The following is a 72089-nucleotide window of genomic DNA, read 5'->3' on the forward strand; positions in this document are numbered from 1 at the left end:
AACTCCTGAGATAAACATGCACACACTGGTTTCAAGAAGGTAAATTTAAACTTTTCATGGGCTGAATTGGCTATGCAAGTTTATTCTGTCCTGTGTTCTAGAAAATTAAAAGAAGAAAGTCTGGGCTGAGAAAGTGTAAATGGAATTAGTATTTCTACCAAAAGAAAAACAAGATGAGCACCAGCTTTTGAGACTTTCAGTTAACTGATTACAAATATCCTCCTGTCCGGGCCTGAGGCTTTGTTCCTGGGCCAAGCAGGTCTGTCAGACTTCATCTTCCTTGAGGTTATGTTCTCCCCAGAGAGTCCTGGGCCCTTTACACTAACATGTGTCCTCTGGTTGCTCTTTGGAAATTCTTCAACACGTCGGCATCCTAGATGGGGACGCAATTTAGACTCATGCTGGAACCTCTTCAGAACTTGCAAACCCACAGTGGTGGTGTATTGTAGACTATGCTTTAAAGTGGAAGAAAAGTTGCTAAAGGGAACATATAGGGAGGAACACCTAACGTGATATGAGATGCAGTTTGACAGGTGAATAGGAGTTCTTCAGGAGTACAAAGAGAACACATCATCAGAGGCAGAGGGAACAGGAGGGAATTCAGTGTGTGATAGGAAGAGACCATTATCAACACAGAGGTCTTGCCTCTAAGCAAAGGTGTTGCCAGGACTAGATAATGAAGGGGCTTGTAATCCATACTCAGGAGTTTGGCATTTTATCCTGAAGCTCATAAATTGCCATTGAAAGATTTTAAGCGAGGGAATAACATTTAGTAGTATGCACACTCTATCTTTCCTATTAATTTGTGAGTTTCCTGAAGGCAAATGTTTGATTTTGAGACATCTCAGTGGTTGCTCCTCCATTGCCCAGAATAGTCTGTTATTTATAATAAGAGCTAAACTTTCATCACATGTTTACTATGAGTCTGACATTGTGCTAACTGCTTTACATAGTGTATTATTCAGGGTTCTCCAGAGAAACAGAATCAATCATACTAATATATATGCATATGTATATATAATAATAAATAAACTTATTGTAAGGAATTGGATCATGCAATCATGGAGGCTGAGAAGTCCCAAGATCTGCAGATGGCAAGCTGGAGACCCAAGAAAGCCAATGTTTCAGCCCAAATCTGAATGCCAAAAAAGACCAATGTCCCAGCATAAGTAGGTTTTTTTTCAGGCAGGAAGAGTTTCCTCTTATTTGAGGGAGGGTGAGCCTTTTTGTTCCATTCAAGACTTCAACTGATTAGATGAGGGCAACACACATTAGGGAGGTCAATCTGCTTTACTCAGTCCACTGATTCAATTGTTAATCTCATCCAAAAACACTCTCACAGACATGCCCAGAATAATATTTGATAAGCTATCTTGACACCTCTCATCCCAACCACCACCATGGCCCAGTCATGTTGATGTATAAGATTAACCATCACGTGTGAGTTATATCATTTCACTTATACAATGATCTTGCAAGGTTATTTCTATTTTTATTCCCGTTTTAAAGGCAAGGAAACTAAACCTTGGAAGGTTTATGTCATGTCTCTGAATAACAACAGCTGGTAAGGGATCAAACCCAGGCACCTGACTCATGGGGCCACATCCTTAACCACTATGCTATAATAAATGTTTTTAAATTAATTTTTTCTAGAACTCTCATATAGAAATTTAACAAAAATATAATCACTAATAATATGTTCATTACATTGGACATCCATAAATTCCTATAGATGAGTAACTAAGTGTACTGTTAACACCAGTCTTCCAACAAATCCATGTTTAATTTTTTTTTTCTGATTCTGGAGAAGAAAGACAAGATACAGGGAGGAGAGTTTTGCTTAGCAAACACTGGAGAATGTGGTAGGGAATTCAGTCTTCTGTTCACAATGAGTGTCCTAGGTTATACTAGTTTCATTTCAGTAAGAAGAAGTAATCAGTACATTGAGATGATTTCACTTACATGTAAAATCTAAAAAGCACAACAAATAAGCAAACATAACTAAACAGGAACAGGGTGATACATACAGAGAACAAACAGGTGGTTGCTAGAGGGGAGGCGAGTGGGGGAAGGAGAGAAATAGGTGAGGGAGAGTAAGACAGACAAACTTCCAGTTACAAAATAAATGAATCACAGGTGTCAAATGTAGAGTATGGGGAATATAATCAATAATTATGTAATATCTTTGTATGCTGACAGATGACAACTACATCTATTATGGTGATCATTTTGAAATGTATAGAAATGTCAAATCACTATGTTATATACCAGGAGCTAAAAGTGTTGTAGGTCAATTATACATCAAAAACAAACTCATAAAAAAAAGAGATCAGATTTGTGGTTACCAGAGGTGGTGAGGTGGGTGGAGGGAGGGGAATTGGATGAATGTAGCCAAAAGGTACAAACTTCCAGTCATAAGATAAATAAAGACTAGGGATGTAATGTGCAGCATGATAAATATAACTAACGCTGCTGTACATTATATATGAAAATTTTCAAGAGAGTAAATCCTAAGAGCTCTCATCACAAGGAAAAATATTTTTTTCCTATTTCTTTAATTTTGTATCTATAAGAGAGGATGGTGTTCACTAAACTTATTGTAATAGTCATTTCATGATGTATTAAGTCAAATCATTGTGCTGTACCCCTTCAATTTAAACAGGGCTTTATGTCAATTATATCCCAACAAAACTGGAAGGAAGGGACTTGCCTGGTGGTGCAGTGGTTAAGAATCCGCTCGCCAACGCAGGGGACATGGGTTTGAGCCCTGGTCTGGGAAGATCCCACATGCTGCAGAGCAGCTAAGCCCGTGCGCCATAACTACTGAGCCCGCATTCCACAACTACTGAAGCCATGTGCCGCCTAGAGCCCGTGCTCCGCAACAAGAGAAGCCACCGTGATGAGAAGCACACACACCGCAACGAAGAGTAACCCCGCTCTCCGCAACTAGAGAAAGCCTGCGTGAAGCAGTGAAGACCCAACGCAGGCATAATTAATTAATTAATTAATTAATTTTTTAAAAACTGGAAGAAAAAAAAAAAGATGTGGAGGCAGCCAGGGCTCTTAACATTAAGATATCTGTGCCCTGCAAAGAGGAGACAAATGGAGCCAGCTCACAGTAAGACTTAATTCCTAGAAAAAATAACGCTGTGACATCATTTTCTGGGGATTGTCTTGAGTGTGTTCGAGTGAGGTTAGAGCCAGCGAAACTCATTCCAGAGTCTCAGGAGTCATAGGCTCTGTGGGTTGCCTGTCACTAATAAGTGGCATGTCCTGGAAATCTATGCAAATCGAATCTTGCTTTCCTATTGATATTCACAGGTCACTAAGATAGTCTTCAGTGAGCCCTGCTGTCTTTTCTCCCTCTCCCACCCAGTTTTTCTGGGTAGTTTTTATATTTGAAATATATGCCTATATGTGGAAGGAGAGTGCTCTGAATTTGAAGAGTTGATTTAGAAAAGCAACTTTACCTCATCATTTATTACAAGTAGCAATATTTATCGTTATAAATTTCCTTAAATCAGGGCACATATGGATTTATAAGAAAACATGGGGCAAATTTCTTAAGATACTAGGATGTATTTTCATATCCTATACCTCACCCAAGTATTTAATACTTTGTTACGCAGATATCAATTGATTGTTTTAATAACTTTCCAAAAGCATCCAGAGAATAATAAAGCTATTTCAATTTAGGAGTAGGGGAAGGTAAAAGTAAACAAATAATCTTGTTGGTAGAGTAGCATAATTAGTATTTGGGAGGACGTCACCAACATTGTGACATAGGAGGTCCTGAATCTCCCTCCCCGTGTAAATGCACTGAATATATAACTGTACATGAGTCAGTTCCAAATCCAGAAACTAATTGAATGACTCCTGCGTGTTGAGCATCTGAGAAAATACCTCACATCAAAATGAGTAGGAAAGGTTGAGACACTGTCTCACTATAAACCCCATCCCTGGCACAGCACCTTACAATTAGGAGGAATCCCCCAACTCCCAGCTTCTCCCTGAGGAGCAAAGGATTTGGACCACACATATAGCGCCCCAAGTTTTAGGGTGGAGAAATAGTCCCTGAAATCCCCTAGTTTTGACAGCCAGTGAGGCATGCATTCATGAGTCCCACAAGACTGTAGAAAACAAAGAAGCAATTGTTAAATAGGTGCACAAGCACACCGCACAGCTCCACTTTCCCCAGGGCAGAGGGAGCTGTGGAAAATGCAGATTCAGTGCAATCTCTATCAAAATTTCAAGGGCATTTTCCAGAAAACAAAACAAAACAAAAACTCCTAAAATTTGTATGGAACCACAAAAGACCCTGAATAGCCAAAGCAATCTTGAGAGAGAACAAAGCTGAAGGCATCACACTTCCTGATAACAAACGGTGAAATAATAGAAAAAATATATGTGTGTGTGTGTGTGTGTGTGTGTGTGTGCCCCTGGTTCCTGGCACAGAGATCCTAAAACCCTTATCCTGGCACTTATCCTAAGTGATAAGAGCACTAGGAGCAGCTTTTAGTCTAATATTTGGTCTTTGACCCTGGTTCCTAATGCAGAACTCCTAAATCCCTTAAATTTTCCTGTTTGATAGGGTATCTTTTGTTCTAATGAGGTGACTCTTGGTGGACTCCTGTATAGCTCAGGATGGGGGCTGACCACCAGAAAGACCAAACCATAATTAGAAGTTTGGAATTTTCATCCTCACTCCCATCCTCCAGGAAGTGTAGAGGAACTAGAGATTGAATTAATGATCAGTCGTGCTTTTTTGAAGTAGCCTCTGTAAAAATCCCCAAAGTACAGGGCTCAGAGAGCTTCCTAGATCAGTGAACACATGCAGGTTGCAGGAGAGTGGCATACTGGGAAAGAGCATGGAGGCTCTGCACGCTTTCCCACATACCTTGCTCTATGCATGTCTGTCATCTTGCTGTTCCTGAGTGATATCCATTTATAAGAAAACAGGAATATAGTTAAGTAAGTGATTTTCCTGAGTTCTGTGAGCCACTCTAGCAAACTAATCTAACCTGAAGAGGGTGTCATGAGAACCTCTGACTTATAGCCATTGATTACAAGCACAAGTAACAACCTGGACTTATGATTGGCATCTGAAGTTGGAGGGCAGTCTTGTGGTTCTGAGCCCTTAACCTGTGGAATCTGATGCTATGTCCAGGAAAATAGTGTCAGCATTGAGTTAAATAGTAGGACACACAGTTGATGTTATGTAGAATTGCTTGATATGTGGAAATCAAATACATTTGATGTCAGAAATGAAGTGAAGTACAGTAGAGTAGTGTGAGAGTAAAGGAGAAACACAGGAGAAGTTTGTCTTTCCTACACAGAAGCTATATTACAAAGCTATAGTAATCAAAACAGTATGGTATTGGCATAAAAACAGACACATAGATCAAGGGAACACAGTTGAGACCCCAGAAATACCCTGCATGTATGGTCAATTAATTTTTTATAAATGTGCCAAAAAATATACAATGGGGAAAGGGCAGTCTCTTCAATAAATGGTGCTGAAAAAACTGGATACCCACATGCAAAAGAATAAAACTGGATCCTTATACCATGCACAAAATTTAACTCAAAATGGATTAGATTCGAATGTAAGACCTGAAACCATAAAATTCCTAGAAGTAAACATAATAGGTATGCTCCTTGACTTTGGTCTTGGCAATGATTTTTTTGGATTTGACACCAAAGGCAAAGGCGACAAAAACAGAAGTTAATAACTGGGACTACATCAAACTAAACAGCTTCTTCCAGCAAAGGAAACAAAATGAAAATGCAATCTATGGAATCAGAGAAAATATTCGCAAACCACTTATCTGATAATGGGTTCATATCCAAAATATACAAAGACTTCAAACAATTCAAGAGCAAAAAACTCAAATAACCCAGTTAAAAAATTGACAAAGGGTCTGAATAGACATTTTTTTCAAAGAATACATAAAAATGGCCAACATCACTAATCATCAGGGAAATGCAAGTCAGAGCAACAATGAGATACTACCTCATACCTCATACAGTGGCTTTTGTTAAAAAGACAAGAGATGAAATTTGCTGGCGAGGATATGCAGAAGAGGGAACCCTTGTACACTGTTGGTGGGAATGTAAATAGGTACAGCCAGTATGGAAAACAGTATGCAGGTTCCTCAGGATTAAAAATATAAGTACATACACACAATGGAATATTATTCAGCCTTAAAAAAGAAGAAAATCCTGCCATGTTCAACAACATGGATGAATCTGGAGGACATTATGCTAAATGAAATAACCAGATGGAACGAGACACATACTGCATGGTATCACTTATATGTAGAATCTTTAAAAAAAAAAAAAAGTTTGACTTCATAGAAACAGTAAAATGGTGGTTGCTAGGGGTGGGGGTTGTGGGGAGAGGTTGGTAAAAGGGTACAAACTTTGTTATAAGATAAATAGGATCTGAGGACCTAATATATTACATGGTGACTATAGTTGATAATACTGTATTGTATAACTGAATTTTGCTAACAGAGTAAAATGTGTTCTCATTAAAAAAAATATGTGAGGTACTAGATATGTTAATTAGCTAGGTGGTGTGAATCCTTTCATAATGTTTATATATATCAAATCATCATGTTGTACACTTTAAATATATTACAATTTTATTTGTCAATTATAAATCAAGAAAGCTGGGAAAATGTTTGCATAATTAAGATTGACTCAGCTGAGAGTAATGTTTAGACTTCAGTGGCCAGGCTGGTGGGAAAAGATGGCCTTAGTCTGGGTGATAGTCTAATTTGTCATACCCAAGAATCAGCTCCAGGCTAGAATAAGATCAATGTTCACCACTTAAGGGAATTCAACATAGGCAAATCTTTTTATTTGCAAAGCACTGAACCCATTCAAGCTGGTGCAAGTAAAGGAGAGTTTTAAAAGTTTACAGGGGCATTCACAAAAATGAAATACAGCTGTATACTTTGACCGTTGAACAACACGGGTTTGAACTGCGTGGGTCATCTTACACTGGGTTTTTTTTTCAATAAATGCATTGAAAAGTACTACACTGTCCCGGTAGGTTGAATCTGCAGATACAGAACCACAGAAACAGAAGGCCACTGTAAAGTTATACACGGACTTTCGGCTGTGTGGAAGGTTAGCACCCTTACTCCCCGAGTTGTTCAGGAGTCAACTGTGCTTTGCTTCAGAAAGGCACATGTTTTGCTGAGAAGGTCCTAAGGATTAAGTTTCCTCCTCTGTCCATTTTTCTTTCTCTGGTTGTATTAAAAATTGTTGATTGGTTTCTGTAATACAACTTTCTAAGACAACTTCTCAGTAAGATTGTAGCTGAAAATGACCATCCCGTCTGTGACTCCACGACTCCACGACTCCACATGCCTTTTCAATCTAAACATACACCCAGCTCGGATTATAGAGTTTTTTTTCTTTTCTTTGTTCAAGTTCTCCAGGAAGAGCACTAATTATTTGCTAGCCAATCAGTAGCTTGGCTTTCCTTGTGTTGCCTTTTTTGAGTGTTAGGTTGTACAATTGGCTATGACTTGTAGTGGAGCACATGCTAAAACACACCTGCCTTTATTCACCCCTCAACAGGGGCTGGGAGGGAATTTCTCTGAGAAGAGAATGTGGGCTTACTTCTATCCGGACATTACATCCCACAGTGAGTCTCAGCAGGGCTTCTTCTTTAAGTAGTGGTATTACCCTGAATCACAGAGGTGTCATGTGTCTGTCCCCTGTCATCTCTGTTAAGCAGGGCTCAAACCAGTGGCTGGGAGTTTGGGTGAAAGGACTCAGTTACCAGAACAAAGATATTGAGATGTGTGTGGTCAAGGCTCCAGCCTAGTAAGCTTAGGTTCAGAATGGGATCCCAGTCTCAGAATGGTAGTGGGTATGCAAATCAGGAACCAACACAGAGGTTGTATCACATGGATGGGCCAGCGTGACATGTGTTATTAGAAGGCTTATGACTTACAGCAATGACAGCAAAAGCTACATGGTGACAGCAAAAGCTACATGGTGCATCAGAATCACCTGGGGAGCTTAATTTCAGGGCACCTGCCCAGACCTAGTGATCTGCTTAGGGAATGCTTTTGGCCAAAATCAGGTGGTGAATCTAATGGTGGATCAGATTTAGAAAGCTCTGACTTACTAGGCACCCAGCTGCCTGCATACACTAGATTCTGAGCCAGGCTACAGCAGCAAGAGCCTAGGTTTGCTCACTAGTCTAGGACTCCTTTCTTTATATCTTTCTGCTGCCTTTAGAGTTGAAGGAGGACATCCCAACATTCTTTTATATCAGAGAAACAGGGTTTGTCTTGGGCTACTATTAGATTTTATGCCATATGATCAGGCTAGTAGAACTCAGGTTCAGCTTTATGAGATTGAATTTTGAGTATATCTGTCCATAGCAAATGGGCTCTATCAATGAAAAAAGGTTATATTTTAATAAAATGTTTTTCAGTGACATACATTGACAAAGACTTTATTGCTGCTGTTATATATCTATGCTGCGTCTCCTGGGAGTTTTCCTATGAACTTTCCTAATTCCAGGACCGAGGTTAGTTGCTGAGGCAAGGGGAAAGTAGAGCATGGCAAAAATACCTTGGGTTTTAAAGCTTCTACACCCAAGTGACACACATCAGTATAGTTCATATTTCATTGGCCAAATCAAGCCCTTACTTCACATAGTCAGGGAAATGTAGTCCTACTATGGGCCTGAAAGAAGAGACCCATTCATAAAACCTAGCACAGGGATTTTGGCGTGTTTTCTGCCACATCTCCAGCATTTAGAGTAGTGTCTGGCGCATGGTAGGTGCTTAAAAATATGCATTGAATAAACAGAGGAAGGGATAAATATATGAAAGTAAACTAACAACATGTATCACCCAGGGTTAACCTTGGTTCGTGGACACAGTTCTGAAATTCTCTTTGTTGGAACATTTTAGGAGATAACTCCAGAAAGGACTACATTTGGGAAAAAGGACAAATTTTCCTAAATGTGTGATCAATGTAGATTATTCATGATTGGAAAGCCCTGAGCTTGAGGAGGATATGGGCTGCATGAGTCCCCAGTTGCATTTTGTATTGATATAGGGGTCATTTTTTCATGTTCCTACAGGGGTATTTGGCGGGCCTGTTTGAATAGTTGTCCAATTCTCAAGATATTAAAGTGTGGGAGGTGTAATAGGGGTGGTCATTTAGGGATTTCACAATAGAGCTGAGAGTAAAACCACCATAGTGGCAATTACTGTCATGGGGATCCCTTTTGAACCAAAATGGTGACTCCTTTAGGGTTAACATTAGATTTTACATGAAATGGCCAAAAGATTGCACTTCGACCACCCTGGGAGACGTGGCTCCCAAATCCGTAGGCAAATTAAGATTAACTTCCATTTCCCTGCTTTATCCTCAGGAAGCATGGGTCTTCAGAACTACTTTATGCCAAAAGAAAAATGTTTGCAAGTGCCCCTTCTGTTTCTGGGAAGTCTAAAACCTGCCCATAATTTGGCTAGTTTGTAGTTGATCATGGGAAAGATAATGAGTAAGGGGAATTGAGGGAGCAGGGGACAGAGTTGCTAGGAAACAGATTTCCTTCTCACATCCAGACAAATAAACTAATGGTGTTAATGAGTCCAGTTTCTGACAATGTCAGTTCCAAGGAAGCACAAATACAAAGTCATATTGCCATGAAAAAGCACCGGAGGCAAAGGCTCTGGTGATGAAGGTGGAGCACGGTGTAATAGTACTTCTTAGAGCAGATGTGCTGATTGAAAAGAGGTACTGGATGGAAAGGGCTTAGCATGGTATCTGCATAGAGGAGGTGGGCAATAAATGTTAGTCAAAATAATTATTAGTGTTATAAATATATATGCCATATTTGTAAATAAGTTATTATTAGTCTCATCACCTTCTTATAGGTTCTAGTTCTTCTACTGACTAAAAGCATGTGTTTCATTATGAGTTAAAACTTTTCTGAGTTTTCCTCTCCTCATTTCACCTCCTCTGCATTGATTGTTATAAAGGTTAGTGAGGTGAGGTGTGTGTAAGCAATTTTAAAACTTGGATGATTTTTTAAAAAAATTGTCTGCTTGTTTTTAATTGTGGTAAATGCCACAGAACATAACATTTACTATCTAAACAGTTTTGTTTTTTTTTTTTTTTTTTGCAGTACGCGGGCCTCTCACTGTTGTGGCCTCTCCTGTTGCGGAGCACAGGCTCCGGACGCGCAGGCTCAGCGGCCATGGCTCACGGGCCTAGCCGCTCCGCGGCATGTGGGATCTTCCCAAACCGGGGCACGAACCTGCATCCCCTGCATCGGCAGGCAGACTCTCAACCACTGCGCCACCAGGGAGGCCCCCTAAACAGTTTTTAAGTGTACAGTTCAGTAGTGTTAACTACATTTACTAGATCTCTAGAACATTTTCATTTTGCAAAACTTGAACTCTGTCCCCATGAAACAAAAACTCCCCAACCCCCTCTCCCAGCCCCTGGCAACCACAATCCTACGCTGGGTCTCTATGTATTTGACTACATTAAATATAAGTGGAATCCTACAATATTTATCTTTTTGTACTAGCTTATTTCACTTAGCATGATGTCTTCCGGGTTCATCCATGTAGCAGCATATGTCAGAATTTCCATATTTTTTTAGGCTGAATAACATTTCATGTGTATAGACCACATTTTTCTTCATCCATTAATGGACATTTGCATTGCTTCCACCTCTTGGCTCTTGTGCGTCGTGCTGCAGTGAATATGGTTATACACATATCTCTTCCAGATCCTACTTTCACTTCTTTTGGATAAATGCCCAGAAGTAGATAAAAGTCAGTAAATTTTATGTCTACAAAGGACATAGTCTGTCCTTATCATGATTGCTAACAGCCACTCCAGGACCCAAGAGGGATTTTTACATAGCTCTTTGGGGTTCCTTCTCTGCTGCTCTCTCCTTTCTCTGCACCTCAAATCCCAGTCGTCTTAGCAGCAGTGAACTCTGATCTTTTTCCTCATTGCAGCAAAACTGTTGCTGTCTGCCTGACTCTCTCTGCATCACAGTTTGGAAAATGCCCTCAAGAAAAAAGCTGGTGTGAATGGGGGGGTTCTACCTCATGTGCTTTCCTTCTAATAGCCCTGCTTTAGTAATTGTCCAATATCTGTAAACAATTTTATATATATATATATATATATATATATATAGTTCAGCTTTTATAGGAGAGATTAAATCTGATACAATCTACTCCATCGAGGGCAGAACTAGAATTTCTCCTAGGTGTGTAGACACTTTTACTTTATCCTGTTGGGTGAGGATACAAACAAAAATATCCTGCAAGCAAACAGACAAATTAAGAAAATAATTGCAATTAGGATACATTCTATGAAGTAAAACAAAGGCACCGAAACAGGGGAAAGATGGGGATGGAGTGTAGCATTTTGGGTTATGGTGGTCAAAGGAGGCTGGTTTGAGGAGTTTTAAGTTGAGATTTAAATGATGAATAGGACCTTACTTATGTGAAGCAGAGGTAGGAGGGGAGAACAAAAGAGCATTCTAAATAGAAGTATAGATTCTGGATAAGTGATGCTGGGCAAAATTTATGCTGCACAAACAAGAGCTAGAGTATTACATCTCATCAGATTGCCATGTCTTTAAATAGATAACTCATTATAACTCATACTAAGAGCAAGGGGTCTGGAGACCTTGAAAGGGGAGGGATAAAGAAGCCAACACTCTGAGTGGGGATTGAGTATGGTCAGCATTTGCGGGTATGCTACCTTCAGGTACCCAAAGAGCTATCATGGGGAAGACAGACAACACTCTAGCATATGGATTGGCAAACTACAGCCCAAGGGCAAAATCCAGCCACACAGCCTGCAAACTCTGGATGTATTTTATACATTTTTAACTGATCATATTTTAAGCGGTTATATTAGTACTTGTGTAATAGCCTCAATTTTGTTGCTTGGCCCACAAAACAAACTATTTATGATCAGGCCCTTTAAGAAAAGTTTGCTGACCCCTTGTTTTGTTTGGGGCAAGGGTTGCTCAGAGACTGAGATTGTCTTTGCCAATATTTTATTTAATATAGGTTCACTGTGGGAATTATAATAATTTCACAAGCCAGTAGCATACAGGATAATGTCTCTCAAGCCAATAAAGAAACAACATACTCCAAATGAATGATAGATTAATTACACTACTGTTCCAGGCAAGGGGACATGAAGCCATAAAGTCCAAATTTAGTTGAGACGTGCCTTTCTACCAATTGGTTCTCAGGGGAGGTGGTTTAGTCAACTGAGAGCTGATATCCAGCTGTCAGCACAAAGAGCAAAAGTCACCTGTTGCTACAGCATGTTGCTAGGGAACAGTGGCATCACCGTTGATGGGCTAGATGATCTCTTCCTAGGGGCCATGGCACAGCTTTCATGACTACTAGTAAAAGCATCTCAATTACCAAGGCAGGAGCTAATGCCCCAGGGTCATCAGAGAGCTATTTAGATCAGCAAGGGGTCACCTTACCCAGACTGAACACTATCCTATAGTCCTTACAATCTCTGAGTACCTACTGTCTAAACGTCCCCACCATAGTTGCTTCTTCATATGTTCTCGTTAATAAGCCCCCAGCTGAGCTCCTGAGTGTTTATCGACAACCACAGATGTGGATGATGACATCCTGACACACAGTTTCACCTTTATATCAAAACAATAACTTCATTCTTGGAAACAGCTTCACTCTCAAAAACAACTTAATTTTTGTCATAAACAGGTCGATTTGACATCATACCAAACCACTATACAACACCCTTGCTCTAGATCAATCACAGGAATTTAATTTGCTGTAACAAAAGGAATGAGTTAGCAAATTTGGAATCAAAAATTCTCTAAAGGGGAAAGATTTTCCTAGATGGGGCACTGTAGGGGCCTTCCTCATAGGCCTTCTCCTTACCCCTCATCGCACACTGGGTAGTTTTCCATCTACTCAGCCCGTGCATGAGAGGATGTCATTTGGCTTCTTGAGAAAAATGTGGAGGTGTTGGGCCACCTGGCCAGGAATTTGATTCTGTGAAATTGGACAGTTTTCTTTTTGGCAGAGACAACAATTTGGTTTGAAAACACCTAATTAGTGACTGTAAGTAATACCTTGTTTCACTGAATTAAATTATTTTTCAGCCCTCCAGCTGGCTTTAGGACATAAAGTCCTTGAGTAACACGTTCGTATTTGAAATTAATTTGTTCCAGGTCACCAACAACCAGGGGAAGACTAGCTTATAGTTTATAATAAACTAGGCTAATTTTCCAGAAACTAGGCCATGGGCCCAGGTACTTCAAAAGGAAAATACTAGCTTCAGAGCAGTCTTTCTTAGCACAAACCACCCTGGTGATGGAACTTCCTGGAATATGGTATAGACTTCATTCATTTGTTTCTTTATCTGATAAGGAACTCACAGTCCAATGGGGAGAGAGATAAAAATAATAATAAGTGTATGTATATGTATAACTGATTCACTTTGTTATAAAGCAGAAACTAACACACCATTGTAAAGCAATTATACTCCAATGAAAATGTTAAAAAATAAAATAAAAACTTTGAGTTCAATGCCAAGAAAAAATAATAATGATAATCATAAGTGTATGGGATATTCACTTAGCTTTTGCACTGTAAGGGAGGAAAACGTTTTCCTTGACCCTCCTAAGGTCCCTGACTGTGTCTGAAGATTAAATTGATAAAGACAGATGAACAGGAAAACAACATATCAATACAAATTTTATTGAATTTTTACATGTATATGGGAGTCTTCACAAGAGAGTGAAGATTCTAAAAAATGACCGGAGCAGGAAGGTTTTGTACCTTTTAGACAAAGAAAGAATACATTTGTGAAGAATTGACAAGACAAAGGGATTTGAGCTAGGGATAGTCCAATTAGGACTAGGTAGTGATAAAGGTTCGCTTAACAAGGTTGGTTTGCAGATTCCTCTGGGCTGTTAAGAGTCTGTCTCTAGAAAAAGCAGGATTTATCTTCTGTCTTTAAATAGAAAAGGCATTTTTTTTCTGTGTTTACTGCTTCTTGATTGCCTTCAGCTCAGGACAGTTTTATGTTAAAGAGACACATTTTGGGGTGACATATTCTGTTTCCTTCAGTGTGTATAGCGTTATGTCCAGAGCACTGTAAACCATAGAACAGACATATAGTTTGACTTTGAGGGAGGCCAAAGACATTTTTATGGAGAAGATGTGGCACCTGGATAAAATCTTAAAAAATAGTGAGAGATTATCCACATGAAGAGAGTGGGGTGGTTGTGGCAAATGTTTGGGTGGGAGAATTTAGGCAGTAAAGAGGCTGAGCCATGAGAAAATTTAATGCATTTAGAAAACTTTAGAAAATCCTGTGTGACAAGATGAGAGTGGGAAGAAATGAGCCTACAGTGTCCAAAAATGGCAGAGCCCTGCTATACTAAGGAGTTTGCGTTTCACCCCAAGGGCAGTGGAGAGCTACTGAAAGATATTAACAGTGACAGGATTATATCTGAATTAAAAAATATATATTGTAGGGCTTCCCTGGTGGTGCAGTGCTTGACAGTCCGCCTTCCGATGCAGGGGACACGGGTTTGTGCCCCGTTCTGGGAAGACCCCACATGCCGTGGAGTGGCTAGGCCCGTGAGCCATGGCCACTGAGCCTGCATATCCGGAGCCTGTGCTCCGCAACAGGAGAGGCTACAACAGTGAGAGGCCCGCGTACCGCAAAAAAAAAAAAAAAAAAACCTCATGTACCACAGTGTTGATTGCAGCTCTGTTTACAATAACCAGGACATGGAACAACCTAAGTCTCCATCAACAGATGGATGGATAAAGAAGATGTGGCACATATATACAATGGAATATTACTCAGCCATAAAAAGAAATGAAATTGACTTATTTGTAGTGAGGTGGATGGATCTAGAGTCTATCCTACGGAGTGAAGTAAGTCTGAAAGAGAAAAACAAACACTGTATGCTAACACATATATTGGAATCTAAAAAAAAAAATTGGTCCTGAAGAACCTAGGGGCAGGACAGGAATAAAGATGCAGATGTAGAGAATGGACTTGAGGACACGGGGAGGGGGAAGGTAAGCTGGGATGAAGTGAGAGAGTGGCATGGACATATATACACTACCAAATGTAAAACAGATAGCTAGTGGGAAGCCGCCACATAGCACAGGGAGATCAGCTTGGTGCTTTCTGACCACCTACAGTGGTGGGATATGGAGGGTGGGAGGGAGATGCAAGAGGGAGGAGGTATGGGGATATATGTATATGTATAGCTGTTTCACTTTGTTATAAAGCAGAAACTAACACACCATTGTAAAGCAATTATACTCCAATAAAGATGTTAAAAAAAAAAAGAATACCATTCAGATAAATCTCGAATGAGATGACGACTACAGGACAGAAAATGAAGTACAAGGGAAGGGTTTATTAGCAGTAAAAAAACAGTACTGAGAACTATGGGAGTATTGACTTGGGAACTGAGGAAGGGTTCATGGAAGAAGTAGTATTTGAGGTAAGCCTTGAGAGTTGGGTTAGTTTTTATAAGGAGAGTTGGTTGTGCTCTTTGTGAGGATGATCTTGTTAGCACATCCTTGGAAGAGAGTGATGTGTATATGTATAAGGGAGTCATCCTTTACCTTCATAGGTAGGTAAGGGTTTGCAGTTCATGGTGTTTATTGCCATTCATCTTCTCATTTGACTGTGACAACCTTTTCATGAACATGGTAATTGAATGATCTCCTTTTCAGAGGTGAAGATTCTGACACTTGGGGAAAATGATGCTTCCAAACTCCCCACTTTGTAAGGAGAAGAATCATGGTTTGAACCCACATGGCACCAGATAGAATGCAACATGAAGCTGGATCCAAATGGAAGGTCAGTCAGTTGCTGCTCATCTGTCAGGTAAGGACCTGGACAGAAATCGCTCTCTCCAACAAGAATCTATTTTAACAATAGAATCAAGTCATGCTTGAACTGTAAATCCTAGAGGGAGAAACCTGAAATTGGGATAGCAGAGTGGGAGTTTTAGAGGAATCTTCAAGGACACTGTGAACCAAGCAAAACCACTGAAAGGCAGGAGTGACCATTCTTTTACTCCTAGGAAGTAATAGCTTGCATGTGGTCATTTGGAAAGGTTGTACCAGAAATCCAGGTATTATAATAATAATAATTATTGTTATTATTCAATGTGATTTTATTTTGTTGCTCTAATTATTCCATCTTTGGCCATTGGGAGCTTTTTAAGTTGTTTCCTATATTCTTTTGACATACCTTTATCATTGTGGGTATTGATTTATTTATTAGTAAATTAGTACTTCCTTACTTTCTGGCACTGTAGGATGTTTCAGGCTCATCTTATACGTTTCCTGTCCCAGTCCTAGAATTAGTAGAATCAGCCATTTTTACAAAAGAGGCTTAGTTGGTTCTGTGTGTGTGTGTGTGTGTGTGTGTGTGTGTGTGTATGAATGATATTGGAACCAAGATCTGGGTGCTAGATGTGCTTTTTGCAACTAGGGCGCCATGGTTGCTAGGCGGTCTCAGCTGACAGAGCAAGGAAATATACTAACTTGGTGTATATATACATATCTATAAATAGTTCTATATTTAACTGTCTATATCTATATTAAGCTAAATAAGAGTTCATCTTGGTGTCTCCAACTCTAATCCATTTCCACATAGATCATTTTAGGCTTCTCCCCTTGCTTATGTATAATTTCTGATTTCAACAATGAAGAACCTTCCTCCCACCATCTGTTATTCAATTTCTTAATTATTCCACTCCAGTATACATGCTTAATGGTTTCAGAGTTGACCTGCACCCCCATGGGGAAAAAATTTATCAACTAGAATCCAGTGCTTATGTATAGTTTCTTTTCCCTTTAATCTTACAGGCTCCACTAATTTCCAAAGTTAGGTTTAGTCCATTCCCACAAGTAAGGATGCTTCATACATTTGCAATACAGTTAGATTCCTCTGTCACATTTTGCATTCCATCCTGAGATTCCCTGATTTCCTAAATCATTATTTTTAAAAAGTTTGTGTATGTTAGGTTCATTCTTTGTGCTACAAAGTTTTATAGGTTTTGACAAAGGCATAGTGTCACATATCCACCATTACAGTATCACACAGAACAGTTTCATTGCCCTGAAAAATCCAGTGTGCTTTAATCACCCTCTTCAACTCCTGGAAACCAATGATCAGTTTACTGACTCTGTGATTTTGCCTTTCCAGAATGTAATATGTATTGTGATCTCCAAGACATTCCCAGGTTTGATGATTTACTAGGAGAACTTGCTGGACTCAGAATGTAATACTCACAGCTAAGATTTATTCCAGTGAAAGAATACCAAGTAATACAAGCAAAGGGAAAAGGCACATGGGGCAAAGTCAAGATGAAACCAGGCACAAGCTTCCAAGAGTTCTCCCCCAGTGGAATCACAGGGGATGTGCTTAATTCCCCCAGCAATGAGTTATGGCATCATGTGTGAAGTGTTGTCTACCAGGAAAACTCATTAGAGACTCAGGATTTATCAGAGGCTGGTCACACAGGCACTCTCTGTCTAGCACATACCAAAATTCCACATTCTTAGAAGAAAAGAAGGTGTTCAGCATACACCACATTGTTTTCACAAGCAGTTTCAACATAATGATCCACTCTTATGAATTCTTGGAATGTTGGGAATCCTTCTGAAATCTACTTCTTGAGATACCAGCCAAGGAGCAGCTTGCAAGCAGGTCTTTCGAAGGATACAAGTCTCAGGCCTGCTATGTTAACTCTTTTATGTACATGGTATACATGAAGTCATACCGTCTGTAGATTTGTTAGATTGGCTTCTTCCACTTAGCACAATACAGTTAAAATTCATCCATGTCTTTACAAGGTTTGATAGCTTATTCTTTTCTAATCACAGAATAGTATTCCATTGTTTGAACATACTATAGGTTATTTATCCATTCACCTAGTGACGGATATCCTGATTGTGTCCAGTTTTTGGAGTTAATTAACAAAGATTCTCTAAACATTTCTGAGCAAGTTTTTGTATGGACATGAGTTTTCTAATCAGTTGTGTACCTAGGAGTGTGATTGCTTGATTGTGTGGTAAGACTATGTTTTGTGTTATAAGAAACTATTGATACCATACTGTCTTCTGAAGTAGCTGCACCATTTTGCATCCTCACCAGCAGTGGATGAGAGTGTCTGTTGCTCCACATCTTTGCTAGCAATTGGTGTTATCTGTTTTTTTAATTTTTATGTTAGCCATTCTAATAGGTACATGGTAGTATGTCGTTTTCATTTGCATTTTCATAGTAAGTGTTTCTGTAGTTTCCCCATCTCCCACATCACAAATTCTTCCTTTTATCCAAATCATTCCCATTGCATATAGATGTACTCCAGTTTCTCACAATTTACCTTCTCATGATCTGACTTCTACCACCATCATATTTCTCTATTCTCCTTCACAGTAAATGTTGAAGAATTGGTCTACACTCACTGTACCTTGGTCCTTATCTTCCACTATTTCTTTAATCTACTTCAATCTGGCTTTCACCATCATTACTTCTCTAAACCTTTCCTATCCATGGTCATCATGTTACCAAAACGAATGGACACGCCTTCAAACTTCTTACTCATCATTTACTGTTGACCACACTTTCCTTCTTTAAACTCTTATCTTGGTATCTAGGATACAACCCTCTCATAATATTTTACTTGTCTCTTTATATCCCCCTTTATTCCCCTGATTTTACCGTCTCAATCCTACCTTTGTTTGAGTTCTCCACTAATGGGTCCCAGACCAATTCTCTGGCTGTATATTTTCCTACAGTGATCTCATCTACCTCATGGCTTTAAATACCAAATAGATGAAAATGGCTCCCAAATCTGTATCTGCATCCTGTATTCTTTCCTGTGTTCCAGGTTAATATATCCATCTGATTCTTTACTAATTACAATTGGATATATGATAGGCATGTCAAATTAACATTTTCAAAACAGAATTTAAAACTTTTCCTTCCTCTTCTTCCATGCTTCCCACCCCCACCAAGACGATTTCATATCATTAAATGGAACCTTCGTCTACCTGAGAACCCACTCAGAGACTATTCAGGCTGAAATCCCAGGAGTCAACCTTGATTTGTTCCTTATGTTCATTCCCTACTTATAATCCTTCATCATGATGTTTCATTCTAGTTCTGAAATATATTTTCTTTACTTGATCAGAGAGCAGTAGCACCCAAAACTTAAAAGTTAAAAGTGGCAAGGCAGATTTTATTCAGACTGATGCAGTAAGGGAGAGAGACTCTAGTATAAACTGAGCTCAACTCCAGCTAAGACAAAGGTAACTGAGATTTTTAAAGGGAAAACAGAGAGAGATCACAAAAGGGCTATGGGAAAGTAAAAAAGGGGGAACCAAAAGGAATTGGGGGCTGTAGGAAAGTGGAAAACTACAGAAAGGAATAAGTGGAGAATTACCGAAAATGCTTTGGCAGTGTGAGTTGGACCAATGCACATTTTGTGGTTTGGCAGCGCTTCATTTTCTTGAGCAAAGACTCAGCACAGGGCTGGGGTCACCTTTAGGGACTATTCCTTCTTCCTCTTATTTCAAGCAAAACACTATGCATTCGCTAACATTCAGCTTAATGTCATCTGCTCTGTAAAGTCTTTCCCTAGTAAGAGGTAATGTCTAATCAACCATGCTTTTATAAAATATAACTTATTCTTTTATTTATAGCCATAACTCTGCCTTATAGCTTTCCAGTTGTATGCATGATTCTCCATTGCTTCCTATTCCATATTTTGAATTAGATTTACAGGGCCTTTTTAAGGCCAAGTATTATAAGTATTTTATATCCCAGTGCCCAGCCCATTCAACAAATATTTACTGAACATCTATATTCCAGGCAGTATTCTAGGTGCTGTAAATAGAGTCTTGAACAATATCGAGTCTCTGCCCTCGTGGAGCTCATTTTCTATTGGGGAAGACAGACCAACCAAGAAATAAATATATGACATAATTAAGATGTGATAAGTATTTCAAATAAAATTAAAGTCATATAAGGAAGATAGACAGTGACGACGGAGTATTGGTCAGTGAAAGCTTTTCTGAGATGTGATGTTTGAATAGAGATCTGCATGAAGTAAGATGCAAGCCAGCAAAACATCTGGGAGAAGTGTGTTACTGGGAGCTAGGACAGGAGGCACATAGGCCATGAGATGGGAATGAACTGTAAGGCCATTGTCCTGTGGGTGGAGTGCGTTTGGGAGCAAGTCAGAGAGCTGTTAGGATCATATTAAATGCAGGGCCTTTGTAGGCCATGCAGTAGTTTTGGGTTTTGTTCTAAGTGTGTTGGCATGTCATTAGTAGATTTTGAACAGATTGAGACTTTTTAAAGCATCAAATCAACTATCACTGCGTCTCTTGTGTAGAGAATAGTCTATGGGGGACAAAAGCGGAATCAAGAAAACAAACTACGAAGTTACTTGATAGTTAATGTAAGGGAGGGAGGTTTGGATTAGAGTGGTAGTGAAGAAATGTTTGAGAAGCGGCTGGAGGGTGAGTGTGGTGTCCAGGGAGTCAAGTGAAGAAAGTATTTCAGTAAGGAGGAGGATCAAATCAGTCCTCCTCCCGTGGAGAGGGTGAGCAAAGAGAGGCTTGATAATTGATACCTGGAGTCACTGAAGAGCTTAAGAAATGTGGTTTCCCTGGAGTAGTGGGAACAAAAGCTCAACTGGAGTGATTTCAAGAGAAGGTGCGAGATGAGGAAGAGAATATAGAGGCAGAGAATATAGACTCATGTAATTCTGCTATAAAAGAGAAGCAGATAAATGGAGGGCAAGTGTGTAGTGTCCATTAAAAGATTGTTTAATGAACCAAATTTTCAAAAATAACACTCAAGGGAGGGAATGGATTTATTTATAACTATTGATCACTTACTCTAATCTTAAATGGACCCTTGAGACTGTCTTTGTTCTCTACTCTGTTAACCTCTTTCTATCCACATGGAGGAGAAAGACCTCCCCTATGGATAAGGGATGAAATAGACTCTAAGTACCAGCCAGGCCACCTTGCTAACGGTAAAGGTTCTACAGTAAAGCATAAAGGGAAAAACAGCTATGTACTGGGCAAAGGCTCTCTTTTCCCTTTTAGGATCTCTCCCTCTTGTTCTCATTTTTTCTTGGCCATGATACTCTTTTCTTCTATTTTGGGTTTCTGCCCAGTGCTTTTGTATTTCACTTTCCAGAAAGCCAGCTGTCCTGGCCAGAACTATTTTTTTAAATTAATTTATTTAATTTATTTATTTTTGGCTGCGTTGGGTCTTCATTGTTGCCCGCGGGCTTTCTCTAGTTGCGGTGAGTGAGGGCTACACTTCCTTGTAGTGCACAGCCTTCTCATTGTGGTGGCTTCTCTTATTGCGAAAACGGGCTCTAGTCACGCGGCCTTCAGTACTTGTGGCACACAGGCTCAGTAGTTGTGACTCCCGGGCTCTAGAGAGCAGGCTCCTGTAGTTGTGGCACACAGGCTTAGTTGCTCTGCAACATGTGGGATCTTCCCGGACCAGGGCTCGAACCCGTGTCCCCTGCATTGGCAGGTGGATTGTTAACCACTGCACCACCAGGGAAGCCCATGTTCTGGTCAGAACTAATTACAGATTAAGGGGGTGGGGAGAGAGAGAGAGAGAGAGAGAGAGAGAGAGAGAGAGATCAAAACAATAAAATTCAAAGCAAAAACTAACTCTGATTAGTTTAGGTCAAAATGATGAATCAGTTCTCTCTTTTTCTTCCAGTGTTTTTCCCCATCAAAAAAATAAGACCTTAAAAAACAGGATTAGGTTGTGAACCTAGGAGAAAATGTAAAAAGAAAAAAAAAAAGTCAGTTGACTTATTTTAGTCCAAACCAGGAGTCAGCAAACCATAATCCATACACCCAATCTGGCTTACTACCTGTTTTTTGTAAAGTTTTATTGGATCACAGCCATGCTAATTAATTTACATATTGTCAGTGGTTTCTCTGATGCTACAATGACAGTATTGAGTAGTTGTGAAAGAATGTGTATGGCTGTAAAAACCTAAAATATATAACACATATGGTCTTTTACAGAAAACGTTTGCTGACCCCCTAGTCTATACTATTTCCTAAACTGTGTCCTCAGTGACATTACCACAGTGGGATACAATGAATACACAGGCATGAGAACTCCAAATTAAATGAGGTTAAGCAAATCTCCTCACTGCAGGACTTTGCAGAGCCTTAAAATGCCACTATAAATGTGAGTCTCTGAAAGGGGGATAAAATGTGCTTTACATGTTTAAGAATCAAATCTTAGGGGAATTAGGATGGCATTATGGTTCTGATTCCTAAAAATGCCCAGTTCTGGCCTGAAAGAACTTTCCATAAGTTCCCTTGACAAGTAATATGTATAAGGAAAAATGGAGTGAGAACAAAATGCCACTTTATTAATAGTTGCTCAGGTGTCCAAAACTCCAATGCAGGGCTCTCCAGTAAATGACCACAGTGAAACACACAATTTATAACTTAAGGCACATAAGGCTTTCTATCCTCCCCCCTGATTTAAATCTTGGACTATAACCATCTCATGCCAGACTCATGGGTAAAGGAAGTTGAAGGGAATGAATGGGGAGCAACATGCCAGATATTTTTGCAGCCAAGATAGGTTTATTCGAGTTCAGCAGAGAATAGAAATTTGAGGTCTACAGCCATGGTGAGCCACATGCAAGTCCCCACACAGCAAGGGAAGCAAGGGAAGGAAGAGAGAAAAGCAAGTTGGCAGGGCTATATACTAAACAAAGAGTCCATGTCTTTCCACTGGCCGAGTCCTTGCCAGGAAAGGAGTCTTCTCCCTGTTGGGCTTTGTTATCATTACAGGGCATGAGAGCTCCCTTTCTGGTCTCCCAACTCTATTTAATTGAGGTTTCTGTTTATTAATTCTTATAAATTCCTTCTTTTGATCAAAGTCTTTCTTTAAAAGCATCGCTGATCAAGAGTCGGATTTTTCAGTTTCAGTGTCTTCTTGTCCCTCAATGCTCGGAAGAACCATTCCTGGGTGTAGTGTTGGAGAAAAAGTGCACAGATTGGAAACCTATTGAGGTCACATATGAGTAACAAAGAGAGGTTAGGAGGGAGAACTGTCAGGCACTTTTTTTTTTTTTTTGGCGGTACACGGGCCTCTCACTGTTGTGGCCTCTCCCGTTGCAGAGCACAGGCTCCGATGCACAGGCTCAGCGGCCATGGGTCACGGGCCCAGCCGCTCCGCAGCATGTGGGGTCTTCCCGGTCCGGGGCACGAACCCGTGTCCCCCGCATCGGCAGGCAGACTCTCAACCACTGCACCACCAGGGAAGCCCTGTCAGGCACTTTTTATCTAAAGTCCGTATGTTATCAAGAACATAGACAGTGGAGATCATTGAAGCATTATGTCATCATCAAAAGTTTGACAACAAACTTCCAGCAAGACTGGTCTGGATATCTTGGGAAAACTGTCTCATCAGATGTTGTCTGCTTCAATTCTGGGAAATCTTTATGTTCAGGTCACCAGATAATGTGCAGGTCCATTCAGGGTTTGGTGCTTCCTTTAGGTGTGAATCCAGTAGCCTATTCCCTGGAGTCTGGCTACACAAGGGTTGGTTAGCAAAACCTGATAGGGGCACTTCCAGCCAGGTTGAAAAGAGTTCTTCCAGAGGTATCTTTTCCAATAGATGAAGTCTACCGGTTGCCAAGTGTGATGCTTCAGGTCTCTGTCTTCTGAGAGTGCACTGTGAAAAGATTGCTCTTCCAAAATATGGTTATTTTTAATAGAAGCAATTGGTCTTCTGCATATTGGAGTATCTCTCCTTCTATCAGTTGTGTGTCAAAGGAAACAGGAGAAAAGTACATTGGGTGTCCTGTGACTATCTCAAAGGGTAAGAGGTAATTAATTCCAAAAGGGGTGAATCTGACACTTAGAAGGACCAAGGTCAGTGCGTTTGGCTAAGGTATTCTGAGGGTCTACAAATTTTGCCAATTAAGTCTTAATAATGCCATTAATGCTTTCAGAGGATTGAGGGTGGTAAGTGCAATGAAAGTGTAAAACCAGCCAAACAGCACATGCCTTTCGCAGTACCTGACCAGTAAAATGGGTTCCTTGGTCACTTGGTCACAAACTCCTGAAGTTTGACAGAAGTTCCTCAGGTAGGGACAATCTTTCCCAAAAGGACTTTGGCCACAGAAGAGGAAATAGCCCATCTGTAAGGGAAGGCTTCAGTCCAGTGAGAAATCATACAGTTCATAACTAAAACTTATTTATATCCATTAGATGGAAGAAGTTGTATGAAATCCATTTGCCAGATCGCAAATGGTCCATTAGGCAGTTTTAAATGTCCAATAGTAGTGCAAGTAGGCCACCCTGGGTTGTATTTGGGGTCAGTGGGATAAGTGAGGTAAGTACTTTTTGCAGCCTTGTTCATTTTCCCCACCAGTATTGATTCATGAATGCTGTCATTTTGTTAGTAGACCAATAGTTTAATGCATGTAGAGTGGGGAGGAGTGGAAATTTTAGAGTTTCTAGTAGAACTGGGTTGGATTTTGGTCCAAACCAGAGCTTTCTCTTTTTATCAAACTAACAGTTGTTGAATTTCCAATCTTATTTTTCCTTTTCTGAGGTCAATTGTGTGTTTCTCTTGTCATGTTTTCCAAATTATCATTTGGGGAAATATCCCTTTGGACCATGTTACAGGCTTGAGTGCTCTTGATTCCTTTAAGGACAGAATTTCTTGCAGAAATATCAGCAAAATGATTTCCTTTAGCTTCCAGAGAGTCAAGTTTAGACTGTCCTAGAATCTAATAATAGCTGATGTGGCAGGTAAAAGTATTACATCCAATAATTCCTGAACATAGGGACCATTTTTAATTTTACTTTTGCTGGAAGTAAGGAAGCCATGTTGCTTCCATAACATTCCAAAATTATGAGATACTCTGAAAAATATATCTACTATCAGTTAAATATTGGCAGTTTTGCCCTTGGCTAAAGTACAAATCTGTGTAAGAGTATATAATTCGGCCTGTTGGGCTGAAGTAGCCATAGGTAAAGATGCTGCCTCAGCAACATCAAAATGAGTTGCAACAGCATACCCAGCACAATATTTGCCATTGTCATCTTTTGAATCAGAACCATCATTGAATAATGAGAAGTCAGTATTACCCAGGGGAATTTCCTGTAGATCTTCACGAGGAGTCAGGGGTGGTGTGTTGGTATTAAATAGTCATAAGGGACTTCCTCAGTGATGGAGGGCAGAAGAGGAGCAGGGTTCAGGTTATTACAACATAAAGAGTTATGCAAGGAACAGTTAACAAAAGGACTTCATAGGAGGTGAAGTGGCTGAATGAGAAATGTTGAGTGTGATAAGAATTCAGGAAAGCTTCTACTGCATGAGGTACAAAAACGGTAAAAGGGGATCCCACAGCAAATTTCTTGGTGATCTTAACCAAAAGAGCAGTGGCTGTAATGGCTCTCAGGCAAGGGAGCATCCCCATGCCACAAGATCCAGTTGCTGGTTATAATACTCTGTGAATCTATGGTGGTCCCCATGTTTTTGGGTGAGTACCCCAAGGGCAATCCCTTCCTTTTCATAGAGAAAAAGGAAAAAGAGAATCTGATAATTGGGATGCCCAAGGGCAGGTATGTTCATCAAACTCTCCTTTAAGGCCTTAAAAATTTTGTTCCAATGCACAGGCTTTGGAAAAGCCCTAAGAATTGCTCAGTGAAGTTGTCTAGCCTGATCATATAATAAGTCAGTGGACTGGTTTCCCAGTTGTAATTCTAGGGACCTTTTAGGATTTTCCCAATCAGCAGTTTTCATCCAACGCTGGGCTGGCCTTCACTGACAAGCATATGAACTAGCTGATATAAGTCAGAGAAACCAGGTTGATACGTTTGAATGACTATATTAAATTCCCCAGCCAATCTGTAAGGATCTTTGATTACTTTGGAAAAGCCTTTGACTGTGGCTCACATATCAGCTTTAGTCCAGGGAATATAAGAAATTAAGGGTTTAGCCTCTGGATCCTTAGAAAGCTTAATTTTAAAGGGACAGCTTCTGAGATGTTCAGAGGAAAAGGGAAGTTCAGTATGGGGGAATTGAGGGCATAGAAGAGGCATAGGTGGCGTAGAAGGGAGAGGAAAGGGTTGCACCAGAGGTGGAGTCTGATCATGAGGAATGAAGGGGGAGAAACAAAATGGAGCCAGAGGCAAGCCTGCGACAAAGGAGCCGAGGAAGACTAGACTGAGGCTTTAAGGGCCATTTTTTGGTTTCTTGAATGATTTGTTTATCTCAGTTAATTTAGAATCTTATTTTGCAGAGAGGCAATTTTAGACTCCTGAAAAGGTTGGAAAGCCTCAAAATACCAGTTGAAATAGGCATTCCATTCAATTCTAGACATTTTTGAACTATTGTAATCTGATTTGGTTTTAAGAAATTTAAGTTTGAGGACTTCAAAAGTTCCCCATAATGGTCAATGATATTCTAAATCACCTTTGGTCAGGTTGGTCCATTTAGTTAAAAATGCACATGAGGAAGGAACACAGTTTTTAAACATAAAATCTATCAGAGTCCTTGCAGGGGGACACCTTCAAAATGTTTAGATTACTGGGATACCATTTCTCAGAGGTTTTTATCTACAGTAAAAGAGTAATTTTCACATAGCTCAAACAGCTCAATTCAAACAGCTTGCAACTCATATGCCTGCAGGCCTAACACCAGCCAATTCTAAGGACACAGCTTATTCTCTGACAGCCCCTATTCCAAAGGAGTGGGTCAATGGCTGAACTGGTACAGTTTCAGTGAAGCAGCCCTTGTTCCTGAAGGAATGGGCCAAAGGCATCTCAGCCAGCTTCGACTGAAATAACCTGATCTCCAAATTAGACTGAAGTGCCAAGTGAGTACTTGCATACAGAAGAAGGCTTTAACCAAAAAGATGAAACCTTAAAACAGATCCCTAATAGAGCCTGGAGAACTTCAAATGAAAAGAGGTTGTAAGTTTGGATCCAGGAGAAAGATCCAGGGATCAGCAAGAAAAGCAATGAGCTCAGTGGGCTCAATTTTGGGTACCATACCTATTTTGCTCACCAGCCCTGGGGCCTTTGGGGTGTCTTGTCTTGTCCCTGTATGGGACATCAAAATGTTGACCTAGGGGCTTCCCTGGTGGCGCAGTGGTTGAGAGTCTGCCTGCCGAATCAGGGGACACAGGTTCATGCCCTGGTCTGGGAAGATCCCACATGCCGCAGAGTGGCTGGGCCCGTGAGCCATGGCCGCTGATCCTGCGCGTCCAGAGCCTGTGCTCCGCCACGGGAGAGGCCACAACAGTGAGAGGCCCACGTACCACCAAAAAAAAAAAAAAAGACCAAAAACAAATAGACTGCCAGATATTTCTCCAGCCAAGATGGGTTTATCCGGGATCAGCAGGGAATTGCAATTCAGGGTCTGCAACCATGGCGAGACACAAGTGAGCCCCACACAGCAAAGGAAGGAAAGTGCTTTTATAGAGGTGGAAATAAAGTTGGGATGGCTGTGGTTAACAAAGAGTCCATGGCTTTTCATTGGTTGAGTCCTTGCCAGGGAAGGAGAGGAATCTTTCTTCTTCCTGTAGGGTTCTACTATCACTGGAGGGCATGAGAACTCCCCCTCCTGGCATCCCAAGACTGTTTAATTAAGATTTCTGTTTATTAATTTTTAAAATTTTATTTATTTATTTGTTTATTATTTTTGGCTGCGTTGGGTCTTTGTTGCTGCTTGCAGGCTTTTCTCTAGTTGCGGCGAGTGGGGGCTACTCTTTGTTGTGGTGCGCGGGCTTCTCATTGGGTGGCTTCTCTTGTTGCAGAGCACGGGCTCTAGGTGCATGGGCTTCAGTAGGTGTGGCACTCAGGCTCAGTAGTTGTGGCTCACGTGCTCTAGAGGGCAGGCTCAATAGTTGTGGTGCACGGGCTTAGTTGCTCCGCGACATGTGGGATCTTCCCGGACCAGGGCTCGAACCCGTGTCCCCTGCATTGGCAGGCAGATTCTTAACCACTGCAACAACAGGGAAGCCCCTGTTTATTAATTTTTTACAGGGGTTCTTTGTATATTAGGAACAGTTCAGTCATTTTCACAAAGGAAGCAGTGTTGGAAGGTTTTTAGGGTAAGATCCAAGAAATGTTAAAACCCATTTCTCTGCATTATTTGAATATGTTTTCTAGAGAGTTGTAGCATCTCCTTTTCTGGAAATCACTAAGAACATTAAGAACAGTGTAGGCGACATGAGAGATCTTGCGTGGTTTGCAGTTTGCAGGAGAAATGAAGACTTACTAGAGTAACTAAATGGAGCTGTCTGCAAAGAGAATGAGCTGCCTTGGTAGGTAGCAAACTTATATAACTAAAAAGGTACAAGCATAAGATAAATTGTAGAGGTAATTCAAATATCTCACTCGTTCTAGGATTCTAAACTTTAAAGTTTTAAGTTTTAAAGTCCCAACCAGCTCTGAGATTCTGAGTCTTTTTTATAATCATTGCATACCATTTTGTTGTTGTTGTTTTTCGAAGACAACGTCAATTTTGCACTTTATTTCTGTAAAAATAATATGTCCCCTTTGGGGTAGTAAAGTATCTTTTCAGTATCTCCAGGGAGTTTTCAGCATTTTCTCTGTGAATACATGAGTACACATGTGAGTGAAAATAGTACCAACTAGATGTTGTGTTATTTCTTGTATTTTGTAAGTGACAGTTTCTTCTAGTGCATAAACACAATAGGAATTATGAGCAACCACAGATTTCATTTCCTTTTTTTTCCTGTAATGCCCAAAGATTTAAAAACATACAAATTAAAACTTTTATCAGCAACATATATGCCCAGAAGCTGAATGATATTTGAGTTAATTCTATAATGGTAGTTTCATTACATTCAATTAAATTCAATTCACTGAGATAGTCCTGAGATGGTTTGAAAATTCCTGAGTTGTAAAGATATGCCAACACTTGAATTATTCTCCTCCTTTTAAACTATTTCAGGATTTTTATATTTTTTACCATAATAACAAAAATTACTACAAAACTTGGTGGCTTAAAATAATGAATATTATTTCACAGTTTCTGTGGGTCAGGAATCTTGGTGCAGTTTAGCTGGGCACCCCTGGCTCATGATTTCTCGGGAGACTGCAATCAAGGTGTCCACAGTCCTGCAGTCAGTTCAGGGCTTGCCTAGGAGAGAATCTGCTTCTAAGCTCACTGGCAGCTGGCTCCTCCAGAGAAAGCTAGCTAAGAGAGAGGGAGAGGGAGAACATGCCAGGAGAGAAGCCAGAGTCTTTCTGTAAGCTAATCTTGGAAGTGACACTCTGTCATTTTCTGTCAGGTAGAAGCTAGTCTCACCCACACTCAAGGGGAGGCTATTACATAGGACATGAGTTCCAAGGAATGGGGATCATCACAGGGGGCCATTTTACAGGCTGCTCAACACTAGACAGATTTTACAACTCTATGATTTTAAATCATTGCTCTTTTGAAAAATGACTAAAACAGCATTCAGAATCAGATTTCCTTTTTTTTTAATTTTTATTTTTGCGGTACGCGGGCCTCTCACCGTTGCGGCCTCTCCTGCTGTGGAGCACAGGCTCCCGACGCGCAGGCTCCGGACGCGCAGGCTCAGCGGCCATGGCTCACGGGCCATGGCTCACTGGCCCAGCCGCTCCGCGGCACGCGGGACCCTCCCGAACCGGGGCACGAATCCGCGTCCCCCGCATCGGCAGGCGGACTCCCAACCACTGCGCCACCAGGGAAGCCCCAGATTTCCATTTTTATGGCAGAGTAACCAGAACCTGTCTTGCCCTGGTGTCAGTAAACGGGTTCTGGTCCTTCTTCTGTGCCAATCAGCTGCAGCATCTCAGGCACTTAAGTCATGAACCTTGGTTTCCTTGTCAACAAAGAGAGGCAATTTGATTATGCTCTTTTTAAAAAAATTTAATTTTTATTTTATATTAGATTATAGTTGATTTACAACTTTGTGTTAGTTTCAGGTGTACAGCAAAGTGATTCAGTTATACATATACATATATCTATTGTTTTTCAGATTCTTTTCCCACATCGGTTATTATAGAATATTGAGTAGAGTTCCCTGTGCTACACAGTAGGTCCTTGTTGATTATCTATTTTATATATAGTAGTGTGTATATGTTAATCCCACGTTGGGAATTTGGGATTATAGTCTTTAAGATCCATTCTGGTTTGGGTATTCTTTTGCAACAAACAAAATTCTGTTCTAACGGGGTCCAACTCTCTTTCCTTTAGGCAAGAGTGTCTCAGCCTCAGCACTGTTGACATTTGGGGCTAATAATTCTTTGTTGTTGTTGGAGGGGGAAGCTGTCTTGGACACTGTAGGATAGTGAACAGCATCCCTGGCCTCTATTCACTAGATGTCAGGATCAGCCCCCTCTTTGTGACAATAAAAATGTCTCCAGACTTTGAGGACCACAGATATAGGCAGCGCTATAATTAATCTAGCATACAAAAATAATTTCCTTTTCTGTAATATTTTGATTTTGTTTCCATTAAGAAAAAAGTCTATAAATTAATTAATATACAAGTGTTAATAACTTATAAGTATTTGCAGTTTAAAAGGGAAGGGATCTTTTGAGGCAGAAATTCAAGGCCTAGAGATGAGAAGCTGTTTTTAGTGACACTGTCAGGGAGTGGGGTGGAGGTGGGACACTATTCATATTAACCATAAAAAATCCTTATCCCACTGAAGTAAAGGAAACTACTAGAGAATAATTTCCAGGCTCCACAGAAATGGTTGTGTGAAAGTCCACATTAGTCCTGTGATGGTTAATTTTATGTGTCAGCATGACTGGATTAAGCAGGTGTGTCCAAACATTTGGTCAAACTGTATTCTGGGTGTTTCTATGAGGATGTTTCTGAATGAGATTAACATTAGAATCCATTTGAATTAGCAGACTGAGTAGAGCAAATGGCCCTCTCTAATGTGAGTGGGCCTCATCCAATCAATTGAAGACCTGAATAGAACAAAAAGGCTGAGTAAGAGGGAACGTTGCCTGCTTGACTAATTGAGCTGTCCTTGGGCTAGAAATTATACCATGGACCTGCCTCTCCTGGTTCTCAGGCTTTCAGACCCAGACTCTGTGATTACACAACCAGCTCTCCTGGGTCTCCAGCGTGTTTACTACAGATGCTGGGTCCTCTCAGCCTACATAATCACATGAACTAATACCTTATGATAAATCTCTTTGTGTCTGTCTGTCTGTGTCTCTCTCTCTCTCAAGAAGATGGATAGAAGAATTTCACAGAAGTCACAACTTTTGTGAGCATCACTTCCAGGGCCCAGCACTATGTAACACTTGGGACCTTTCTTCATCTGCCACAGGATCCTCCTGTTGCCATTCTCAACTCCTAGAAGTCATTGACAAGGATGTTCTCCTTGGCCAAACTTTCATCAGGCTCCTTTGAGCCCTCTTTGGCATGAGGCCTCTCTTTGGCCCCCATCTTCGTCTGAGTCTAGTTGTGGCAAAAAATCTTGCTAAGTCCGTTTATAGATCATCCTTCTTACCACTGATATCCAATCAAGTTCTTTCCCTCTCTCCTTTATCTAATCAAGTTGCTCTTCCCCTTCCCTCCCCTTGATACCTAACCATGTTTCTCTTAGCAATTTTTTTTGAGGGGTAGTACGTGGGCCTCTCACAGCTGTGGCCTCTCCCGTTGCGGAGCACAATCTCCAGATGCGCAGGCTCAGCGACCATGGCTCACAGGCCTATAGCCACTCCACGGCATGTGGGATCTTCCCGGACCGGGGCACGAACCCGTGTCCCCTGCATCGGCAGGCGGACTCCCAACCAATGTGCCACCAGGAAAGCCCTCTCTTAGCAATTTTATACCCACTTCCTCATCCTGGTCTTTGTCCATAAATCCTCACGTGGTCCTCTTGTATTTGAGTTCAGTCTTTCCCCTCCATTGCAATAACCTCTATCCCTTATTACAATAGTCTTGAAAGTCTTTCTTGCCATTTTTAACAAGTGTCTGGTGGAATTTTTATTTCATTTTATACCACAATGCAATGACAGCTCCAGTAAATAAAAATTACAGGGGACAGATTTAACCTAGATTCTTAGACATTTCTTCAATTTGAGTCAAAGTGTGATTTAGATTCTTCTTCCTTTTTTTTGTTTTTTTTTTTTAAGTCTTAGCATGAACCATGTAACGGTTACCTAGCCACGTTTTAAAGCTACAAGCTGCTGTCAAGAATTGGTCTGTATGTAGGGAATACAAACTAATTTTATAGCTAATCAAATAGATATAAACATATTGATGAAATCCTCTTTAATGGGGTCCAAAGACCAATATTATAAGTTTAAGAATTATGCTGTTTTTAGATGATGCTTTATTTTCTGAATTATCCAGGCTGTGGGTTCTTTCCATTCATTCAAACGTAGTGAGATATGGGAGGAGTCATGGACTAGAGTGAGGGAAAATCAGTCCTGATATCAACCCTGTCACTCACTGTTTTATCTCAGACAAGCCACCTTTCTTTTTCGTGCTTTAGGCAGGTGGTATAGATTTGTAGCTCAGAGCTGGAGGTCTAGACCTAGAACTGAGTTAAACCTCATCTTCAACAATTATTAGTTGTGTGACCCTGGGCAAGTCACTTAACTTCTCTGTTTCAATGTGTTTTTCGTCTGTCATCTCTTAGGATTGTTGGCAAGGTTAATTCAGATAATAAATATAAAGCTCTTAGTACAATAGCTAGAAAAGTCTCAATAAGTGTTATGGATATATGAAAGAAATGTTGGGTTAGATGATCTTGAAGCCTCCATGTTCTAAGTTTTTATAAATTTCATAAGTTATACAGGAGTTTAAAGCAGGCTACATGTTTCCATTCAGTCAGGGGTGGAGCTGAGAATATATAATGAAAAATGAATATAAATTTCCTTTCAGTCAGTAACTTTGAGTAACCATAGAGTCAATAGGTTGAGGATAAGGACTTACTTGTTATTCATTCCTTGTGTTTTTATATCTAGCTCAGTATCTGCCCCTTGATATGTATTTAGTATTTCCTGGGGTGGGGCACTGAATAAAGTACAGATGTACAGCAGTTAATAAGTTTCCAGGTCAGACTTCCTGCCTTTGACTCCTGGCCCTTCCACTTATTTGTTTGTATGAATGGCAGCTCAGTTATCTTTGTCAAGCCTCAGTTATCTCATGTGTCAAATGGGGATTGTTATAAGATTTACTTGATGCAGATGTCAAGCACATGGCCTAGTATCTGTCTCCTAGTAAGTGTTCAATAAAATAGCCATATATGATGTAAATTCGATATTGAGGATCGGGGATACAGTTAAATATCCTTTTCTACATGTACCAGAAATAGTGTAACAGTTAATACCCAGTGGCTTGTCTCCTTGGTATTCATCTGTGAGCTTGGTGTTTATGCTAGAACTATGACATTAGTTGGAGCCTTAGCCCTGTCTTCTAATTCTGAAAGCCAAAAATCAGACATTTAATTCCCTAGATGAAGACAGGCTGAAGGTCTTCAGAAACAATTACCATGCATGGCCATCCTTAGCAGCCTGGGTACCTTATGGATTTGCTGACTGCCCTATCAGAATATTGATTAATCTTTCATATAATACAGAAACAGTCTTTAATACATATTTGTGCCTTCATTATTAATGAAATCTTAGCAGTTGGTGATGACGTTTTGGACAGTTTGTTTATCTGGTGGAAATGTCTACAAAAAAAGCACCTGACACATTTCTTGGTGTAGAGCTCCTTGAACTCATCTTACATTTGAATGCTGCCAAAGAGAGTAAGCTTCTAAAAAGTGTAAACAAAATGACATGGTTTTAAAAAACATACATCTTCATGAAACAAATGTTCCCATTCCTATGTATCATTTTCCCACCCTCATTACAGCACTTCCTAGGTGCCAGACACTGTCCTAAGAGTGTTACAAATCATATATTGACTTATTTAATCCTTATGTCACCACTCTGATATAGATTCTGTCATTATGTCCATTTTACAGACAGGGAAACTGGGCCACAGAGAGATTAGGTAACCCGCCCGAGGTCACACAACTAACCATCTTACAGCCAGGATTTGAACGCAGGCATCTGGCTCCAGTACTCATGCTCTTGACTTCTGTGTTTGCTCTCCCATCTGTATTAGTGATTTAGTGGGAAGTCAATGAAGAGGTAATATTTGGGGATGACATTAAACTGAGAAGCTTTTTCAGTGATGTTGATGGAATAGAGTCCCATGTGGAATCAGTATAGTGAAATGGGGGAACTCAGACATTGGAGTCAGATAGTCCTGGGTTCATACTCACTGTACTGCTTACTAGATGTGTGTCCTTAGTCCCAACATTTTGTCCCCTCTGGTAGTGTTCTACCTCCCACCCTTGGTGGGGTGAGGATCTCATGGCGATTGGAGTGTACTGCTGGGCCCCCTAACTTTGGGATTGGCCATGTGACTTGCTTGCCATGAGAGGCACGTACTCCAGGTGGCCACTGGGTCCTCATCAGTGCCCCAGCCTCAGCTGGAGTGGAGCCAGCCCAGCCACCCTGCAGATATATGAGTGAGGTGTAAACACTTACTGTTGTATGTCTCACTCAGACTTTGTGCTTGCTTGTCTATTTTCCCAAGCGTAAAGTGAGGCTAAGTCTTATTTTGTCAACCGTAAAGGGGGAATAATAGCAATACCTTCCTCTTAGTGAAGCTGTGAGAACTTACTGAGCTAAGAGTACAAATGAATGTTATGAAGTAAAACATTTCAGTTTCTATTGTTAAAGAATTGGTGATCAAGTTAGGATCGGTATTAAAATTTTCAGTGTTTACGGAGGGAAGCATGAAATTATGATATCCCTTCTGTTGATATATTTAAATAAGCAAGGTTTACCCAAGCCTTATTAAGACATATTTTCAAAATATCTTTTTACTAACAAAACATTCTTATCATGCATTAATGTGGGCTTCTTAACATAAAAGGAATTTCATGTTTTTGAAATTAATGAAGTGCTTTTTTTTTTTTTTTTGCGGTACGCAGGCCTCTCACTGTCGTGGCCTCTCCGTTGCGGAGCACAGGCCCCGGACACGCAGGCTCAGCGGCCGTGGCTCAGGGGCCCAGCCTCTCCGTGGCACGTGGGATCTTCCCGGACCGGGACACGAACCCGTGTCCCCTGCATCGGCAGGCGGACTCTCAACCACTGCGCCACCAGGGAAGCCCATGAAGTGCTTTTCTTTTTGATTTTTTTTTTTTAACCAGCTCACTCTAACCATTCTAGCCTACTAAATTCATTGTATATATATATATTTTTTTCACAGTGTGTATATTTAATGGGCAATAGTATAATTTGAGTATATGCAACAATTTCTAGGCTGTGTTAGGTTAGTTAAAACTTTCAAATGTTCACATTACCTTGAAAATATTTCCAAAGTATAACATATATGTATATCTAATGTAGAGTTTAAATGTGATGTAATGATTTAAAGGGATGAAAAAAAGAGAGAGAATAGATTGTTTAGATGAACTGAACCTTCACTTGGCTTGCATAAACCCGGACAAGCTTAAGCTTCCTTACAATGTTTATATAGTACCTTTCCACATATTTAAAAATGAGGTCTCCAGCCAAGTAGAGAGAATGTGGAAATTTTGCATCTTTTTACAATGAACCCTGTGGGATATTTAAAAACAGATGTATACGGAAGAAAAGTAGATCTGTTGCTATTTTCTGTGCTAATATTAATGGACAGCATCCAAGGGTAATTCTTCCACTCTAGGTTAATTATAAAATGCTTATGAGACTTTCATGTCATAATTAGTACGCTTTAGCTTATTTTATCTCTTACCTCTTTGGTCAAAATATGGTCCATTGACTTTTTTTCAAGGAGTTAACTGCAGCTTTAAGTGGTCTGTAATTATAACGGTGCTATCGAGGATTTAATCTACAAACAAATCACATATATTCCAGCAAGATGGCAGATTGCCAGCGTACTGATAGATAGTCATGTGCTGATAAGCCAGCTCTCTGATGGGCAGTGTTTACCAATTTCTATGGTGTAAATATTTCCACTGAGGCTGATTTCAAGCTACCAATCATTTGACAACAGCCTCTCAAAATTCCTAAATATGCAATAATAAACTTTTGCAAGCCAATCCAAGGCAGCACACCACTAAACAGTTAGTTCTTGTACATACTGGATTATTATGTAGAATAATGATGCTTTTTAATTATCCTGCAGTGCCTTCATTCAACTACAACTCATACATTAAGAGAGTGTCTTTATGTAAGACTGTTAAGGGCCCTTTAGAATATGATTATAATAATTTAAGTCATAGACTACTTTGAGGTGCTAATCAAAGCTATAAAACCTTCTCTATAAGAAAAAAATAAAGTACACAGTAAGAATTATGAATACGATTTCAGGGGATTCTTCTACCTCTGAAACTTGTCCATGGGTCTCAGATTAATAATCTCTGCTATCTCTTTGGGCCAAAGTAATTTGGCAAGCAACATTGTGAATTTCATTGCTTCAGTTCACTAAGTTTGTGAATGACTGGAGAGCTCAAAATCACCATTTCATTGCAGAAAAGTTAAATTACCAATACTTTATTAATCATGTTTACTATCTGGCCTTTTCTGTCATTATTCTAAAATTCAGTGATCACAGGGAATTCAAGAGGAGATGATGTGGTCCATTACTGAGTTCAACTGAGTAACATTGGACAATTTAGTTTTAGTTTCTCCCTTTATTCTACTAATTTTGTGTGAACTATTATATAAGCTAACTGTAGGACTTGTGATATTTCAATCTTAATTTTTAAATACAAGCTTCCTATATGTACATATGTGCATGTGTATGTATGTCTATATAGACAAAATTAACACTTTTTTCTCTCTTTTCTAGGGCTAGGCTTAATTAAACCTATTGCCCTCTGACTTGGTCAAACACCTTTTTTACATAGTCCCATGGTACTTGTATTTGGATTTTGTGGCACACTTCACAATTAGATTTAAACAATTAATTTTGTAATGATTTTCAAAAATAATCATTTCTTCTATTATATGTATAATTTAAAGGCCAGGTGATGCCACATGCACATTCCCTAATGGGTTCTGAAAATTTGTTGAATGAAAGAATTAATGATAATATTTTGGATATAAATGTTTAAGAGAAAAAAGATAAACAAGGAGAAAAAAAGAGACCAAAGTTTTAATGAAGCAACCAAATTACCAGCTTCAGTTTTAGTGTTGTTTCATTTTCTATCCATCCAGCTACAGCAGCAATATTTTTAGCCCTGGTCAGTTGGAGTTGATGTTGATGAGAATAATCATACTAGACCTTCAATAGGCAAGCAGGAAACTCATTTCTCCTCCATTTTTGAGGGTTTTGTTTTGTTGAGTCTTTTCAACTTAATTCTTAAATGACCAGAGAATTTCTGCTCACCAACATAAACCATCATTAAGAATTCAGATTCATTAAAGTTGGCTTAAAATTAGCTAAGAGATTTAAAATATATATTGGATCACTTTGAAGATGACTGTTCAGTTAGGAAATGATGCCAGAGACCAATATTCTCATTTTTTAGTAGAATGGTTCTTTCCACCTGGCAAAAATTCAGAGACTAAAAGCTAGAGCTTGCATGTTTCAGCATCACTAAAGCCTGGTGCTGAGAAGAGCCTTCTCACGTGGCAGGCACAGCAGGCATGCCGTTATAATCATGGCTGATTAAACGGCCAACTGAAGGTCAGATGACCCTGTCAGAAACAGAATCTTAGTCTTTCAGCTCTTTAACATGGTTTCATTTGGAGCTGTTTATTTGGCTCAGTACATCGGAATGTGAGACAACTCATCACATATTTATTGAACATCTACCATTGTGATCGATATATTGTCAGGATTCCAGTAACAGCAAAAAGGAACACAGGCTACTTCATGCCTTTGACAAATGTACATTCTGGCAAAGCAAGAATATAAATCATGGAAATACAGAGCAGTGTGAAGAAAGAGCTTAAGAGACATAAACTGATAGAAAAGTCAGATACCACTTCTATTTGAATAAATCAAGCATGGTTTCATGGAAGAGGCACCACTTTGAGCTGGACATTGAAGAATGGGTAGGATCTCATCAGATGGAGAATGGAAATATAGAAGGTATTCTATAAACATATATATGCAGCTGGGGAAACTGGGGTGTGTTTTCATAAGAGCAAGTAATTCAATCTGAGTAGAAATATATAGTATTTGTGATGATACAATGGAAGGTGAGTCTGGAAGGTAGATTTTACCCATATTATATGAGTGACAGTGTTATAGAGTTAATGAAGGATTGAGTAGGGGGCACTCATGGGTTTGAGACCAGTAGTCACCATTTGACTTGTCTCTGTTCTGAGACAGTAGACGTACCTCTGTCTCCTTATGGCGTAAGTTATTAGAAATCCAAGTCTAGACCAAATTATGAAACAACTAAGTTTATGTTTGGTATGGTTTGATTCTTCGGACCTTCCACCATAGCCTTCTCCCTCTTCCCATTCTTCAGAACTTGTATCTAATTCCACCCCTGGTGAGGAATGTCTGAGAATGACTTGGGGATTGGAACAGTGGGAATAATAGTTCTGAGGAGCATTCCTGTGTTATCAGGAGGACTCTTAAAGTCAAAGGCTTCAGGACTCCAAAGAATCACATTATAATGGCACAATATGAGGCAGTAGGGTTAACAGCTTGCTATGGAAGAACTGGCATGGACCCCTCAAATCATATAAACAACTTCTCCATGTCTCCCTCTGTGTCTCACAGGAACCACTGGTTGTAAGAAAGACAGCCTGATTCAAAGTGTGAATAACAGAACACACCATTCCCAATAGTGGAAATGACTCAAAGTATAGGTGCCATGCTTTGCTAGTCATGTTCTTTTCATGAACTAATAAAGGGGCATGAAGCAGTTAAGATAGTGGAAAGCTAACTAAAAATCAGGAGGTTCTGGGTTTTAGATCTAGATTTAAGTAGCAATTTTCACATTTGTTAAAAAAAGAAAAACTAGAATTGGATATATAAGTTCTAAGGGTCATTTTACCTCCTTAATATCATATAGGAAGGCGTAAATTATGGGATGTCCCTCCATCTAGTGTGGAGCCATAGAGGAATGTCAACTCTTTGAGAGTTTGTTTCTTAGTGCCTGTCCAGTAGAGAGGGCTGTGGAGAAATGAGAGCTGCAGATGGACAGCTGACAAGGGAACTGGGGAGCCACATCTTCAGTCAGCTCCACAAGGTGACATTCTGTCAGGAAGATGTTCTGCTGCACAGATGGCCCCTGGGGGTGGTTCTGGGAGTGCCGCTGTTTGCAGGAAGGAGTGATCACATTCCGGAATGCTGCTCGGAAACGGCGAGAGAGTAGGTTGTAGATAATGGGGTTGACAGCTGAGCTCAGGTAGAAGAAGACACCTGGAATGCAGGGGATTAAGAGACATGCCAAGGAGAAACTGGGGGAGAGGTACGACAGGGAGAAGCATAAATATTTAACAAAGGTCTTGAATCCCTTTGATTGCCTCGTTTGGAAGTGATAATATACATAAGACTCTAATTGAGAATACAAAATACTCTGAACAGATCTACCAGCTGTGTACTTAGGATTCAAACCCAGAAAGATGAAAGAGTCTTGGAAAAATTGAGGCTCGCATGAGATCTCTCTGAGATGTTTGGCAACTTCCTTTGATGCCAACTCGTTTAATCAAAGAACATGTTCCCATAGCATTAACGAGAGGTGCTTAAGTATCAGAGGAAAGAGAGATGTTTTCTTATCTCATTGGAGTTTTGCTTAAATCTATAATTTGAAACTGCAGGTAATGGAAGAATAGTAAATCAGTCAAGGCATAGTCTCTGCTGAGAGTCCTTAAAACGCTAAATATCTCTTCAAAGAAGTATTCCCCAATGTCCTTTCCCTACCTAGCCTTTCCCCTTGATGGCTCTTCCCACCTTATTTCCAACCTTATTGAATATTTGTATTTTTCCATTTGTTTTCTCCACCAAATGTCTTGCACACTGGCATTTTCTTGGTTGATATACACTTTTCCTTTATTACCATATTCTATTCTATTTTCTCAAGGCCCAAGGGGAGCCTAAGGTTGAGAATCAGAGGACTTCGTTTCTGATCTTGGCCTTTGCTTATTCTGTGACCCTGGACAGAACTGGCAGTTCAATTTCTTTTTCTCTGTAAAATGGGAATGATGATACCTTTTAAACTCACCTCCCTGGATTATTGTGAGGATTAAAGTGAGATACTGTCTACAGAAGGGCTGAGAATAAGAATGTAAAACAAGCGATAGGTGCTGTCCTCAACACATTCATTGTTGTCCTCATTTATATAGTTCAGGACATTCAGAGTGCCATATGCCCTGTGGACAGAATTGGGCAGGGAGGAGTGTAGGAGGGGAATATTTCTATAGACTGTTAATTTGTTCAATAAAGAAATACTGATTGAACTCATTATACGACTTTGAGACACATTGGAAGGTAGTGGATTTAGACTTTGTTCTCCAAGGACTTGGAATAATATTGCAGAACAAGATTTATGCCTAACTTCAGTAATTAACAAAAGGATGATACCAAACAGTATCTGTTAAGAAAAGAGATACCAACAGTCATGCTATGGAAATCCACATAATGGCATAAACACAAGAACTCTAATGGTCATGACAAATTTAATGGGGGTGATTGGACTCTAGAGAGACCATGAAATGGGTAGGAGATCTTGGGGAAGAGAGGAGAGAGTGCTGCAAGTAGAAGGCTTAGCGTGCACCAGTGTGCTATAGAATGATTATTGTGCAAGAATAATGCAGAACGTGCAGAAATCCCTGATTCACCAGTTTGACAAGCATTCAATACATGGTTTATGAATGAAAATACTATAACTTGAGGGTCAGAAGGCAAGTTGGGGCCATTTCTGGGGTAGCATTTAAGAGGTTTAGACATCATCTGGTTGGCAAGGTGGGGAAGGGAGAAATTACATCTTAACAGGAAAATGTTATTGTAAATGCACAACTTGGGAATCTTGAATTGGTTGTCTTGATGCCTCTGGAGAAGTGTAGATCAAGCCTCATGTGATCTCGTATGTTTTCCAATTTTTTTAAAGAATAATTTATTTTATTTTATTTTTTAAAAAAATTTATTAGAGTATAGTTGATTTACAATGTTGTGTTAGTTTCAGGTGTGCAACAAAGTGAATCAGTTATACATATACATATATCCACTCTAGTATTGAGTAGAATTCCCTGTGCTATACAGTAGGTCCTTATTTGTTATCTGTTTTATATATAGTAGTGTATATATTATTTAAACACTCCCATTTTCTCAGACTAACCACAAAGATCAGAGCTATAAACAGTTTTGATTTTTTGTCCAGAATAATAAATAGTTTAACATGGAGGAAAGTTCTAATGTCCAGGTATAAACTGTACACAAGCCCTGCTGATTATAAAAAAGATGGTTGTAGAAAATAGATAATATATATGGTATTCAGTATGCATATGAATGCTATTGTTTTTGTTCTGTGCACATCTGGAGCTTAACTTGCATAAATTGATCTTATCTTTCTTCCTTAATGATGTCTTTGATAAAGAGCCCATAGAACCATCCAGTGACTAGCAGAGGTAGAGGGATAGAAGCGGTGTGACCCTAAGACTAATAGTTACACTGACTGAGAAAGAAAGACTCAGGTGGCCATTCTTTGCTCCATTTTAGAGGAAAGAACCCTGAACTTGAAGTTAGGTGACTCAGGCTTGAACCTTGTTTTTACCATTTGCCAACTGAGTGTCTTTGGACAAGTCATTTCTTCTTTGTAGAACTGTTTTTTAACCATAAAATGTTGATGATAATATCTACTTTACAAACTTGTGATGGTTGTAGAAGATAGGCTATAGCATTTTACAGCTTAAAAAGTTCTTCAATAGCAATTATTTTATTTGCTTCTTACCATCAGCCTGTGTTGTATATAGAGCAGGAATTATTGCCACCTTACAGTTGAGGAAACTTTGGCAAGAAGGAATCCATATTCTCCGTATCACTCAGAATATAAATGGTGGTATTGAGATACAAATCCAGGTCCCCTGACTTAGTAACCTTTCAACCACTCTCTCTCATATTCTGTGGTGTCTTTAACAAGCAGCATTAAAGTAGCCTAAAAGCAGACCTTGAGGCCCCATGAATACCCTCTGGCTGACTTTCATGAGGGTCTAACACTTGCTGAAGACAATACAGGATTTCAGGGACATGGATGTTTAATAAATAAGAACCAATTAAATCACATGGCCATTGAAAGGAAAACCAAAGGAATCATTCCTTTGACCATTTTCCTGCTGTAATCATCAAGCTTAGAGTTGACGTCTTTCATAAAGTAGTGTCTCAAATAGTAATATGGCGTATTTCTTTTGAACCTGTAACATACCTAATCAATACTTAAATAAAATAAAAATCTAGTGTCTTCATTACAGTATGGCAGATCCCCATGATAAATTGGTATATACAAATAGAACCTACTGCTCTAAGCAAGATGAAGAAGCTGCAGTTACCTGGACACCTGTGGTACACCCAAACAAGCTAAATTTTACCTGATACCACATGGATGAGATTGAACACAGCAGCCAGGGATTCAGTCCACTCCTCCACAAAGCTGAAGAAGAGCCAATCAATGTGGAATGGGGCCCAACAGATAGCAAACACTAAGACCAAGGCAACTGGAAAAGGATGATGAAGGGGAGAATTAATGGCAGTCAAAGCGAGAATAGGTATACAGTGCCCACACTGAGTTCATCCATTCCTTCTAGCATTTCCCCTCCATCTTTGTTAAGTTATAATTGCTAAAGGCCAACTAGATCCTAAAGAGACTCCACATAGGATATGTAAACATAAGAATGAAGTTTATAGGATTGTGAATCAGTTGTCCATATGGTTGTAAACGATTTCTTGTGTAATGTAAGTTTCCTTCAGGATATTTAGAATAGTATTGAATGTAGTCAAAGTTCTGAAAACATTCTATTGTGGAAAATAAATTATGTTGCAAGTAGACTGTTGGAATCACATAAACTGGATATATAAGTAAAATGATTGTGTTCAAGCAATTTGGTGTTCTTTAAAGTTATAGATTAATAACAAACTATGAAGTATAGTATGAATTTATCTTGTTTTTCTAGAAAAAAATTAGAAGTTTCTATGATTTTAATCATTTAAAATTCTGTAAGTCACCAAGGGAAAGAGAAAGGTCGAACAACCATGAGCATAATACAAGCATCTTAGGACTGGAATGGGGATGTGTTTATTATATTATAAATTGCTAGAGCACGGAATTCCTTCCACTTCCTTTATGTTTGTTTTTACATTTATTTTGAAATGATTACAGATTTACAGGAAGTTGCACCTTCCAGTTTCTTATTTTCAGCTCCCAAGACAGAGATTGGTGCTACCATAGTTTCTCTAAGGGGCATTTATTCTCCAGAAAAATAAACATGTATGTTTTTTTCTCTCCTGAATTTGTAAAATACTTTCCTTTCCTTTCCTTTCGAGGCTTGAGATTTACCTCAAAATAATCTAGTAGGGGCTAAAGGAGAGACAGGGATATAGAGGAAACAAGATGAGCTATGAGCTGATAACTTTTAAAGCTGGGTGATGGGTATTTTGGTGTTCATTTTACAATTCTCTGTACTCAAGAGCACATTTGATGTTTTGCATAGTAAATAGTACATATGTTTCCTGTTGGCATTAAAATACTCAGAGTAAGTTTTCTGCCTGCATGATGTGGTTTCAGGAATATCTGGAAGATTCTTCTGAATTTACCTCCCAAGAAAAAGTCCCTAATCTGCTTACTACTGCCTACAATTCCCTCTAGTTAAAAATTTAATTCGTGTTATAATTAAACTCTCTGTCCCCAAAGGCAAATAGTTCACAGTATATTTTGTCATTGTAACTATAATGTGAGTACACTTCATGTCCTTTTGTGAGAGATTATGATCAGAGAGATTATGATCAAAGAGAATTGGGGAGAAATATTGAAGACACTAGATTTCTTAGTAGGGAAAGTCAGGTGCTAACAGGGGCTAAAAAATTTCAAGAAGGTGATTAGTAGAGTTGAAAAGACATACAGTGACCTCACAGGTTTTTGGGTTTTTTTTTTTTTTTTTTTTTTCGTTCATAGACATCACGTAGTTACAGTGAGTGTTTCATATGCATATTCGCCTGGAGGATTTGTTTCTTCCAACTTTCACGCTGTGACTTGGAAAGTATATTATAAACCTCCTTTCTCTAATTGATTGGTATCTCATTAGACCAGTTGGATCATATATTTTTATAACATTCTTTTGGGAGAGTGTGGATCAGTGCCTGGATGTGTTTTAAAATATCTTATCTATATAAAAGAGTGCACCGTTTATATAAAATCATACAATGTCATAGCAGGAATGACTACTTAGAAGGATTCTTAGCCAGAAGTCCTTATCCTGGAAGTAAAAGATCCCACGGAGTCCAAACTTGGGTATCAGGGGGTTCAGGATCCCCCTGAAATGGATTGTAAACCATTTGATGTATGTTCGTTTGTACACTTTCTGAGCGGAGAATTCACTGTTTCCACAATATTTTTAAAGAAACCCATAACACAAAATCGGTTAAGAACCACCTGCTCATTTTAGGGGGGAAAAGAGATACTTAAAGGCTCTTAGAGTGGATATGATTTACGAAGCATTGAACAGAGTGTATTACAATGGTTGCGATTTAGAGTGCTATTCTGAGGTTTAAAAACCAAAATAGAGGGCTTCCCTGGTGGCGCAGTGTTTGAGAGTCCGCCTGCAGATGCAGGGGACACGGGTTCGTGCCCCGGTCTGGGAAGATCCCACATGCTGCGGAGCGGCTGGGCCCGTGACCCATGGCCGCTGAGCCTGCGCGTCCGGAGCCTGTGCTCTGCAACGGGAGAGGCCACAACAGAGAGAGGCGCACGTACCGCAAAAAAAAAAAAAAAAAAAAAAAAAAACACGAAAATAGAACAAAATAGACAGGTCCTAGGTGCTTGAGTAAGCCATGGAAGATCAGAACATGACACTGTGCTTCAGAAGAATTTTGATCCAGATCCCAGCAGTACTTGATCAATACCAAATATAACTCCTTTACTTTAACCATCAAGCAAAATACAAAATGGAGGACTTACACAGCATTTTAGTGCCTGATTTTCTGGATGGTCTTTGAATATTTGCAGTTACTTCATCTGCTTCAAGGGGTTGGTCTTTCTTCAGCTGCAAGAGAAATGCAAAGAGATATAAAGAAAGGGAAACATTTTTTCCTCCCATTAAGATCTGAGAAGTGTGACTCTAACACTCATTTTGCAGACAAAAAACTGGACTTAAAGAACTGTAAGAATTTGTTAACATGTAAGAATATGTTTAACAATAAGTTGGAGGTGGAGTTGGATCAAGGTCACCTAACTCAACTGGATAGATGGTTGTGGCCAAGTTCCAGGCAACCATTTATCCTATGCTACTCTGTAGAACCCTAGTTTTGTAGCATATTAATAGATATTCCATGAAAAATAAGAAATTCTGAAGTTAAAAAATGTTAGATAGGCTTTTTCATTCATCCATTCATTTATTTAATAACTATTAGACATCTATTAGAATGACATCCCTCGGGGCTTCCCTGGTGGCGCAGTGGTTGAGAGTCCGCCTGCTGATGCAGGGGACACGGGTTCATGCCCCGGGTCCGGGAAGATTCCACATGCTGCGGAGTGGCTGGGCCCGTGAGCCATGGCCGCTGGGCCTGTGCGTCCAGAGCCTGTGCTCTGCAACGGGATAGACCACAACAGTGAGAGGGCCGCATACAACAAAAAAAAAAAAAAAAAAAAAAAAAGAATGACATCCCTCTGCCTTGCGGTGGGTAGGCAGTAGAAAACAAAAACAGGTATTATTTCTGCTTCATGAAGTTTATAGTCTTTATTTTGGGTCATCTCAGAGCCTTAAAATGCTAATGGACTTTACACATTTCCATGGGGGACAATGTATCACCTTTCCTCCACCCCTACCTTGCACATCCCACATCTCCCACCCTCAAAGGGGATAGTGCTTCTTTGACTAAACAATACCCTTCCCAACGCATTTCAGTGGAACACCTGGTACCATCTTGAGAAGCACAATTTGGGAAACTCTGCTTTACAAATATTACCCATAAGGGTATATGTGTTTCTGAGTTTAGATGTTAAAATATACTCTTCCTTGTTGGAAGATATGGTGATCCTTAAAGTAGCATCTGAAAATTTCAAATATTAACATTTCCTGTACATGCCATCTCTCTTGCCCAGTTCAAGTCCCACCTACTCCTGGAAGACTTTTGTGGCCACTGTAGCCCATTGTCCTCTCCTTTCTCTGAACTCACATACCACTGAAGATCTACATCATTCATCTAGTTGTGAATTTTTTCTCTTTAATTCTTATGTTTCTAATTTGTGGTGATAGTCAGCCAGATAAAAAAAGCTTTAAGGTCTCATGATAAACTACCATCATATATCTAGAAGATAATATGGTATATATTTGCCGATTGGTTCTCCAGCATTTATTCTCCCCTTCTCTTACCAATCGTGCCCTGATCTTCCTAGTGGATTTACTCCTTCTCCATTTCATAGTCATTAATTTGGGTGGGAATGATCCCACCTCCAGATACAGGTTTAGTCCCTAGATAACTTAGCTGCTATCCTTCAGTCACAGTGATTGGATAATTGAGACCAATGAGATTTCAGATATTTGCTTATACATTTAGGAATGAAAGTTTCATTTCTCTTTTAGTGGAACTACCAGAGGGAGCTTTTTGGTTTTTTCCTCACCATAAGGAATGTGCTTAGAGCCACCAGTGGACTGCTATGCAGATTTGGAGGTTGAAACCAATACCATAGAAAGAAGAGCAAAGAAACAGAAATAAAGTTAGTCCTTGCTGACATTGTGTGTCTTACTGGATTAATCTTCCCCAAGAGCCAGCTCTCCCTCTGGATTTTTCAGGTCTATGCTCTCTTTCATATTTTGTCAGATTGAGTTGGAGTTCCCTCATTAGCAATGTAGTAAGTCTTGACAAACTAAGACCATCAGTGGAAGGAAAATTCAACCTGTTTTATATAGTCTCAGGGTAGATTAGGATCAATTTATTAAATTATAGGGAGACATATTTCAATTCAAGATAGAGAAGAAATTAGTGTGGTTATGTGCAACAGTGGAACAGAATGCTCTAAGATGCAGTGAGCTTCCTGGGCTAGATGGCATTTTTACAGAATATTTAATTAATTTATTTATTTTTAATAAATTTATTTATTTATTTTATTCTTTATGGCTGCATTGAGTCTTCATTGTTGCATGTAGGCTTTTCTCTAGTTGTGGCGAGCGGGGGCTACTCTTTGTTGCAGTGCATGGGCTTCTCATTGCAGTGGCTTCTCTTGTTGCCGAGCACGGGCTCTAGGTGCGTGGGCTTCAGTAGTTGTGGCACACATGCTCAGTGGCTATGGCTCGCGGGCTTAGTTGCTCCATGGCATGTGGAATCTTCCCAGACCAGGGCTCGAACCCATGTCCCCTGCATTGGCAGGTGGATTCTTAACCACTGTGCCACCAGGGAAGTCCCTACAGAATATTTTAGAGAAGGTATTTAAAATTAAATAAGACTTGGAAGAAAAGATCATTAATAGTTGCCTCCAAAGTTCAACAGATCAATATCCTGTCTCTAACAAACATGTAGGCTCCTAGAAGTCAGGTTGCTTTCAGCATTGCACTGCCCTGAAGTATCCATGTGGATGATTAACAAAACTGGCCATCTGTCTCTTGGATATATTGGTGTTCTCTACATATACCTGTGTCTTCAGAAAGTGAGGGATTAAAGTTCTGTGAGATTTGACCCTTTGGAGTCACCTAGAACTTGAACGAAATAGGGGAAAATATTGTGCAGTTATTAGGAATAAATGGGAGCGAACTAAAGGTGATGTTATTAATATAATAGTAAAACAAAATAATGCAGGTATAGTTCTTAACTCAATGTCTGGCACATGATACTCAGTAAGTTATAGATTGTGATTCTGGGAGTTCCCTGGTGGCCTAGTGGTTAGGATTCCAGGCTTTCACTGCCATGGCCCGGGTTCATTCCCTGGGTGGGGGACTGAGATCCTGCAAGCTGCACAGCATGGCCAAAAAAAAAAAAGTTTCATATATTGTGGTTCTGATTATTGTCCTGGGTTTACTTGAAAGGCATTTTTATGAAATATTTATTTATAGCTGCAGGCCCACTCATGTGTATTACTGAGTCCCTTCTAGAAATTCTCCTTCTCATGGTGCCATTCACCACAAGCTGTACTCGTGCTGATGCAAAGAAGCATCCAGATACACTGAGAAGAAAACCACTGGTGTTGAAGGTTAGAGCAATGCATCAAACTGCACATCTTCCTAACTCATCTTCAATTATGTTCTAATGATTTCACACCATTTAAAAATTTTTGTCCTTATTACAAGATACTTATTCTATTATTTGATTCCAGTCCATAATCAAGAACAAAGAAAGATTTTTAAGATCTGTTAGTCACTTCTTCGGTGGCTCTAACAATTCTCACTGGGGATTTCTCCACCCCAGGGAAAAATTTCCTTAAATCAAACAGCAAGCAAATGGCGCACACAATCTTTATATGAACAGGCTTCTTGTACAGCTTAGTTTGCCCTGAAAAGAAAAATTATGAGTCTATTAATCATCACATTTCAGCTTCCTTAGGTTACAGTGACACAACTAGCCAACTAGAAGAAGAGTCAGAAACAGAATATTTATGCATATTATACATTGTTCCAGCAGAATTTGAAGGGGTTGACATAGTAGAATAGAATCCAAACCGTTTGTCTAGCCAACATTAAATGCTGCTTTATTTCTTGTTGAATAATTTCATTTCTCTTCAGATATTTGGTAGAGTAGATATTTATCCATTAATTATTCTCACCCACCCCTAAACACTTTAAAAGTCAACTTACAGAAATAGGAGAGGAAAATTGTCATCACTCTATAGGAATTTCAGAACTCTTCCTACCTCACTCCTTTTAGTTATTTTTACGTAAGATAAAAGGTGAAGGGGAGACGTGAGGTTTATTATCATTCAGATTGATGTATAATCCTGATCAGTTGTTTATACTGCTTAAAATCATTTCACCAGCTGTTCATTTATATAGATTGTGATTCATTTATATAGCTTTAGGATGCCAAGATATAATCATAGCTTTTGTGTAAATATCTCTATAATCTGAACAAAATCTGTTTATTTAAAAAAAAATCAGTCCAACCCTGTTTGTCCTGGCTGAATTCTGCTACAATTCATAATCCATCCGCTTCGGCTCAAGCTTTAATGCTGCATGTGGGAGATAAAAGGACTAGGTGAGAGCTTCCCAGGTGGGAAGGAACTTGCCCTGGGATTGCCTGTTTCCCAACTCCATTACGTTCGAACCCTGGAGAGCAGCTCGGTGGACACTTGTGTCCTGTAACGATGAAGCAGCTCTGCTTGCTCAGCTTTGAGCATACATATTGCTCCCCTCCTTCTTCCCCGGTCCTGGGATTACATCAGTCTTGGTTTTCTGCCTTCTGAGCGCAACAGGGCCCACAGTCGTTCATAACTTTTGACTTGCCATGAGAGTCAGTACTCCTCAGAATTGATTGAATCTCTTCAAAAATCTTTTAGCTCAAAAAGGCTTTTTGAGACAATGTTTCCAAGTCTCCCATTTTGAAGGTAGAGAAGCTGAAGTCCAGCAATAAAGGAAATAATTTAGCCTCATTCACTCATTCATTGAGCTTACAGTCGAGTTGGAGAGGAAGAAGTTAAGGAACCCACAAATATAGAATTATAAATTGTGATAAATGCAATGATGGGAAATTGCTAAGAATCATGAGCGCCTAGAGAGGGACCAGGTAGTTAGGGAATCAGGGAGAGCTTCCTGGAGGAAGTGTGAGTGAAGTATGATTTAAAGGATCAGTGGGAGTTAGAAAGGCAAAAACAATTGTGGTAGCAGAGAGAAGGAACATTTCTGGCAAAAATAGAGCAGAAGGTGCAAAGGTCTTGAGACCAATGCCACAGACTAAGGCCTACTTCTGATTCCTAGTCTAGAGGTCTTTAAATTATATGTTACTATAGAAGTGACATTCTAAGCAATAGTTCCTTTCCTGGTGTCCTCTGGGTAACACCTCATCCTTCCTGAGAATAGGATGCTGTAAGTTGCACTACACACACAAAGCAAACTAGGGTGGTTTCTAAGCTGTTGTCTGAGCTGTCACTGAGCTCCTGATACAAGGTAGCTGTAGATTCATGACAACAAAACAAAATGACCCTTAAATTAATTGCTTGGAGGAGGAAACGTGTTTCCTATTCACAGTTAAATATCTCCTCTAAATTGATCCAAGGCAAGTGATTGTTTGCTGTTTGAAGAGATGGTATTGATAAATTTGGGATGGATATTTCTCATATGGCTCATGATATTTGGAATCCTGCAGAAGTCCTTTCCGCCACAGTTGGATACACAGGGCTTTCTAAAGACACGATGACTGTAAACTACTCTGAGTTGACACTTGTCTCTGGGAGTTATAGGGGCCAGCCCTCCAGGAGACTGGCATAACTCTGCCTGATTAGATTTACTCCTGTGTCCAGACATCTGTTGTACTTAAAATCTATTCTTTCTCCTTAGACGTTGCCACTCTGCTTAGGCACAGTATTTATTTGAAAGGACCATCTGTGGAGCACTCGTTTCTGACACACACCTTTCTCAGAGATGCACTGAGATGGGAGTATATTAATTATCACATAATACATGGTATCAGAGCCATCTTGGTACATATGATGTGAATGTGATGTCTGCTTTGTTTTCCTTTCATTTATAATTCACATTGCTCCCACTCACAGATTTTCCTTTCCTTTTTTTTTTTTTTAAGGAATCACAGGCTGTTAGAGCTATCAGGAGCCTTAGATATGATCTGATGTAACCTTTTCATTTTATAAATGTAAAACCTAACTCCAGGAAAGAATTAAGGGGCTTTACCTAAAGGCATATTATATGTGAGCTTCAGACCTGGGAGTCTGAGTGGTCTCATGACTATTTCCTACACAACCTACCTATTAAATGGGTATAAAATTGTCATCGTTAGATTTCATCTCTATGAATTTGGCTGCAGAATATACCAGGAAAGGAATCATATAGACTCACTCCTACCTTCATCAAAAGCAAAACAACAGTTTCAGACAATTCAGATGCAGGAAAAAAGAAAAAGAAAGAAAAGAAAGGAAAGAAAGAAGAAAGGAAGGAAGGAAGAGAGACAGAGAGAGAGAGAGAGAGAGAGAGAGAAAGGCAAGAAAGAGAAAAGAAAGAAATCGGTTTACCATGATGAGCACAGGAGAGAAAGCTCTAATTATAAAATGTTGCAAACTAAGTAATAATATTCTATTAATTCCAGCCATCTCTTATTCACACTGTCTTCTAATCTATTTTATGTATTCTGTTTAATTCCTCGTCCCTCAGTCTCCACCTGTTGAAAAGAAGTCCAGGTTGATCTCACTTAGGCCATATTTTTACATTTTAATCTGATATTTCAACCAAAGGATCAAAGCAACCACAAAGAAGGGTCTGACTTTAAAACTATATCTGTCTTGGAGTATAAAATTTACACTCAGACCAAGTTGGTGCAGAGGAAAATTTCAATGCAGGCAAAGCAGGTGAGGGCAGGAAAGAGACAGCAGGGTGTGAAACAGTCTCTCCATGGGCAGCTACCTTGTGCTATTTAAAATGAGGCTCAACCTCAGACCTACTGAATCAGATTTTCCTGGAGGGAGCGACCTGCCCATGGGTACCCATAGTGAGGTTTCCAGGTGATTTGTAGGAACACCTGGGTTTGAGAACCACAGGTATAGAGGGAAGAACAATGGAAGGTGAGTTAAAGGAAATGAGTTATAGTTGTGGTTACTCTTTGTCCAATTTGAATCCAGTCCTTTAGCTTCCGAGTTTCCCCTCTGAGCTCATCCTATTTTTCTCTATGCTCCCTTCCAATTCTGAACTTCTCCAGTTCTAATTGTTTCTCCGAACTTTGAGTAAGAGAAAAAAGAAGGGATGCTGCCATAACGGTTGCAGCCAGCTTGGATACTCACTTTGAGCCCCATGAGGTAGTAGAGGACACTGATGACCATCATGGGGAGGATGTAGAAGAGGAAGGAGGTGACCTGGATAATGAAACTGTAGATCCACATGGGCTTAATGATCGTACAGGTGGCAGAGCCCGGGACGAAGGACCCATTGGGGAAGTAGCGGAGCTTGATGCCGTGGATGCTGGTGTTGGGCAGAGAGAAGAGAACAGAGAAGCCCCAAACGATGCCGAGGATTCAGAGGGCCCGCCGCTGGGTGCTCTCCAGCTTGGCGCGGAACGGGTGGAGGATGGCCACGTATCGCTCCACGCTGACCGTGGTGATGCTGAGGACGGAGGCGAAGCACACCGTCTCAAAGAGGGCCATCTTGAAGTAGCAGCCCACGGGCCCCAAAAGGACGGGGTAGTTGCGCCACATCTCATAGACTTCCAGGGGCATCCCGAGAAGCAGGACCAGGAGGTCGGAGACAGCCAAGCTGAAGAGGTAGTAATTGGTGGGTGTCTTCATAGTCTGGTGCCGAAGAATCACCAGGCACACCAGGAGATTGCCAACGACCCCCACCACAAAAATCAGAGTATACACCACAGACACTGGCAGGAAGAGGTGGCTGCGTGGAGGCCCGCAGAGCAAAGCTAGGTAGTCATCAGTGTTGTTCAGGTATTTCTTGAATGGATCTTCCAGTTACTTTTGGTAGATCCAGGAAACATTCTCATGTTTTTCCATCACTGCCGTTAAAATCCAAGACCTGAGCCTCCTCTGGAATGATCCTCTGTCCCAAGCTGAGCCGGAAAAGAAAGACAAAGCAGGCAGGAAAGCACAGGCTCAGTGAAGGAGGCCGGGAGAGGGCTAGTGCTTCAGCAGCGTTGGGCTGCTCAGACCTCAGATCTCTTCTGAAGAGCCCCCCACCCGAGACAGAAGCCCCGCCCCTCTGCGGGCTGTGGGCCAATGTGTGTGTCAGACGCTCAGTAAGAGGACAGCTGGGTGGGGCATGCTAGCTTCCTGTGCAGGAAGCAGGAGAGGACGGGGAGATGTTTCTCTGAATTGACAGGAGCTGGGAAAGCAGAGCTGTCACAGACGGTGACACTAAGTTAAATAAGGTGTGGGCACTCGGAGCTGTGCATTTTGCAAAGTTTTGGGAATCGGGGTGGAAATACAAATTTAGGTCGCAAGGTCATGTGTAGAAGAGTACAAATCTCCATTGATCCTTGTCACCTGTACAGCATAACAAAAATGGGAGATCAATAGATTTCTCAAGTTATCTTGTTCCATTGGCAATTCAGGGCTCCCTGGGGAAAGTGTGATCAATATGCCTTTTTGGTTTTGATTGTGTCCACGATAGAATCCAACACCTGCATGTCATCTCGCCCTGCCTGCTGTCTGACACTTCAATCTCTTTAGACAGTACCTTGCTGTTGCAAAAGTCAGTAGGATTTAAAATCAGGAACATCTGTAGAAACCCTGGAAGACTCTGGGAAAGTGACTCCAACTCTCAGAACCACATTTCCTTATCTGTAAATTGGAGATTCAGTCATTCTATTTTATTCAACAAATACTTCTTGAGGATTTACTGTGTACCAGGTAGTGTTCTAGACTTTGTAGAAACATCAGCAAACAAGCAGGAAAATGTCTCTGCCTACATGGAACTTTTCTTATAATAGGGAATTCTGAAAATGTACAAGCAAACTAATGAATTAATATAATTACAGATCATAATTTTTGCTGTAAAGAAAAAGAAGGATAAGGGACCTACAAACATAAGACTGGAGGCATTCTTTTTTTTTTTTTTAAACAAGAATCACTAGTATCAGGTGAGAATTGTTATTTGTCAATTCCATGTTGAAATGGATTCCAGCTTGACTTTTTTTTTTTTTTGAAGATGTTGGGGGTAGGAGTTTATTAATTAATTTATTTATTTTTGCTGTGTTGGGTCTTCAGTTCTGTGCGAGGGCTTTCTCTAGTTCTGGCAAGCGGGGGCCACTCTTCATCGCGGTGCGCGGGCCCCTCACTATCACGGCCTGTCTTGTTGCGGAGCATAGGCTCCAGACGCGCAGGCTCAGTAGTTGTGGCTCACGGGCCTAGTTGCTCCGTGGCATGTGGGATGCTCCCAGACCAGGGCTTGAACCTGTGTCCCCTGCATTAGCAGGCAGATTCTCAACCACTGCGCCACCAGGGAAGCCCTGGAGGCATTCTTTTATCAAGAATGGTCAAAGAAAATTTATCTCAGGAGATGTCATTTGGGCTGAGTTCTGTCAGATGAAAAGTCAAGCATCAAAGAGCTGAGGGAAGTGTATTCCCAGCAAAAGTTATAGCAAGTGCAAAGGTTCTGATGCAGTAACAAGTCTGATGTGTTTCAGGAATATCAAGAGGGCCAGTATAGCTGGAACTTAATGAGTGGACAGGAGAGTATGAGTGTTTAGACTGAAATGACCAGATTTTATAAATTTTTCTAGGATTTGATAGAGTTTGGATCTTATTCAAAATGCAGGGACTTTGGATCTGATTCAAGCTGCAGAGAAATCTTTGGAGGGCTTTGAGCAGGAGGGTTGCTCCTGGGGCCAATAACTCCCCAGTGTCTCTGGACTGTTTCTGCCCATAGATTGAACAGGCTTCCATATTATGGTAGACAATAGAAATGCAGCATGAATTTATCAACAGAGGTAAGTCTGAGCAAACACAGGGCTACCCTCTGTGGCTGAAATCAGGTGGGCCAAGGGGATGTGATATGGGGGTACCAGTGTCATCTGTGAAAATCTTTCAAATTAAAAAAAAAACAGTAGCTAATATTTATTAGGCACTTATTCTTCCTAGGCACTATTGTAAATATTTTATATATAGCACATGCAGTCTCTACAATAATTCTATGAGGTAGGTTCTTTTTTTATGTCTGCATCACGGGTGAGGAAACAGAGGCACACACTTATAGGGCTTGTTCAAGCTCACATAGTGTATCAGGCATTTGGGTTAAGTTATGTTTCAGTAACAAAAATTCCCAAATTTTAGTGCATTAAAGTAAGCAAAGGTTTATTTCCTGCTTATTCTACCTATCCATTCAGGGTTGCCTTGTAGCGTCTGTTATATGTTGTTCTCACATTGGGATGCAGGCTCCAATCTATGCTTCCATAATCCCCAAAGGAAGATGCCCAAAGGGGACCTTGGCTCTTGAATTTTCTTCCTGGAAAAGACAAATATCACAACCAATCACATTTCATAGGCCAAATCAAATTACATGGCCACTCCTAACCCCCAAAAGGATAAGAAGAACAATTTTACCATGTGTTTAGGAAGAGCAAACCAACAGTATTTGGCAAACAGAATTAGTGACTGTACATTCTGCCCCTCTGGATACCAAAGATTTAGCTTGTGTTCTTTCTTGCAGGAAAAATACGCTTCTCCCTGCCCCAACAGAGATGCCTCAACATGCCTATCCAGACACAGCTTTAAGTTAAAAGTCCAGGAACTCTGGATGATACATGGTATTCTCTCCATCAGATCTACATGTGACTCCTCTTGTCTGTCCCTGAGACCTATAAACTGAAGGACATGTTACCAGCTCCCCATATGGATCCTCCCATCTGCTAATAACAGTTTTCTCATTTCCCACCATCTCACCCCTAGACTAATGCCTTTTGTTTTTTTTAATTGAAGTATAGTTGAATTACAATGTTGTGTTTATTACTGTAAACTGATTCAGCTATACACATATATACATTCTTTTTTGAAGAAGAAGAAGAAGAAGCATGCTACAGCCAAGTGGACCAGGAATCCCCTGTTACTGCCTCACATTCCTGAGACAATCTCTTAATACTTTTTACATTATGATCCACTAAGATGCCTCAAGAGTGTTTTCTGTCACAGTGTTTCTATCCAAGTAGTGTTTCTCTCTCATGGTGATTATTCCATTGGATGCAGGAGTGGTATCCTTCTCTAACAGTTACATTGGGTGTGGAAAATGGTATTACCTTTTGAGATCACAGTTCAGAATGTCCTTAATAATACGTCAGGCCTATTGGCAGTAGTAGATACGGAGCAGAGCTCAGAACTCTGTCTTGCCTGTAGTCACAACAGTCTCAATGGAGGCTTAAGTGGAGATGCCTTTTCATTTTGGAGCTGTATAGGCTCAGGTACCCTGAGCATGGAATAGAATTATTGGATGCTGACATACATAATCTTTAATTCTGGCACAATCTTGTTATTTCATTTTTATTTAATTAATTTTGTGTACACTTTTACAGGATCTCAGAGGGTTCACGAATGACTTTATGTCTTCCACAGAATAATTCACATTTTCCTGAATTTTGTACAACACTGAAGTTTGTGTTTTTCGGTTTTTGATTTTCTTGTTTAATTTTAAATCAATCTTGTTTGGGTTGGGAGAATTATTCACTTGATTTTGATCGGGTTATATCCCAAATCAGAGTGCATGCAGCCTTCTTTAGAAAGCTTCTTATTTTAAAATGTTTTAGTATCATTTTTTTTTTTTTTTTTTTTTTGCTGTACGCGGGCCTCTCACTGCTGTGGCCTCTCCCGTTGCGGAGCACAGGCTCCGGACACACAGGCTCCGCGGCCATGGCTCGCGGGCCCAGCCGCTCCGCGGCATGTGGGATCTTCCGGGATCGGGGCACGAACCCGTGTCCCCTGCATCGGCAGGCGGACTCTCAACCACTGCGCCACCAGGGAAGCCCCTAGTATCATTTTTGTTAGTTTTTCTTTTCCATTAGTCTATATGGCACAAAAATGTTAAAGTATCCTTTTTTAACTTTTCTTTAAACCATTTATAAAAATTATCCATTAGGTCACACTCTAAGAGGGGCCCATTGGAAAGGCAGCCAGTAGGCCCCTCTTAGATGGATCCAGAGGCAAGATGAGATAGCAGCCTGCAGAGTAAAAGCTTGGAAAAAAGGGGGTGATTCTCAGTAGTCTGCTCAAGTCACTGTTCTCTAGATACCAAAATAGCTGTTTTGAAACTTTAAATTGTGTAGGTAGCAATGTGCAATTTAAACAGTTTGGGTATTGGAATACAGTAGCTTATACTGAGTGATTCAAGTAGAAACCACTGATGAAGATTTTACAAATTGTGTGAAGCTAATTTCCTATTTGGCAATCATTTACTGATTTGCACTGATCGATATTTTTGCGAGAATTTAAACTCACAAAAATACTGGGTTGTTTTTGTTTGTTTGTTTGTTTGTTTCTTTGTTTTTTCAATTTCAAGCCTGGGAAAGATTTAGGGGGTCCTGGCTCCAGTTCCAACTAGTTGCTGGTTGGTTAACTGTGGCAAGCTACTTAATACTTTAAGTCTAAGTTATGCATCCAGCACTCTGCCTAGGAAATAGTGGACACCCATAGTTATTTCTATTATATTCTAAACATTATTTTTCTTTCCAGTAGGCAACTCTGTCTCTGGGAGTTTATCATAGAATCAGAGAAGTCTAAAACTGCCTGCCCTCCAGGAGCTTACAATCTTGTAAAGCATTTAGTCCAACCTCCTCAATTTAAAAGTGATGTTTGAACAGGGAGTGTAATTGGATTTGCTTATGGTCTGAGGAAGGATGCTGATTCTTATTAGGTGCCATATGGCTACAGGGCAAGGGACTAATCTGTGGGGCTCTCTGTTTACATATTGATGTCGACTCTTAGGTTTTGATTTAATGGAACATTTTGGTCCTGTAAAAATGCTAATGGCATTTAGCAAATGCTGAATCTGTGACAGGTTCTGTTTTAAGTACTTTACTTGTATTTTCTCATTTAATTCCTACAACAGTCCCATGAATAGGGAACAGTTTTATCTCTATATTCTGATGATGAGGAAGCTGAGGGTGCTAGAGATTATATGTCTAAGTTTCTAAAAGTAAGAAGTAACAGAGCAAGAGTTCAAACCCTGAGCCTTATTCCAGAGTCCCTGTAATTAGTATCTGACCTTCCTACCTCTTTGATAATGATTACCGACATCAGATAGTGTCAGCCATTGATAGTTCATTTGTTTTAGCTCTAGATATTCTAAAATGATTTCATTAATATAGTGTCATTAGCAGCTTTTTGGATATTTTTTATTAAAAGACTGAAATGGTTTCATATTTCCTTATAACCTAAAACAAAATTATTAGAAGATGGTATTTTACATTAATTTGTATGTTTATATTTTACTTAAATGTGCTACTTAACATTTCATCAAGTGATCTTCCCCATGTAGATATCACTGTGAATATTTTGATATCAGAATATGAACCACTATTATTTTAAATATGTTATACTTTAAAAATTATATTGATATTTTTTAAATGGAAAATAATCTCATTATTTAAAAATGTACTACAAATTAATATGATCTACCCGAGTTCTTAGTATTTTTTTGGTGTGTGTGACCAAGCTTTACATCTATTTCATTAGAGAAAATTGGCTTCTTTATTACTATGAAATATACACCCCAAAATTCCTATTGCTTTCCATTGTAGTATAGTTTTATTTTTAATTTGAAGAGTCAATATTAGATATACGTTCTCAAACATTTTTTTCATATAGTTTTTCCTTTTTGTTATCCATAGATTATAGAAGGAAACATTTTTTTTATAAACTACTAAAATTACATTAATCTAATAAAATCATCCTACTATTTTATAGCATTTAAAAATAACATTAATGACAGATTATAATTACTTATATTTATTCCAGTGAATCAATAAAACTGTCTACCATTTTCAGGATTTATTGCTAGAATCATCAAAATGCTTAACTATTTGGATTCTACTTTTATGAGAAAGCAGAAGACACAAATACTTATTTCTATTTTATGTGAGGGAAATATTGTATAGTTATCAGAACAAAAGTTGAAGTGATGGGAAACATTGTTGATTATCTTTAGATGCACTAGAAGATATTACGCCTTTTATTTGATATATTTTTCAAACTTTGAAAGAAGAGAATATGTCTTCAGTTAAAGCAATCTAAGAGTAGAAGTAGCATTTACTTAAAATAACTTCTTAGCATATTTTTCGTGTCTTTGTTCTCCTTCTTGGCTGGACACTTGCCCATGTGACTTTACATGAAAATGTGATGAGAGTTGGGCGTCCCACCCAGACCTGCATCCAGTTCTTCAAGCAGAAAGATAGTCACTCTCAGCTGACCTCTCTTTTTACTTAAATCACAAGACACTAGTTAAAAATATTATTTAATCAGCCTTTTTGATATCATTTATAAATGGTATATAATGTAAAACTCTGAATTTTCCTCAATTACTAATTATCATTTTCAATTGTTCATGTATAGTTGAAATATATTACCTAAGAATTAATATGGTATAAAACAAAATAATCAAAAAAACATAACAAAACCATTTATTAGCCCCAGACAAATTCTTATAGGGGAAAACAAAAAAAATCTGTTCTGTTGTTGAATACATTTTACAGATGACTGCACTCTCTCAGTTGATATATACCATTTCTGTCCACCCTGCTTTCCATGCCTATTGGACAGGGATCATGCCCTGTTTATTTTTGTGTCTTAGCAACACAGCATAGAGCACACATTCAATAAATGTCATAAGGATTAGGAAAGAGGTAGAAAGAAAAAAAAGATTGGAGGGAGTGAAGGAAAGGACAAAGAAATGAGAGACAGTGATGCTAAGTTAACAGTGAATACTACTTACACTTAGTGAAACACTATTACTTTACATAAGTCATTTTCAGCAGGAGAAGGTCTGTTCTCTGAGACTTCAAAGTACTCCAATAATGATGCTAAGGTGAAAATTCTGTCTTTTAAATGAGGAGAAGGAACCAACTAAATTACATATATATGTGTGTGTGTGTGTGTATTTACACACACGATCTCTTAAAAAGAGCTGGAATCTTTTAAAATATGAACGTTCTGTAAGAATTTGTAGGAAAGTAAAATTTGCCATAGCAAAATGTTTCTTTGGCATGTGGATTATTTCAAGCTGAAAACAAGCTTAATAGACTCAGGAAGAACCTTTGACCTCCCCACCAACTGCCTAAAAAATGTAGGCAGAGGGCCTCTTCCAGGAACGGAGCTGTCACCATAGAGACTACAGTAGGAACTAAGTGTGTAGACAGGGCAACTTAGCAAAGTTTGTTAAAATTCCTCTCTGGGTCCCATTGTCTCTGACTGGTTAAGAATCCGCCTGCCAACGCAGGGGACATGGGTTTGAGCCCTGGTCCGGGAAGATCTCACATGCTGCAGAGCAACTAAGCCCGGGCGCCACAACTACTGGGCTTGCGCTCTAGAGCCCACGTGACACAACTACTGAAGCCCATGTGCACCTAGAGCCCGTGCTCCGCAACAAGAGAAGCCACCGCAGTGAGAAGCTCACACACCAGCACGGAGAGTAGCCCCTGCTCGCCGCAGCTGGAGAAAGCCCACGCGCAGCAACGAAGACCCAACGCAGCCAAAAATAAATAAATAAATTTATTAAAAAAAAAAAAAAAAAAGCCCAGAAAGAGATGTTAAACCAACTTAATAGTGTATCAGAATATTAACAAAAATTGTCATTGACAGTGTAACATAACAAAAGTAGTCAAGGCGCAAAGATGTTGAGAAGGGACAGGACAAAAAGAGCACACCGAGCTGTTAAGAAACCAGGGCCATTTGCCGGATGCGCAGCAAGTGGGCCGCCTTGACGCCGAGGTTCAGCCGAGAAGGAGCTTATTCATAAGGCGGCCAAGCCAGGAGTCAGAGAGCAAGTCTCGTTTCCGCCTCCCGAGAGGCAAAGGGGCTTGGGACATTTATGGGACAAGCAGGAGGGCCTCAGGACCGGGGAAAGGTGAAGGGAGGCAGGAAAGGGGGGCGGTAACTGAGGGTGTGCGCAGGCGCAAAGGGGTTCCGTGCGTCTGCATATTCATAAGCGAGGATTTGCGTGATCTGAGGGTGGAGTCAACAGGCCGGTCACGGGACGTCTGCGCAGGCCCAGTTTCAGGGCCCGTGGTCCAAACCAGCCTCAGCCGGTTTGCGCTTGGTGGGAGCTGACGCCGGCTTCCTGGAGAACGGGCGCGCTGTGTGAAGCTGAGAAGGTAGGCAATTAAGGAGAGGAAAAAAGAGAAAGTAGAACGTAAAACCTAAAGCGAGCTTAGCGAAGGCAGTTTACAAACAAAGGGGTTTGAACAAGCCGCTCCCTTATCCGTTGTTCTGCAACACAAGCTCAGGAATTCCTGTCAGGTGTGAGCTTCCGCTGACTCTGCGGGGCACGGTTTCAGAGCCATGGTTTCTCTACCTTCCTCAGCCGCCAGCTAGGCCCGCCATCTGGCGGGACCTTTCTTTGTGGCTTGCTCTGTCAAGGGGCCGCGCAGACACGCGTGTCTACATTCTTTTTTAAATATTCTTTTTCATTATGGTTTATCATGGGATCTTGAATATAGTTCCCTGCGCTATACAGCAGGACCTTGTTGTTATCCATTCTATACATAAAAGCTTACATCTGCTAACCCCAACTTCCTACTCCATCCCTTCCCTAACCCCCTCCAACTTGGCAACCACCAGTCTGTTCTCTATGTCCATGATTCTGTTTCTGTTTTGTAGATAGGTTCATTTGTCTCATATTTTAGATTCCACATATGTGATATCATATGGTATTTGTCTTTCTCTTTCTGACTTACTTCACTTAGTATGATACTCTCTAGTCGCATCCCTGTTGGTGCAAATGGCATTATTTCGTTCTTTTTTGTGGCTGAGTAGTATTCCATTATATATATGTACCACATCTTCTTTATCCATTCATCCGTCAGTGGACATTTAGCGTGTTGCCATGCCTTGGCTATTGTGAATAGTGCTGCTATGAACATAGGGGTGCATGTACCTTTTTGAATTATAGTTTTGTCTGGATATATGCCCAGGATTGGGATTGCTGGACCAAATGGTAATCCTATCTTTAGTTTTTTGAGGAACCTCCATAGTGTTCTCCACAGTGGCTGAACCAATTTACATTCCCACCAACAGTGTAGGAGGGTTCCCTTTTCTCCACACCCTCTCCAGCATTCGTTATTTGTAGACTTTTTAATGATGGCCATTCTGACTTTTAATGATGGTGTGAGGTGGTACCTCATTGTAGTTTTGATTTAATGCCATATATTTTAGAGTTTTTTTGTTACAGCAGTGCTTTACTTCCATATGCAGTTTTGAGTCAATAAATTGGACTACATTATGCTGAAGTAACAAACAACATCAAACTCTCAGTGACTTTAAACAGCAAAAGCTTATTTCTTTTTTGTGCTGCGTGTGTATTGTGACTAGGGAGAGAAGGTTTTGTACAGCACTATCTTTTTCCAGGATAATACAGAATATTCTACCATTCAAAACACAATGATAAAACTGTTGGGGAGACCTGACATGGGGGTGTAGCTTCTCAATCCCATCCTTCTGGAGGACTTTTCCCCATCCTTTAACATCTAGTACTGTTCTGGGTATTGAGAATGTACTCAGTAAATGGATCATAAATAAAGAGGCATTGTAGGAACTAGACTGGCTATGAAGAAATCATATTTGTTGAAGAGGTAATTAGGAAAATTGTTACCATCTTATAAGTGTTTCTTTTATAGATGTGAGCAATTTGAACACATTTCCCAGAGACTCTACAGTGGGAACAGAAGCTTGGTTAAGAGGCATAACATTCCCAGTTTTTAACTTTGGCATCCTCACGTGTCAGGAAATGCTCATGTGACCTTGGATAACATCAGTGAAAGTATAGTGCCTAAAACAAGGAAGGTTATCATCGGTCGCAGTATACACTAGTTAGGCCAATGAGTACTGGCTCCAGTTTTGACTCTTGCACTTAAAGAGGGACTTGATAAGTTGGCGTAGTCTATTGAGGACAACTGGTATAGTAGAGGGAGTTGGAGTTATTGTCCTAGGAAAGAGGAAACCTGCCTTAGACATGATCCCTGCCTTCAACTATTAAAAGTATATAGTTTTAATGGAAGAAGAATTTAATTTATCCTAATTCACTTTCTAGGGCAGAACTGAGAGCAATGGGTTGTCAGTATAAAGAGGAAGATTTTGAGCATTTGGAGCAGACTAAAATAGAAATGGGTCACCCATTTCACTAAAGGCACTCAACTAAGGCTGAGTGACCATCTGTTAATATTTTATCAGGTTATGGAAACTAGGATTAGTTTACCTTTGGGGTTCCTGTAAAGAGTCATATTTGTGCTGCATATAGCCTACTGCTTATTCAGTATCTCCTCCTGGTGTCCAGTGTGCATCTCAAAGTTAACATGTCTAGAGCTTCCCTGGTGGTGCAGTGGTTGAGAGTCTGCCTGCCGATGCAGGGGATACGGGTTCGTGCCCCGATCCGGGAGGGATCGTGAGCCATGGCCGCTGAGCCTGCACGTCCGGAGCCTGTGCTCCGCAACGGGAGAGGCCCGCCTACCGCAAAAAACAAAAACAACAACAACAAGAAAGAAAAGTTAACATATCTAAAACCAAGTTCATGCATCATTTTCCCACTAAAGCTGCACTTTTCCTGTATTCTCTGTTCAGTGAGTGAATTACCATGTGCTTAGTTGCCCAAGCTAGAGACCTATGTATCATACTGACTCTGCCCTCTCGTTTACCCAGTGTCATCTGATCAACGTGCAAATCTTCCTGTCCATTAACCATTATATCTCAAATATATATATGTATACATATATATGTTTATACGTGCATATATGTGTTATTTCATCCACTGTTCTCTGTCCTCACTACCGCTTCACTCTTCCAGACCACCATCATCTCTTCACTGGACTTCTCGCTGGTCCCCCACTTCTACTTTGCTCCCTCTCCAATACCATCTTATCTTGTAGCTGGAATAAAGTTTCTAAAATGCATATATGATCATATATCTCTTCTACTTCAAGTCCTTCAAGGGTCTCGGTTGCCTTAATATGACTCATAAGGTAATTCATGATCTGTTTCCTCCTCTTCTGTATCTTCAGTTCCTAAGTCTCCTTTATACACCATGCTCTTGCCAGACTATGTTGCTGGCAATTGCCCCACAAAGAGCATCAAACCTCTGTGTATATTGTTCCCTCTGCTCGAGGTGGTCTTCCCTCCTCCTTCATCTCCCTTCACTCTGTTAACATGTGCTAGTCATCCAGAATTCAGTTTGTTCAACACATTTTATGAGAAGACATCTCCTTTATTTCCAGACTGGATGAGGTGTCCCTCTTGTGTGCTACTGTCTTACCTTTTACATGCTTTCATCTTAACACTTTATAGTGGGGGTCAGCAAAACAGTCCATAGGCCAAATACATCTTGTCACATGTTTTGGTACATAAAGTATTATTAGAATACCACATTTATTTGTTTATGCTTTGTCTGTGGCTGCTTTTGTGTTACAGTGGCAGAGCTGAGTGGTTGTGACAGAGCCCGAATGGCCCATCAAGCCTAAAATATTTACTCTTGAGCTCTATATTTGTTTGCTAGGGCTGCTATATTAGAGAACCACAGACTGTGTGGCTTCAGCAACAGAAATTTATTGTTTTCCAGTTCTGGAGTCTAGAGGTCCAAGATCAAGGTACTGGCAGGATTGGTCCCTTCTGAGGGCTGTGACAGTGAATCTGTCCCATGCCTTTTCTCTCTTCTGATGGTTTGCTAGCAATCTTCAGCATTCATTGGCTTGTAGACACCAATCATCACCCCAGTCTCTGCCTTGATGGCCACATGTTGTTTTCCCTGTGTCCGTGTCTGTCTCTTAATATCCTCTTTTTATAAAGACAGTCATATTGAATTAGGGCGTACCCTGTTGACCTCATTTTAAGTTGATTACCTCTATAAGAACCTTATCTCTAAATAAGATGACATTGAGAGGTTCTGGGGGTTAGGAATTCAACATATGGATTTTGGAGTGGACAAAACTCAGCCCATAACAGGCTCTTTACAGAAAACTCCTGGTTTATAGTATTATACTCAACCATGTATCCCAAAGGGCAAGACCCAGGTCCTGCTAATGATAGTGTCACCAGTATTTAGCATGATGTTTGGACAGACTAATCACTCAGTAAATACTCGCTTAGTTAATAAATGATTTTGAGATACCCCTGGTGACCTGACATCTCATTTTTTACCATATCTATGCTGCCTTATATAATTATTGTAATCCATTTCATGATTACTTGTAGATCTCTGAATGTTTTCATCATGGTCTTGACTCTGTCTTGGGTTACCTGTAAACCCTAAGTAAGTTACTAAATCTCTCAAAGTCTGAGTTTCCTCATCACCAAGGCCAAGGTCCCTAAAATACTAATATTCCATACTATTGATGGCATTTGGCTAATATGGTAATCCTTCTACCTTTGATGACTAATCTTGTCCTTTGTTTACAAAGCCCAGTGGGTCTGCACTCTGGCAGGTTTACAGGAGAGAAAGAAGAAGAGGACCTTGATTTAGCCTAATTTTCACAGACACTTCTCTGGATTCACAGTTTCCCAGGAAGTCAGTGGGGGCTTCTGTGGCAGGAGGTGTCACGTGTCCAGGAAGAGAATCATGGTAGCTGTTGATTTCTTTCTAAACTATTTGATAGAAATAAAGTTAGTTTCAGCTCTAGTCCCCTAGTCTCAATGACTTTCATTGATTGGAAACAGAAAATGACTAAGGGTGCTTAAACCACTAACAAATGGAGGGTTTAGTAATTGTCTTTATGAAGGTGAATACGTGAGCAGCATCCAGAGCAGTTTTCTCTGCAGATCAGAAGGGGACTCAGTGAAAGTCAACACCAGATTATGTGGTATGATTTACAAGTAGGGAAAAGCCCCCACTGGCTGAATGCCCTGCCCTGATTGGTGTTTAAAATCTTATCATTTCTTTAAGCTTCTCATCACTTTGAGGGAAAATAACATCATCCTCATCCTCATCCTCATCCTCATCACTGGGAGCAGTAGCGGTAGAATCAACAGCAGTGCCAGCTTCCATGATAGAGTATTAACTATGTGCCAGGAAGTGAGCTAAGAGCTTTACTTGAATTCTCTAATCTAATCCTTGAGACAACCCAATGAGGAGGTATTTTTATTACTTCCATTTTACAGATGAAAAAATCCAGGATTTAGAGAGGTTAAATGCCTTATGAACTCACGTAGTTAATTACCATCAGAGTTAGGACCTGAACCGAACCTAACCATTGCCTTTGCCCTGATTCATGAGTCAGAATTATCATGCAACAAATGTTATTTTATTCTCACATGAACTACCGAGCCATGCATTTCTGGGATATCTACCTTTAAACAGAGAATTCTTATGGACACAACATACTCACACAAAGATCAGTCCATAGCTGACATGTACTCAACTCTGGAATTCACATTTTAAAGGACCTCTTGATTTAAGTTAAAAAAATAAAATTTTATGCACTCAAGTTAATAGAAGCTGTCAAACTTTCACATAGAAGCATATTCAGATTGTTCTGTTATAAATTGGTCCACAGAATAAAGTAGATGGCAATTTTCTGTATTAGTGCTATTTATACAACAGGGTTACTTGTAGATAACACCATACAGTGTGCTTGTCACCATGGAAAGTATTTTGAATGAAAGTATGCAGGGTTTTGGGGTGATCCATATGAAGAGACAGACTAATCAACTAATCTAATAAATAATGTAAAATTATGGCAGGGTCACATAAGAGAGGCACTTTATTAACAGAACTAACTATGAGATGTGACCTAGATCTGAGGTCTCAGAGATGAGAAGCAACTAAAAAGAAGTTTTGGGGGTAAGGATTGGGAAAAGAGCAGTCCAAACCAAGCAAAGAGCATGTGCAAATGCCCTGTGGTGGGAGGGAGGCAGTCTAGTACATTAGGAGGAAGTGTAGGGGCCACTGAATCAGGGGCCTATGCTGTGAGATGGGGACCATGCAGGGACCTATAGGCCATACCAAGGGCTTTCTTTGGTTTTGTTTCAGTTTGCTATTAAAGAAGCCAATGACACTTTTAAGCAGGAGAATATGATACGATCTTCAGAAAGATTTCTTTTGGCTACAGTAAGGAAATGAATGGAGATGGGGAAGATGAGGGGCACAGGCTATTCCAGTGGTCCAAGTGAGAGATGGTGGTCACTTGGACGTAGATGGTGGCGGTGGAGATGATGGCAGGAGATTGAAATAGAAAAAAATGTCAGCAGGACTACTGTGTCCAAGCCCACCATGCTTGACTGAGTGACCTTGAGAAAATGCTTAACCTCTCTGAGTCACTATTCCACCTCTGTAGAGATTGGAAACAATAGTATCTACTTCAAGGTTATCATGAATTTACATGTGTACCTGGCACATAGTAAGTGCTAAGTAAGTGTTAGCTATTTTAGTATTAGTTGTAGAAGAAGTCATTATAGTAGTAATGGTCATATTACCAAATTTAGGAGGAAGGAGAGTTAACTGAAATGAAACCATTTTCAATAACTGGATACATATAAGTAGAATTCCTGGGTCAAAAAGATAGGACTAAAAATAATTAACCCTAAATATATATTTTTGTAACTTCCCTTTGTAAGTCCTTTGTAAAGCCTGTGTTAGAGACTAAAAAAAAGTTAATTTATTTTTCACATTTTAGTCTTCCCAAGGTGCTGCTTCATTGATCCAAATAATGATGCTACAAACAGGTACATACTAAGTTAAAGCAAGGAAAAAATTTCTAACGGTTCTCTGAATTCTCTGAATAGAAATAAAGGAAGCTCTCTGAGAGGTAGGGACTTTCCTAGCGGGGAAGATATTTAAGAGAGCCTGGAGACTGCTCAGAGCTGCTGGAAAAGGATTATAAATCAGACAAGGATGAGTGAGCTTCTTACTTTTCAAAGTGTCCTCCACAGACCAGTAGCGTGAGTGTCACACGAGAGCTTATTAGACCTGCAGAATTTGGGGTCCAGCTCAGAGTTCCTGAATAAGAGTGTGCATTTCAGCAGGACTCCCAGGAGATTTGTGGGTACATTAAAGTGTGAGGAACACCAGACTAAATAACTTCTGTAGTTCCTTTTTAATTGGAATGATCCTGTGAGCCCAGGTATGATCCCTAGAGCAGGGAACTTGGACGTGGCATGAGGACAGTGGAGGAGGTCCTGCTGAGCTGGCAGGGCTTGTAGGGTTTTTCAAACTTCTCCACTCATTTCTGCACCAAGTTCTCAGCAGTGCCTGCGGTGATACAGGAAGAAGTGAGTGTTGTTTCTTACAGAGTGAATTTTGAACTGTTGAGTCTCCGAGTGGAAGACACCCAGGGATTATCTGGTTTACAGCTTTATTTTATGCAGAAATCACTGAAAGTCAGAAAGAGGTAGTGACTTGCCCAGGTTAAAATGCAAATTGATAGTTTCTTTATATTTCAATTTCTAACCAAGTTTGTTCTCTCCCTAGCTTGCGATCTCTCTGCCTCTCCATCTCTTTCTCCCCATCCCCACCTCTAACACACACACACACACACACACACACACACACACACACACACAATTCTTAAGTCAATCTGCTTTTTAGATAAATCTGATGGCTGTCCTCAGGGTCAAACACCAAACCCAAGGAGGGGTGGTATTGTAAATACGTCAGAAATAATCTTTTCCAGGTTTAGCAAAGCAGGCTGTGAAGAGCAGTATGAACAGCAGTTGAAGTGGAAAGGAATATAAACTAAGAATGCCAGCACTTTTCAGCATAATATATGCTCTTCTTTAGTTCGCCCTCAGACTCTCCAGCTGAGGTTTGTCATTGGTTTCAATAAAGAGTCTAGCATCATGATTTAGACCAGAGAAGAAAACGGGGAAGAGTCAAGTAGCAGTTCTAATCCCAGCAGTCAGAGGACCTGTATATAAACGCCACTTCCACCATCTAAGGAATGTTTAGCATAATGGGTGGGTCCTTCGCCAAGTTATTTTATATGGATGTACTTCCGTGTCCTTATGCGGAAAATTTGGGTTCTTCTTCTTTTTTTTTTTTTTTTTGGCGGTATGCGGGCCTCTCACTGCTGTGGCCTCTCCCGCCGCGGAGCACAGGCTCCGGACGCGCAGGCTCAGTGGCCATGGCCCACGGGCCTAGCCGCTCCATGGCACGTGGAATCTTCCCGGACTTGGGCACGAACCCGTGTCCCCTGCATCGGCAGGCGGACTGTCAACCACTGTGCCACCAGGGAAGCCCTGGGTTATGCTTATATCACTTATTCACAGGGTTTTTGTGAGTTCCAATAATACTTTAGGAAAATACTTTGTGGCTTCCAAGAGATTTTGTAGTTTCTTTTTTAAACTGTCAGTCTTCTCAATAAAGACATTAAGATGAATAACAGCAGGGCACTCTTACTTACTATTCTACTTTCATGGCTAGGACAGTGCTGCCACGTAAAAGCATAAAGAGCACTAAATCAAGCTTGGTTAAATGGATAGGTATATACATGAAGGAAGGAAGAAAGCTGGATGGACAGCAGGTTGACAGCTTGTGTGGCATTAAAGTCTTATTTGTGATAATCAGGTTTTCTACAAGTTTCTTTCTGGTCTTCTGGTCTGATGTTTCTTTCATAGGTTTTGCTATTTCATTGATGATACTAAACTGGTCAGGAAGACCTAGGTTTAATTTTGCTGCTTGAATCTATACTACCTTGGGCAAGTTACATACCCTATCTAAACATCAATTTTGTCATCAGTAAAATGGGATTAATAATTCCTAACTCGTTAGCATTGTTGTGAGGGTTAAATGGCAAAATGGATATAAATAGTTAAGCGTAGTGTTTGGTATACAGTAAGCATTCCATAAATGCTATTTTCCTGCACTAACAGTTCAAGGAGTTTGATCTACTAATAAAAAGATTTGATTGATGGCCATTATACTGGTACCCAGGAGGCATCCAATAAGTGGTTTGAAGTAGAATGCATAACTATAATATTGATTTTTGTCTTCAATCACATTTTAGTTGAAGGCAGTTTATAAGTCTGTGCTGTTGTTTTACATGATTGAATTTTTTAGTCTTTTATGTTAACATGTTGATTCAACTTCTGCCTTTTGAAATTATTGAGTTTTTTTCTTTGGTCTGATCTATGATTCATTTTTATAAATGTATGAAAACTTAAAAAGGAGGTGTATTTTTGATATGAAAAAATCTGATCTGTATTAATTTCCTCTTATTGACTACATGAGGTAATTTTCTTTGATGGAGAGCACTAGTAATGCTGTAGAAGCAAATAAATAAACAAACACAACTTGTTTAGTTGTAGCCTATTCTGTAATTCACAAAATTAAAGGTAATTCACAGACCTAAACAGCCTAGCCTCAAGCAGGAAAGGAACCAGGTTAACTCTGAAGAGCCAAGGAGTAGATGCTCATGAACAGCACCTTTGGGACACTGTTGTCTGATGCTTAATTCCAGCTATATTCTCTATCTCTGCTTAAGAATCACATTCCCCAAAGAAAGAATGAGATTGGCTTAGCTTACATTTCTTGCCTAATTCTGTGAATTACAGAGGTAGTCCAGTGCCCCATTCAGAAATGGGAGGAGGGAACCAGACAGGCAGTAAGGACAGAGGTCCACGACGTGATCTGTGAAGGTCACATCTTTATATCTTCATCTCCCTGTTTCTCTTTGATCTGCCAGATTAAGCCATGGGTGTATTTAGGACTCAGAAAAATGAGAACATGGTTAGCTACAAAAGAGAACGTGGCTGGGCTTGGGTATTCTCTTTCCGTAGATTTGTTTGTCTACATAGAAAGAGTGTTACGGCTCCACTCTTAAAATTACTCTTACCACGACCACCACCAGGATTTACTGAGTAATTTATTCAGGTATTAATATTTAAACTATTTATCAAACACTATGCTAGGTATAATTCTGCCCCCATGGACCTTAGAATCTGGTGGCAGGACAGCCATTTAATGAAATAAACACTTAAATTTTGATGTATGGTGACAATTGGAATAAGTGCGCTGAAAAGAGAAATACACTGGGCATAGAAAGCATGTAATATGGAGACTTGGTCTTATCTGGCAGGACAAAAAATGTCTCTGAAGAGGTAAGGATATTGGAGGATGTGTAGGAATTAACCAGGTGAAGGGAGCTCAGGGATAAAATTTTAGGCACAGATGAGCATGAAAAGAATCCATGCCTAGTGGAAGCATGATTTATTTGAGAAACCACATGAAGGGTCATGTGCCTGGAATGCGGAGAGCAAATGAAAGTTGTGTATGAAAACATCCTGGGGCGTGTGGTGCAGTCAAGTGGGACTTACTGGGTCATTTTAAGGGTTCTGGTGTTTAGCCTAAGACAATGAGAAGCTGTTGGATCATAAGCATGGGAGCGACATGACCAAGGTTACATTTGGAAACAGTACCTCCAGTTGCTGTATGAATAGTTTGAGGTGTTAGGAGTGGTTGTAGGGTGTATCAGGAAACAATTGTAGGAGTCAGTGAGATGAATGAGGAGGGCTTACACTAGGTTTGTGGAGTAGAGATAAAGAGAATTAGATTTGGAGGATATTTAAGGAGTAAAACAGACATACCTGGCGGTTTGGATACAGTGTGTGTAGGAGAGGAGAGTGTCCACTATGATTCCTAGGTTTGGGCTGGTGTAACTGAATGGAGGGCAATCTATTAAATTATACCAGCCCAAATACAGGTCTATTCATATTCATAAAGAACATGAGAATAGGTCTGAATTCAGGGGGGAAATTATGTTTAATTTTAAGCATGTTGGCTTTGATAAATCTTGATGACAGCTATGTGTAAAAATCCAGAAGTAGTTGAATAGAGGTAAGTAGAACTCATAAAGAAGATCTTGGCTACAGATGTAAATGTGTGAGACTTTGTTTGTAGAGGATAATTAAAGCTGTTGATGTGGGTGAGGTTGCCTAGGGAAAGACTGCAGATGAGAACGGATACAGATTGGCGCATTGAGAAATTCCAACATTTAATAGCAAGATAGAATATGAACCTCGCCCAAGAGTCTAAGAGATCCTCTAA

At 40.0% G+C, this 72089-nt stretch overlaps 1 protein-coding gene across 1 annotated transcript; it reads right to left on the reverse strand.

The window, feature by feature from the left end:
* Positions 1 to 39196: 39196 nt before the first annotated feature.
* On the reverse strand, positions 39197 to 52924 carry LOC307070057 (neuromedin-U receptor 2-like; the record flags this gene model as incomplete). The annotated part of the gene is given in 6 exon segments (XM_079728660.1): positions 39197 to 39492; positions 42654 to 42779; positions 45236 to 45320; positions 52208 to 52438; positions 52442 to 52882; positions 52886 to 52924. Coding segments are annotated over 6 exon segments (1218 nt in total).
* Positions 52925 to 72089: the final 19165 nt, after the last annotated feature.

Source organism: Hyperoodon ampullatus (genome assembly GCF_949752795.1).
Source record: "Hyperoodon ampullatus genome assembly, contig: scaffold_536, whole genome shotgun sequence".
Classification (NCBI taxonomy): domain Eukaryota; kingdom Metazoa; phylum Chordata; class Mammalia; order Artiodactyla; family Ziphiidae; genus Hyperoodon; species Hyperoodon ampullatus.